At 36.4% G+C, this 69,498-nt stretch overlaps 7 protein-coding genes and 1 long non-coding RNA gene across 11 annotated transcripts in view; 5 read left to right on the top strand and 3 right to left on the bottom strand.

Annotated features, from left to right (window-relative positions):
* Positions 1-5,822: 5,822 nt before the first annotated feature.
* LOC113739711 (serine carboxypeptidase-like 45) lies at positions 5,823-9,250 on the bottom strand. Its single transcript, XM_027267021.2, has 10 exons — positions 8,641-9,250; positions 8,452-8,553; positions 8,227-8,322; positions 7,846-7,938; positions 7,671-7,750; positions 7,100-7,381; positions 6,851-6,975; positions 6,537-6,629; positions 6,285-6,402; positions 5,823-6,180 (listed from the first exon to the last, which is right to left on the bottom strand). The coding sequence occupies exons 1-10, from the start codon at positions 8,894-8,896 to the stop codon at positions 6,031-6,033; spliced, it is 1,395 nt and encodes a 464-aa protein (XP_027122822.1). The 5' UTR covers positions 8,897-9,250; the 3' UTR covers positions 5,823-6,030.
* Positions 9,251-10,317: 1,067 nt separating this feature from the next.
* Positions 10,318-11,296, top strand: LOC113739710 (uncharacterized). Its single transcript, XR_003460301.2, has 3 exons — positions 10,318-10,572; positions 10,721-10,806; positions 11,019-11,296. It is a non-coding gene; the product is annotated as an uncharacterized lncRNA (long non-coding RNA).
* Positions 11,297-12,766: 1,470 nt separating this feature from the next.
* On the bottom strand, positions 12,767-21,847 carry LOC113739709 (coiled-coil domain-containing protein SCD2). Of its 3 annotated transcripts, XM_027267019.2 has the most exons (18): positions 21,323-21,847; positions 20,146-20,321; positions 19,128-19,203; positions 18,922-18,963; positions 18,678-18,740; positions 18,544-18,593; positions 17,820-17,847; positions 17,459-17,533; positions 17,267-17,377; positions 17,072-17,132; positions 16,575-16,688; positions 16,330-16,451; positions 15,555-15,624; positions 14,527-14,568; positions 14,324-14,364; positions 14,088-14,214; positions 13,696-13,844; positions 12,767-12,903 (listed from the first exon to the last, which is right to left on the bottom strand). In XM_027267019.2, exons 1-17 carry the CDS (start codon positions 21,704-21,706, stop codon positions 13,714-13,716), a joined length of 1,713 nt encoding a protein of 570 aa, XP_027122820.1. In that variant the 5' UTR covers positions 21,707-21,847; the 3' UTR covers positions 12,767-12,903; positions 13,696-13,713. The 3 variants fall into 3 exon arrangements, with proteins under 3 accessions (XP_027122820.1, XP_027122819.1, XP_027122821.1); XM_027267018.2 differs by lacking the exon at positions 12,767-12,903 and having other exon boundaries at positions 13,473-13,844; XM_027267020.2 differs by lacking the exon at positions 12,767-12,903 and having other exon boundaries at positions 13,473-13,844; positions 20,146-20,317; positions 21,323-21,461.
* Positions 21,848-28,068: 6,221 nt separating this feature from the next.
* Positions 28,069-31,401, top strand: LOC113739797 (glutamine synthetase nodule isozyme-like). The gene is made up of 12 exons (XM_027267135.2): positions 28,069-28,382; positions 28,728-28,767; positions 28,874-28,977; positions 29,110-29,158; positions 29,261-29,367; positions 29,471-29,558; positions 29,734-29,862; positions 30,017-30,091; positions 30,201-30,254; positions 30,365-30,402; positions 30,548-30,707; positions 31,027-31,401. Exons 1-12 carry the CDS (start codon positions 28,309-28,311, stop codon positions 31,177-31,179), a joined length of 1,071 nt encoding a protein of 356 aa, XP_027122936.1. The 5' UTR covers positions 28,069-28,308; the 3' UTR covers positions 31,180-31,401.
* Positions 31,402-34,701: 3,300 nt separating this feature from the next.
* Positions 34,702-50,067, bottom strand: LOC113739693 (stromal processing peptidase, chloroplastic-like). Its single transcript, XM_027266995.2, has 25 exons — positions 49,589-50,067; positions 49,080-49,262; positions 48,413-48,654; positions 46,918-47,116; positions 45,805-45,852; positions 45,522-45,629; positions 45,238-45,426; positions 44,787-45,086; positions 44,115-44,216; positions 43,467-43,601; positions 42,946-43,170; positions 42,452-42,655; positions 41,982-42,152; positions 41,319-41,468; positions 39,851-39,988; positions 39,243-39,470; positions 38,949-39,101; positions 38,482-38,611; positions 37,600-37,738; positions 37,226-37,346; positions 37,059-37,139; positions 36,359-36,460; positions 36,036-36,186; positions 35,616-35,747; positions 34,702-35,124 (listed from the first exon to the last, which is right to left on the bottom strand). Exons 1-24 carry the CDS (start codon positions 49,817-49,819, stop codon positions 35,656-35,658), a joined length of 3,822 nt encoding a protein of 1,273 aa, XP_027122796.2. The 5' UTR covers positions 49,820-50,067; the 3' UTR covers positions 34,702-35,124; positions 35,616-35,655.
* Positions 50,068-60,177: 10,110 nt separating this feature from the next.
* On the top strand, positions 60,178-62,474 carry LOC113739732 (nudix hydrolase 17, mitochondrial). Its single transcript, XM_027267040.2, has 5 exons — positions 60,178-60,624; positions 60,989-61,109; positions 61,252-61,335; positions 61,442-61,570; positions 61,683-62,474. The coding sequence occupies exons 1-5, from the start codon at positions 60,536-60,538 to the stop codon at positions 62,031-62,033; spliced, it is 774 nt and encodes a 257-aa protein (XP_027122841.1). The 5' UTR covers positions 60,178-60,535; the 3' UTR covers positions 62,034-62,474.
* A 265-nt stretch (positions 62,475-62,739) lies between these two features.
* Positions 62,740-66,365, top strand: LOC113738415 (uncharacterized). Its single transcript, XM_027265605.2, has 8 exons — positions 62,740-64,198; positions 64,293-64,464; positions 64,564-64,759; positions 65,247-65,317; positions 65,408-65,485; positions 65,717-65,804; positions 65,915-65,970; positions 66,081-66,365. Exons 1-8 carry the CDS (start codon positions 64,133-64,135, stop codon positions 66,155-66,157), a joined length of 804 nt encoding a protein of 267 aa, XP_027121406.1. The 5' UTR covers positions 62,740-64,132; the 3' UTR covers positions 66,158-66,365.
* A 140-nt stretch (positions 66,366-66,505) lies between these two features.
* LOC113738414 (uncharacterized) overlaps positions 66,506-69,498 on the top strand; it is a 5,533-nt gene continuing 2,540 nt past the window's right edge. For both annotated transcript variants that reach the window (XR_003460143.2, XM_027265604.2), the window contains exons 1-6: positions 66,506-67,300; positions 67,419-67,487; positions 67,668-67,763; positions 67,880-68,004; positions 68,240-68,435; positions 68,665-68,840. Coding sequence is in view for 1 of the 2 variants with exons in the window: in XM_027265604.2 (XP_027121405.1) it covers positions 67,007-67,300; positions 67,419-67,487; positions 67,668-67,763; positions 67,880-68,004; positions 68,240-68,435; positions 68,665-68,840 (956 nt within the window). In the remaining variant the exon portion in view is untranslated. The remainder of the gene's footprint in view (positions 67,301-67,418; positions 67,488-67,667; positions 67,764-67,879; positions 68,005-68,239; positions 68,436-68,664; positions 68,841-69,498) is intronic.

Raw genomic sequence — 69,498 nt, forward strand, 5'->3', positions numbered from 1 at the left:
TAATTAGCCACCATAGATATATAGTTTTTACGTGGGGCTTTTCATCTGATCATGACTCTGCAGTGTTCCAGTCATGGATAATATTTCAGCAGGTTCTCCATCCTCTTTTGCCTCCATGTCGATTTATAAACTTCTTCACAATGGGGTTGAATCATGCTGGTTAACTGCTGGAAAGGCAGCCCAAGAATACATTATTATCTGTCGTACAACCAACTGTACTTTCTAATGACAAAAGGTTGGCAATTGTCAGCTGTATCTGGAAAAACTAATAAGAGATATTATTATTATTGGAGATGACCTTCATTTTTCTCTGATTTTTTTCCCTCTTCTCTTCTTCCATTCTTTAGGCTTATTGCTGATTTGCTGCTGATATATGATTGAGGTATTTGCTCTAACATTTTTCTTTTCACTATGAGACCAAGCTATCTTTCAACTAAACGTAACTATTATGCCTCTGAAATCTTCTAATAGGTACTCCACAATTCTCCATTTTCTCTTCTTTATTCTAAGTTTAGCAGTCCAAATGGCTTGTACGTGAAAGGATTATATATATGCAATGACTAATATCTCTATTATATACTGCCATTATGTACAATCTATTAGCATTTTGTTTCAAACTTATTTATGCCAGTCAAAAGAAATTTTGCACGACATTGTTGTCTTAACTTGAGTTGTGCTGCTTTATCCGCTTTGAAAGTATTCTACTGAAAGAACTTAGATGTATTTTCCACCGTGCAAGCACCGTGTTGTTCCACTATCTAAAAAAATGTGTTTTGATGGGTGAGGAGGTCATTTACATTGTGCACCTGTTCGCAGGTTATCTTTTGATAACACATCTACCTGATGCAAATATTGATCTGACAGTGCCCCACTTCCCTTCTCAAACAGATGCGGAATATTTGGCTAGCTCCCTGTTTGCAGTGTCCTTGAAGAGCAGATCTGTGATGGGTCTCAAATAATGGACCTTCAATTGGTTAAAGCATAGTAATGTTTCAGTTGTTTCAGCTGTTGCTCAGATTCCTGTACGTGCAACATACATAAGCACACCTATTTCGTCATTTGCACACCTTTTAGAAGCTTCAAGGGTTTGCTTTAGCTCACAGTTCCATATTCAAGAAGAAGAAGAAGGAAAAAAATATTCATGCTGCTATGTGCACTGTCTATTGAACAGGCCTCTAACTTTCTGGGGCCTTTGCGCAGAGCTTGCACTTTATTTAGCTTTGATGAAGTTTGGGGTAAGCATGAGCCAGGGGTCTCACCTCTTTGTGTCATATGGTAATTCATTTCTATTTCAGATTTGAGTTTCCTTGGGCTCAATCAAATCCACCATGGTCAGATTTTCTGTCAATTGTTCTTTTGATTGCTTACCTATTGTGTTTGTGAATTGGTGTTATCTGTTTTGTTTTGCGTTATTTAGTAATTGGCATCAGGACTGCAGAAAAAATTTTGTTAACTAAAGCTGTTACAAGAGGTCAGCTGTCATGATTGGAAGCCAATTGAGAGGATTTTTGTGAAGCCTTGTAGGTCAATGTGGTGACTCTGAGCTTGAAATAGTTGTTATTGCTTCTGAGAAGGAGCTTATGGGTGCAAAATGCTCATACTCAGCAGGTCAAGGATTTTATTCGTATGCAATCATTGTTTAAGTCGATGTAATGACAGGCTAAGAAGGTGAGTACTGGGCGCAACACATCTAAGCGGACATTTCCTTTAATCAAATGGCTGGACTTAATAATAATCTTTTTGGCTCTTGGAGCGTGTTTGACTTTATTATTACTTCCGTCATTTGGCCTAGCCTTGGCAGCACAAAACAGCGGGAAATGGTTTTGTATCAGATCATACAATTGAACGTTTGGATAACAAATTCGTAACGAATCTTCTGTCCTAGTAACGAATCTTCTGTCCTACGCCCTGTGACACTCTCTGTCTCATTTTTTATTATATTGCTATTTCTTCTGTCCCACGTTTTAGTTTTTTTTTGTTTTCTAAAGTTCCAATAACTATTAATTGAGAAATACACAAAATTTATCAAACTCAAAATATCAAAATGCATAAAAATGAGATTTTTTAATGTATTTTCTGTTGTATTTTTTAATTTTCTATTATATATTACTTTTTTGAAACTGTTGTATTTATTTTTTTATTCAATTAATAGTTATTGGATCTTTAGGAAACAAAAAAGAACTAAAACATGATGTTTGTGCAGGAGAAATAGCAATATGATAAAAAATGGGACAGAGAGTGGCGCAGGGTGCGGGACAGAGGATCCGTTGCGAAACAAATTATCTCAAATAATATTTCGCTTGCATCATAAACATATTTTTTAATCCATTTTTTTATATTATTAATCACCTTTTTATTTCAAAATTTTCATCTAGATAATAGCAGCATTAACATATACTAGTTAATTGTTATGATACTAGGAAAGTCCACGTGCAACGCACGTGTAATCTTGAAAAAAAAAAAAAACTTCTCTTTTTAATTATGTACCACTTATTTGGTTATTTTACCTTGCAAATATATATATATATATATATGAAGAATTGTTACATAAAAAAGTTCGTCAATGCATAGAATTATTATTCAAAGACAACCTTAAATGTGATAGAGATAAATAAAAATATATTTTATTTAAACAGACATGACACTTATAAAGACGAAATTCAATGGTTCTTCAATTATGAACTGTCATCTTAATTATAACCTTACAAAACTAAATAGTTCATTCTTAATATCTAATTCTTTTGCAACATTCAGCTTCACATTGATATATAACCCCTTCAGCTCCACATTCCTAAGCATTACGATGTAACCTCAAAAACTGATTTAGTTGTTCATTGTGTTCTATGCGTAAAACCTTAAAAGTTTTAACTAATGAGTTGAGACTTAGCAAACAAAAACAACTTCGATCTCAATTGAAGTAATCAGCACTCAAAAAAAAAAAAAAAAAAAAAAAGTTATCACTCATGCGCCTATAATAGTTATTCTACAGTCCAATCTTAGAAATTTTTAAAGGTATTAAAGCATATAATTTTTTTTTTTTTTGTAAATAAAGCATTTGATGTTTATTTCTTCAATGCTATAAAAGAGACATGAAAATATCAGGAGAAAAATGATCATTTAGTGGAAAGAGTATTTCAAAGTAATAGATTTAAATATGTTAAATATCTAATGTCATGAAATCATTTATTTTCCCCCTGCCATAATTGAGTGGTTAATCATACTTAATTATTACCATAAAAAAACAAATAAAAATGATCCATGGATTAAAATTTTTGTTCAAAGGATTTTCACATATACATTTGAATTAGTGTGTTTCATTCATGCCTGGTGCTACTATATACGACTGTGATACGTACTATGACATCAACGAAGAAACTCTTAATATTTTATGTTCTGCTAAATTCTACTTTTACGCTCAAGAGACATTAACAATACATTAAATCTTATGTTTACCATGCAGTAAATCTTAAGGCACCTTTTAAGTTCAGCCAAGAGTTAAAAAAAAAAAAAAAGGAGAGAGAAATTAAGATTAGTGACAAATTGTTGTCTGATATTTTGTATTTTAATTTTCACATTTTATTGGCTTTCTTTGGTGATTGATTGTAGACTTTTTCCTCTTGTTGAGAGAAACGGAAGTGTTTTCCATACTGGTTTCTGTTAAGAGGAAAACCATCAAAATCTATTATTTCATGATGACAACTTCTTGATTAGTTGCAAAATCACTGAAATGGATCTCAGAAGTTGCAATATAGATAGATAATATATATATATATATTAATATGCAAATTTACTGAAAAAAATCATTTGAAAATCTAGTTTTGAAGTAAAACCCGGGCATGATAATGCAGATGGTTCCTGGCCACATAAAATGATATAGCTCAAATGGTGCTACATTAATCTCCTTGCTTTTCCTCTATGGAAACCCGTTGCAAAACTGGTGTTTCTGTTCATTTGGTCAGATGTTCAAAACTTCTTTGCTAAACACAAATAAGTTCTCCTTGTTTCGCAGACAAATTCTCCCTGCTTCGCGTCACCTGCTGTATATATTGAAAGATTGCAGTAACAACATCTCATTATTCTCCTATTGGGCTTTCTAGCACTTGAAGATGATTTCCTTTGAGAGTTAAAGTTAACACAATAAAGACTCAGAATCGTTAGTTTCTTTTCCTTCTGATCTTCTTGGAGTCTAAGAATGCTAGCTGTGAGGTCTTTTGTCCTTTCTCGCTTCATTACCACATAAGTTCCAAATAAGGGCCAATGCAAGTTCAGGCAGCCTGCTTTGATTATATATAGGAGATGATTATGTCCTCACATAGTATACACTTCCCATATATAGTTTCGGCACCACCATTCCATGCAAATTAAGAAGGAAACGTTTTTGTGGAGCCTTCCTTGACTGGATGGATAGGTTCAAAGAAAATCTTTTTGAGTTTTGGTTTATTACACCTGTGGGAAAAAGAAAAAAATGCAGAGAAAATGATATTGGCAATCGTTTGATGCTGCCATGCCAACACATACGACTATATTCACATTTAATTCTAAACAAGTTTCAATCTGGAATATTCTTCAAATTTGTTCGCCATTCGGTTAGCTTCTGCAACGATTTGTGGGCGACAAAGTTTGCCGCTGAAAGGGCTGTGAACCTTAAGAACCAGCTCACACTTCTCCCATTCCTTCCTGGTAGCAGTATCGAAAGCGAACGACTGAAAATCTGTTGAAACATATAATTTTTTCTCATAAAGCGAAATGAGTGTAGGTCTCCAGGCGACCCAAAATCCATTGCCGATCGGAATCCTGTCTCGCACTTTGTAGGAAGGGAGGGTCGACAAGACGACTCCCAAGTGCCATTACAAGGATCGTAAACCTCAAAGAAGGGCTTGTCGACGGACACAGAAAGGAGTGTATCTTCCGCAAAGATGAACCTCTCACCAAAATTCACATACTTTGCTGCTTTGTTGAAGTACCTAACGGGCTTGAGGCGCAGCAATTCATCGTCATGCTCTGCTTCAGATGAAGTAGCATAAACATTCTTTGGTGGAAAAGTAGTAGATGGCACCAAGCATGCGTAGAGATGCTTCGTCGTGACAAAATCTTCATTACAATTCCCAGTTCATGGATGCATGATTTTCTTGTAACACACCTTTTGATTTATCCTTCTACAGTTGTACACACTATTGATTCATTTGCCTGGGTGGTTAGCCAGAACCAGCAATAGTATACACGTAGTTGCTTATGAATGCCCCCCCGACCAGGGTTTAATGCGCGCTTGGGCTTCAGGGTTTGGCCCTTTTGTTTTTACCCTGTGCCGAGGTTTGAGTCGGTTTTTCGTGAAGATTTCCACGCCACGCTCCCAAGGAAGGAATCCGAATCAGAGCATTTTTGGTGTTAATAGGAAAATTCATTACTACTTCTTATACACTTAAAAAAATCTCGTTTACTCTTTTTTCATAGACCTAATTAGGTCAAAGAGATGTTTTGACATCATTCTTTTTTTTTTTTTTTTTGTTGCAGGTGAGATTTAAACCCCTACTTACAACCTAAATTGACGGCCACTGTATCAAGTTCAGTGGTTAAAAAAAAAAATGGTTTACTCGTTTGGTTAAAATTCATCAAACACTATTATTATTATAACTATCATTGACTAGTTAATAGTTATTAATTTGTTTGTTAAAACTCATAGGCACCCCCCATCTCATTTAAAATGGTTAACTAAAGTTGTTAGTAATAATTCACCAAATCCATTTCCTTTCCAAATTTTGCATATGGAGAGACAGGCAGTGGAGAGGCAGAATTGCCTGCGGAAGAACCAACCAAAACGGTGATGAAGTAAATAATTCCGCCTTTGGAAGGAGGGAGTTGTAAGCCCGAAATTCCTTCCACCGCAACCAACTGCTATATTTCACCTTTCTCTGGTTTCAAACCCACAAACAAAATTTCCTTTTCCTTTTCCTTTTACAGTTGAAGCACATAAAACGTTAATGACAATCCTTTCCACCCTATTTACTTACTAGTGACAAATGCAGCAGCTCTTTAGAACACTTCTGGTAGGGGCCTGCCTTCCAGGAATGACTTGAATAGCACGAGCGATCTCTCTGGCTGAGAGAATGGAGCTTCATGAGAAGCACCCCTAATTGTTGCAAATGAGAGCAAATTTCCATAAACTTGAGTCCATCCACCAACCTGCGCGCAGTAGGAGAAGGCCATGGAACCAAATGTCGATTAGGAATTTGCATGCAGAAACGGTCTGCAATGACCATGATAAAGTTTGTGTTATTCACTTGTACCTGCTGCCCTGCAAACCAAACTCGATAAGGTGTGGTTGCGTTCAATCTTAACTGTTTTGCCAATCCATGGACTAGGCTGCGGCTTCCAGTTAGTGGGATTACAGAGTCCTGATCACCACTGTTTGCAAAATTTCGTTTGAGAATGCTATTATAGGACATTCTGTTCTTAACCAACGGATGACAGAACATAAAACCATGAACTTTATGCAAAACGTTTTTGAGATCATCCGAATAAAGAAGCGGTGCATTTACCTGTACACCAATACTGTAATTCCTTCCTTGATAAGTGATCCTACAATTGAGATTGTAGGTATCTCTATGTCAAGCAGCTGATAATCCAGAATGCTGTGGCAGAAGGAGAAATTTCAATTTGTAGTAAAAGTAAGAATGAGAATCACTATGTTGGTAGGCTGATTTCTTGTTAGGATGATTGCAAGTTGAGATCAATTCTGCGTCTATCATTTTAGTTTTTTCTTTTTTTTCGTTTCTATGGCAACTACTAAAATCTCTTCCCCGTGGTAATGGTACATAATCTTTGAAATGCTATTAAGAAGTGAAGGAATTACTCGCTGCAAACAAGCCATCTCCGCACTCCTACAAGCCTGGCATGAAGCGCCTTCTGCACATCTTGGCGGTTCAAGTAATTGACAGTTTCATCTTCTATACAAACATCTATCCTCTCTGCGTTTTGCTGGTCAATAGTACAAAACCATTGTTAAGACCCGGGAGACATATCTGAGAATCTTAACAATCTGGATAACAGAATAAGGCTGAGATAATAACATCTGATCTGAAGGGCAACAACAAAAACTTACTTGTGGACTAATGATCCTGGACTGGGAGAGCACTGAAGAAATACAGACATCAAGTGTGACATCATATTTGTCCACAAACCTACTGGTTTCTCTACTAACTTGGCTCATGACCTTCGAGCAAATAGGAGAAACAGCATCTCTGTAGTATTCACTCACATATCGAGAATAGTTACAGAAGGAAGTGAATAATTTGTAAGTTGAATCTGATATCAGTCCATGTGACCAGAAGTACTCAGCTCTTGAATTCAAGTCTGTGGCATATTCAAGAACTGGATTGCCTAGCTGCAACAAAAATAAAGAAGAAAAGAAAGAGAATTATCAGTCTTCAGCAAAAGCAGCAAGAGAAAAGGGAATTCTCTTTTGATGTTAACTTCGCTCTCTCACTTTTCAACTTTATGGCTCCTTAACCTGTTAGAAAAAGTGGAATTCTGTTTCTTCTTGGGACCGTGGAAGAAAGATCATGAGTTTCTTCTTGTTATTTTGGCTGATCAATCATTCTGTTATCAATCCAGCATAATTCAGGAGACTTCTATAACTTTTATTTGGCATGACTATATTAATTAACTCTTACAGCAATTCCTTTCAAGTTGAACAGCTTTTCCTTTTTGTTGAATTGAATCATGAGCTCCGCAAGTTGAGGTACATAGTGACCTGGTGGCATCACCCCAAAAAGTTTCAAAAATAAAAGAAATAACCACCTTTAGGCATTCTAAGAAAAAAAGAACATGGCAACTTTAGGAAGATACCTGCATAACTTTCTCCAGTTATAAACAAATTTCTGTCCCTATACTGTGGGAATTGGAGGAACCAACGCTGCAAGAACACAAGATTGTCCCTAGCTGAAGAAAATCATGATAAATCCAACTTTAGAAGTAAGACAAGTATCCAATTTAGCTTCAGAAAGACCGATTTTACAAACGATTGTCTGGACTGCTAATATAATAGCATCGGATGACAAATATTTATAAACTAAAAAGCAAGTCTTTTTCGTAAAAGTTCACAATCTTTCTTAAAAAGAATATTCTACAGCCCCAGAACTTATGTTTCCTGAATCACACGTCCAGTCCAATTTTAGATGATTGATAGATTTATAAGCAGAAAATCATGATTGAGGAGAAGAGACGTACCTGTTATAGCATCACTCACAGCATCGTAAGAGGAGGAATCATCCGCAAAAGAGAACCCCACCCCAACCGGTGTCTCCAAATATAGCACGTTTGCCTCTGCAATATCATGTCCAACCAATTATCATTTCTTTGCTTTTTTTTTTTTCCTATTGAATTACTTGCAAAATTCGAACTTTATCAAAAAAATTAGATGTTTATGATGCATTTCATGGTTGTAATTCTCACCTCTATTCCAGCTATGCTCATTCCTTACCAGACCCTGTCCATTGGGTCTAAAAGGTCCATTTTCAGAAAATGCACCGACGCCAAGAGAAGAGCAACCAGGTCCTACAAGAAAGCAAGCACAATTAAGCAAAATCTGGCCAAGTAATCTTGAGGGCAGTTGAATATGGAGGAAGAAGAACTGCTGCAGACCTCCATTCAACCACAGGACCAGAGGCTTTGAAGCACAATCTATTTCTGCCTCGACAAAGTAGTAAAAGAGAGCTTTTCCTTTCTTGTCATCAACAGTAACATAACCAGAGAACTGTTGGAATCCCACTTGTGGTTGTCCGGGTAGCTGAGTAATCATGTCAGGATGAGGCATTGGAGAAGACTCAACCACTAGAAAACAACATAGAAGAAGCAACAAGATGGCCATTTCCTCGACTGTTGAAGCTTCTGATTTCATGATCTCAAGAATGTAACGATCAACCACACACTAGTCAGCACTTATAGACCCAGTGAAATAGTGGAATGAGTGATAAATAGTAGTATTGCAAGCTAATGGAGAGCATGGAGTCATGGCCTGCTCACGAGGCAGACTAAACAAATAGCATGCCTTTCTCAAAAAAAAAAAAGGAAAAAGAAAAGAAAATAGCATGCCTTGGTGATTTCTAGTTCTTTATCACCATAATCTTTGTTTATGAGCAGGCCTGAACTAACACACTAATGATCAGAAAGTGGTACTAAAAAGAAAGGCACTAAAATGAGTACACGAGAAGTTATTCCATTCAAGTCTCAAGAGTCCGGGCTTGACTTGCTTACATATGGGCTCATTCGTCGGCAAAAAGGACTGGGTGTTTTAAAAAGTGAAAAATGAAGAGTATCCTCAGGTGCTTTCAAAATACAAAATTATTTATTTTCTCACAAACAGCAGATTTATTGCTTAAATTTGTTTGTTTATTTTAGTTTCGCCTTCCCAAAAATCATGAACGCAGAGTGAAAAATAGGTTTTTTTTTACCATGTCATGCTTTTAGGCTCGAGCCTTGACAAGGTAAGGGATGTTCCACAGAAAGTGGCTTTACAGTACTGCTTTCACTACTGTGTCTCAGAAAATGTGGGACACTGACCACCATCATAATGTCTCCTAAGAACATCTGTGTAACTTCATTTTCAATGCACGATATGATAGGTATTGTAAGAATTTCTTTAGTATTTTGTTTGGTTTTGTCGTGCAGAATCATATGATCACTGCCAAGAACATGATGCAGAGTATCTTCGTGGATTTCCTGAATTGCTTGTTTGGTTGGATTCGGTTGATTTACAAGTTCTACAAGAAAATAAAAATTTTTTCTTTTGATTTTCCTGGTTTGCCGGGAGATTAACATTTGCAACGTCTGCAGTTTGAAAGAAAACCACAGCTGAAGCAGTTACTACTGACTCTGGGCTGACTTGAGCTTGTTCTTGAATTTCTTCCAAATCTGCAACTTCATTTCTTTTTGACAAAGTTAAGATGACAGAAAATCATCTTTACATTCTCAAGCCTTCCAAGAGTATCATCTGACTCAACCAAAAACAAACATCTCATACAGCAATTTTCCAACAGTCCCTTGATTTATTTATTATTGTAGTAATATGAATGAGAACGCAAAGCCTAGAGCCTTGAGGGCTGCTTTTGAAGAAAGAAAAAAAAAAAAAAAAAGAGAGAGAGAGAGAGAGCTTGAGAGCTGCTTGTCTCTGACCTCTGTGAATAAAGTGTTGTCTTGTAATGATGAGCTATCCACTAGCATAGCTACATCATAGCTTGCAAAATAGGGGTCCCCCCACCAACCTTCTGAAAAACTACTACCAGTAAGTAGAAGGTGCCCTTTGGCCTTTACAAGAGAGGGGTTGCATATACTCGAAATCTTCTCTGTTTCCCACTACCCTCCTATATAACTGCCAAAGACAGACAGATAGATAATTTGTACCAGCAAAAAAACACGCATATTTCCAATTATTATTGCAGCTAGCCTCCCACTTGACCTGCAACGATCATGCAGGCATTGGCCAATTCTCCTCCTGCGCCTGAAGGAATAAATTATCAGACCTCGAGACTAATTTATGACTGGCCAGCTGCTTTTAACGCCCCTGCAAGGGTCCAGGTAAAATAATATTTGTCTTCTATTGTTTATCTTTACTCATGGGGTGGCTGGCTGGGCTCCGTAACATGCCATGGATTAAGCCTGTCGTCCCAAGTTAGGTGCATAGGGGCGCACAAAAAACACTCAAATCAAGGTAATTTTGTCGCAGAACTGTTCTGCTGATATGGAGGATGGCATCATAAGTGTTGGATTAATGAGCTGTTCAAACTTACGTTGATGCAACTTTAGCCGAAGGTATTAATATTGCTTTGCAGGAGAAACTTGTATTTTACACAAAGGAACCTTGTAATTTTATCTGCCTTTCTATGATAATTTTCATTCTAACAAAAGGGAATAACATGAAAAATTTTACGCACGTCCAAAATTTAGCAAAAGGAATGAAACAAAATATATGCACTTCCAACCTCCAGCACTTAAATGACTCCTGATTTGCTCTTTTTATAAAGTCGAGCTGGGAAACAACAATATACACTGTTTGAAGATTCGTTAGTGAAGATTGTCGCTTGACTGGGCAAATTTGGACATCACTTTCCGGGTCGGTGGAATATGAAGATGCTAGCCAGTATTCGAGTGGAAATCTGGCTCCCCTTCCGCGATGACCACTCAAATGTTCTCCAGCTTCATGTCTTACCTCACCTGGTATTAAAAGAAAGAAGATGGCTTATTTTTTGACAAACTCTAATTTGAACCTTCAAGGAATCCAAACATGTCAACCCAGTCCATCAAAAGTTGATGGTTTCCATTTAGCCCATCAATCAAGCTTTTGCTTTTCCCATGTCAGTTTTTCAGTTCCAATGCAAAAGGGCTAGCAACTAGTAATTTGCAACCTCATTAGACGCATGATTGATGACCATTTTTGGCATTTGCATCAAGATCCTTGAATGAATTTCAATGTGCACTTGAATGGCCGGTAAAATGCGTGCCGCTTTTCTGGCACGCTGCAAAGGTTGGAGCCCTGTGTGTGTGACTTGCTGTATTATGTTTGTGGGACTTGATTGGTTGTCATGGATAAGGTTATCATTTGTCCCATGACATTCTCCGTCCGTCACTCCCACTTTTACTACTGCCACTCCTACTACTTTAGCACTAGCTCAGCCTTTTTTAATCTTCTCCAATTCCCAAAGTAGCTTTTTCCCGAAAAATCATATGTAATTTCACGATAAACAATTGAGATAAATGCTTCAGATTTTTAAATCATTTGCTTTGACTTTCTTTATCCAGTTTTATAATCCTAAGAATTTATAACAATTAATTAATCCCCTTAAAATATATTTCATTTGTCACTTTACCTCATAACTTTTTTCTTATTTCACTTTATCCCCTATTATATAAAATTACCCCTCTATTATTCTAAATTCTTATCTTTTTTCTGGTCCCCTTTTTCTGTCCTTTATTTTCTTTGCCTTTTTCTTCTTTCTTTACTTATTTCTCTTTCCCATAAGAAACTTCATCTCAATGATCGAAGTTAAAAGAAAAAAAAAAAAAAGAAATTGCAAAGATCTATTTTCACATCAAATGGTCATTAAATATTCAAAACCCTTCCCCAAAATAGCATTTTTTACACTTTTCAATTTTTTTGCTTTTTCTCTTCCTATCCCAATTTCTCATTTTATTCTAAAAAAAATCACAAGAAGAATTTGCGACTTGATTAATGATCATTAATTGCCATTTGGTCAAAACATTGAATTAGCTTTTAATGCCTTTCCAAACTTCACCCATAAATCCAATTACAAACTCCAAATAAAGTTTTCTATTGAGATGATGCTTTTTTATTAGGAAGGATGGAAGAGAGAAGAAAAAAGAATGAGAAAAAGAAATAAAGTAGGAAAAATGAAAAGCCAAAATAATGAAAGGTAATTTTGTCCTATAGGAGGGTTATGTGACCAAAATTAAAAGTTAGGCGATAAGGTGAAAAATGGGATGTACCGTAAGAAGATTAATTATAATTAACGCTTTTCCTAATTTGCTGTTGAAATTTTCTTTGGAGTAAATAAAAAGAATGATCAGAGTGCGTGATATGGACAGAAGTTTCGTTTCAGAAATCAAAACCAGACCCTTTGTTCCCCAAAAGTGCCTTTGCAAAAGTGCTGCAAAGCAACATACTAATCACTTCTTCTAAGAGCTCTTATAATAAAAGTGCTTTCTGAAGGGCTGTGCAACCCCATGTGTACCTGATGTAATACGAGTTTTTTCTGAATGATTTAGTAAACCCGCATCTCCTGCGTCATCAATTGCTGGTTTAGCGGTCATCAGCTTAAAGCAGACATTCCCAGCCCAATTCTGAAGTCACATCCGACTTGGTTTCACGGTTAAATAAACCCCGCTTGCCACCTGACCCCACACCAAGAACATTCCAAATTAAATTAAAAGATATTAAAGAAATAGTAGTTTGAGCACTTGTTAAAAAGAGACTCAAGTGTTAATCTTTTTTTTTTTTAAAAAAATTACAATTAATTCAACACGTATCACAATTCAGAGGTGCAACAAATGCTAGCGTGCATATTTATACCATAATTTAGGTGTAATTTTTGTGTTTTAACGGGTGCCCATGAGAAAAATCCTTAAAAGAAAAGAAAGAAAGTCATAATGAGAGGCAACTCCCTGACTATAGCCGGAGGTTCCCACTATATTTTCTCATGTTCTAACGAAGTTTCAAAGACGTCTGAGACAAGGTACATTACTTTGGAGCAATTCAAAACAACTTTACAATTACGATTATCCAATAAATAAGGCAAATATTAGACCCCATTAGCTACAAATATGTCGAAGGAGCACACATGATACAACAAAAGATCTGGTACAACTAGTTTAAGTAAAAAGGTCGTGAATATTTAAGTTTGTACAGATATTCTGTGATGAAGTGCAATTCATACTGTACGAATCCCCAATGTACATATGACTGAAAGATCAATCAAAAAAATGAATATCATTGAACTTGAATACAAGAACAATGCAAAATCTTTATATATTGGTCAATCTATTATACAAATGGCTGCCTTTTCTTCAAAGGCTAAGACTCGCTCCACTTCTCAAATGACAAATCAACAGGGCATATACGAAAGAGCCTCCCAACGAGAAAAATTGTAGCCGAGATTGGTCTAAAAGAAAACTACCACAAATTACCTATGAAGTGCAAGTGGATCATGACGAATTGTCAGATTCGACACCTGGCATCAAAGTCGGAATAGATTGCTGTTCTAATTCCCTGCGAGAGGCTTCCCACAGCTGCTGTTCTATTCCCAATTTCCTCAGCTCTGTTAGGCCTCGTTCAACTGCAATGAAGCAGAAATTGCATGCCATTAGATCTGATAATTCTCAAACAAGCCCACAAGTGAGATAGTCATGATCCTTGTTAGCAGGAAATAATAATGCCTGAGAGTTGTTATCCCATATAAACTGAAATCCGTTACACCAGCAGATGTTCACATGCAACAAGAATTGCAGGGCATTTCCATGCTACTTGGACAGGGGACAAGCAAGAATCTACAATAAGCAAATGAGGAAAAGAAAAGCACCATCAACGGCATCATGTGATGTTGGCGATTGTGCACTACGGCTTATCCAGAACTGAAGTCTCTCGTCAGCTATATCCTCTTCAACACCATGATCTTTGGCTCTTCTCCAAAAGTACGCAAGCCAAGCCTGAAATATTGAAAAGCATGTAAGCAAGCTGGGATGAAATCCCATTACTCCAAAAAAGAAAGCATTATACACTAAAACAGCGGCAAAGAATATTAACAAAAAGATATACCTCCTTGAAGAGAACATCTTGCGACTCTTCTTGACTTAATTCTGCAAATATTGAAGCGAAATTACTGACATGCCTCTTTCTAATGGAAGGATACAAATGAAATGCTTAAACCAAGGAGACACTTCAATTATTTACTTTCGTCATCCTCTAGTCTTATATTGTTTAACAATAACACAATTAGAAGAACTCAACATGTTCCTTACCAAACGGCTCCATATATTTCGTCTCAATAGTTGATTTAGGTTCTGCAATTCAAGGACAAAAAAGTATTAGATGATTCTAATGAAATGTAAAGTCAATTGCTCTATTTTTATGGCAGAGATTTGAGGAAAAATGTTAATGAACAACTTCAAACATGTTCTCCAACAATCTATATATGTCACAAAACCATTACTGAAAAAAAGAGCTACATTAAATATTTTCTGTAAACAACCCAAAAACAGCCATTCACGATTGCAGAACTGCATGATAATTCTATTGAACTAAAACAACAAAAAACATGCCAATTCAGTTGAAAGGAGGAGAAAAGTCTGTAAATAGACAGGAAAAGGTGCCACAAGGTGACAGTGTGTTAAACATTGCATGACTTAGAAATCATCCAAGTTAACCTGGAGGACAAAAACTACCTCCTTGTTGGGTGATAATCTATTCAGTCGTCGAAGCCTATGCCTTTTGCTCTATGCTAATAGCATCTCTGGGTCTAAAGAATATCTCTAGAATCATGAAGGGCACAAACATTAAATTCTTGAGCCTGTTTTAAGGGTTACAAAACTCCAAAGGAACACAACGAGAAATCATATGCATGAAATGAAATGAAGTGGCTTGACTAGTTTGATGAAGTGAAGAAATTAAGATAGTAACAGGAACAGAAACTTTATCGCAGTCAGAATGGACATGCAGATGGGAATTCACGTGGTAGAATTACAGAATTACCCATTCAGATGAAAAACATGCCAACACACTAGGGGTGGAGCTGAGAACTCCCTACAACAAAGAACAAATTTGACGTGCTACACTCTTCAAAAGTAGGAAAATGTTTTTTTGCTAGACAGATTAACAGATTCTCAAAGACATGGCTTGAAAACTTGGTTTGTCAGAAAATGGGAATGCCACAATAATCACCAATCATCCTGCAAATGAGACTAAGCATGCCGTATTAAGATATAAGAGGATGCTTACATATTTATTCAAATTTAATGAAATGATGATAAAGCCAGATGATTGACCATACCCAAGAAAGAATGACGAACCAAACTTGAACGTCGGTGTTGGGCAAGTGCTAAGACAACAGCATCCTCAACCTTGATGGCAGCAGAAATAAGAAAGTAATAATTCATAAGCAATGACTCACCTATAATCAGAAATTAAAGAAGGAACAATTGCCAGAAAATATGTTACACTAGGGGGTCAAATGGGTTACCCAAATTAATTGGGTTTGGATGGAAGTGGGTCCCAGAGTTTTTTAATTGCCTCTCTGCCAACTATCATTACCTGATTACTAGTAGAGAAACAAGAAAATAACCATTCATAAGCAACAACTCACCTGTAATCCACAAGAAAAGAAGGGACATCAACCACAAATTAAACTAGGGGGTCAAATGGTCATCCAAATTAATTGGGTTTGGGTCAAATGCTTCCTCAAGTTTTGGCAGCCGCAATTCACTCCATTTACTGGGTTGGTATGGTCATCAATAACCCACTTATGGAATAATATCAGCTTCAGACAAACAAAAGAACTAATTCCAACATTTATTTTAGGTCACATCTGAAGGCTTAATAACCAAGTTTAGCTCTGAACATTTTGATAAAGAAAACATAATCATTCCAAAATCAGTTGAAACATCAATGCCACAAGAACAGAAAAGGAAAGTGAATAAACAGGTCAACAACGATAGCAAGCAGGACCTAAAACATTTGAACTCCATCCATTTATAAAACATAGTTGAAGTAATCAAGAAACAAAATAACTGGGCAGAAAAACACAGTAGTCTTGAATGAACAACAACCTTCAAGGAAGCTAATTCCCTTAAGCCCATTTCAACTGAAAGCATGCTCTCAATATTTCCTTCCCCTGTTAAGTCACTTAAATTCCGTACATGTTTGTTCCTTCTTTCTGTATCATCTCCACCTGGATAATGTCAGAGATAATAATTGCTTAGTCATACTCACGCCCAGGACTGAAAATCTACTTAGCCATATAACCAAAATCTCCCCAACAAGATAGTAAAAGGCAATGGTAAAGAAGAGATACCATTCCGAGACTCTTCCCTCGCTTTTTGTCCAGCAGAAATGACAACTTCAAATGGAAGAGGTGCCAGAGATGACCAGTGTTCATGTTTCAAAGCTGCTACATCAGTACAAATACCTAGAAGACACAAAAGGTCAAGAACAATAGCTTCAGAAGAACTTTAATTAGAAAATAGCTGGTCATCAAAGCCAACGAAGAAGAGGAAACAAGGAATAAAAGACAGAAAACAACAAACTATCCATTTAAGTGACGTTAGAAAATAACCATGAATTACAGATGCTAAGTAATTCCTAACAAACTAAATTCTTAGCAATAAGGCATATAGCACAAATTACATCAGTATGACACCTACTTTACAAAGACAAAGTTGAAAGAGGAAAAGAGTTTCAGCATAGCTTGATACATCCAATTCCTCAAACAATTCCAAATGCAAAAATATGAATAGCAAGATGCAACCTGAATTGACACTTGGATTGGTATATAATGTCACAAGTGATTACCATAATGTACAGCTAAGCCCCAATAGCGAGCAAGCCAGCACCTCTTCAGAACAACCTCCTCCTAAATTGCCAAATCAACCCCCAAGTTGGAAAGAAAATGAAAGGGAAAAACAAAAAAGGGAAAGATATTCAGGAATCTGGTTAACATTTGTGTTATATAAGCAGGTAATAAAGACATCAGATTTATAACACAACCATTTCTTCATGAGTCAAAATCATTCTTTGGGTCATAACACGTAGAGCTTTTGCTTCAGATTCAGCTTCTCGCAGCTGCTCCATGGTATTCACTGTCTCATCTTTTAAATTCTGAATCAAAACAATAAAAATGATGAGAATGTTGTTTGATATCCTGTCAAAATAGCATTGCACTAAGCAACATTTGCTAACCTCAATCTCAGCACGTAGAGATGAAATTTGTTCATCTCTCCCATCCTTTGTCTGCTGCGCAGCTTTAAGAGCTGCCTGAAGCAGAAAATTTGGAGCAAAAAGACAACAGTCACTACATAATTTTTCTTGAAGATGGCAAAATATTAGGAAAACAAAAAGGAAAGTAGACAAAACTAGCAAAAAGCAAAGCTATAGTAGTGGCCCCCTTTCCTACCCAACCCCCCACGTAGAGAGAGAGAGAGAGATCATAGTGTTAGCATGGCTCTACATAATATCTAGCTTGTTGTCTGCCAGCATTTCAAGTATCAATCAGTAGAAAACTTTTATTGCAAATTCCACCAATCACATAGCTGTTACATACCTCTCTTTGCCGAATTGCTGCTTCCTTCCTGCAGAGAGTCATAGCTAACATTAGGGGTGTGCATCGAAATCGAATTAGGTAATTGGGAACTTTGAATTCGGAATTTTTTTGAAATTTGGACATCAGGAAATTTGATCAATTTCGATTCCGATTTCACACATTCCAATTTCAAATTTGTACCGAATTCAATTCGGAATTCGGTAATAATCAATTTCACCGAACTCAATTTGGAGTTTTGTTTTGTATTTCTATTTTTTTAATTATAATTACATATATGTTTTGCTAAACTAAATGCTAACTTTTGTATAATATATGCTTACAATTATAACATAATATACAACTAAATAAGACTTATTATTGTACTGTTAAATAATATAATTATTAGTTAGATGTATAACTATATAATATAAATTTTATATTACATATATAAAATATATATATATAACGAATTTGATATCGGAAATCAAATTCAAACCGATTTGAATTTCCGATTTGAAAAACACCATTACCGAATTCAATCCAAATTCGTATGTTTCAAATTCGGAAAACCCGATTTCCATCCCGATTTCCGATTTACCGATCTCGAAAATTCTGAATTCAAATTGAATTCGGTCGGTAAATCGGAATTTTTCGATTTTGCACACTCTTAGTTAACATTAAGCCAAGGATGTTAACAATGATGTAGAACTAACAATGATGTAGAACAGGAGAAACAAAGTAGTACCTGCTCAACAGCTTAGCTTCTAGAGATACTCCATCCCCCAGAGCAGCAACCTGTTAACGAAATAAGGAAGTTATCAAAAGAAATCAGGGATAAAAGTCTAAAATGGAAAGCCAGAAACTGAATGTAATGCCTACCTGTTTCTCCAACTCCCTGGCCCTAGCTTCGGCTTCTTCACGTTTTTCTTCTGCATGACGAAGCTGTAGGCAAAATAAGCTACCCAATCAAACTTAATGCACAAATAGCCGTCTTTATTTTTCCCCTCCAGGTACTTAAGTATTTCTTTTAGGCCAGGAAAATTGAACTGTTGGGACTTTGGAGGAAGATCATTTTCCTGGGGTGTTAAAATAGAGAAAATAATAAAGGAATACAGAAAGCCACCTTGTCAAGAATAAGTTCATTTTCCTCTTGTATCATGTCAAGCTGCAGAATAATATTCAACTCATTAAAACATGTTAAGGATCCTGATCATCCCTTAGAAATACAAAATATATAAGATAAACTTAGATGAGATGCAGTTCTAGATCGTCATACACTCTAATCATTTATGCTGATGATTCATGTACGCTAATAATGGAGTGCCTTACTTCATCTTGAAGTGCAGAAGCTTCATGTTCATTTCCAGAAGCTTTCAAGTCAACTAGTCCAACATCTGGTGTGAGCCTGAATCAATAACAACAGTGACACGCTATGACACCTTCTGATAAAACTCATTATTTTCCTTTACAGCTAAAAAGGTAATGACTGGATACATCATCTCCCATGTGATACCAGTAAAATGATACCTTAGATTAAGCAGTTGAACTACTAACATAAATGTGAAATTTTCAGGAGATCATGTATGTTTTATGAAAGGCATGCGAAAGATTCTGCCACATACCAGCAGTCAAGGCAGACCTTAACCACTTACAGAAGTGCTATATACCTAGTAATTAGCATTTGGCTCTATTTAGCTATCAGAAAGTACACTGGTGTCAGACATCAGCGCACAAAAGTTTTCACCAAGGATTTTATATGCCTTTGATCAATTCCTCTTTCAAATTTAATGAAGTTGAGAACGATATATTGCCAACAGATCTTTTGTTTCAATTGGATAATGAATTTAGTAAAAAACAGTGATGACTCATGTATTATGCAACAGCAGGTGGCTTAAAAGTACTAATCTGAAAATAGTTCAGATTATGATTAGCATTAGATTATTATTTTCCAAAAAAGACGGCTGATCACTCATATCAGGTTTCTGGACCTAGCAAACATGTCTTCCATTGCTCATATGTATAAGATTTTCTGGATCTAGCAAACATGTCTCGCATCCTCTAACTCTATTTGGGTTACCTTAACCCAAATGCAGGACAGATGCCTCTCTAGTGCATTCTAAGGAGCATATCCTTCCAAAACTACATTCCCCAGACCTGCACCCCCACCAACTTAACTCTTATACACATACACAAAGAAAACAAAATAATTAAAATTAGGTTAAAGAATGACACATGACAAAGGTTCATAAATGAAAATAAAAAGTCAGCCACACAGCTAAAGAACCATGACTGTAAGAAACACAGAAAGCCACCGAGCTTTAAAGAACAGCTAAACAAAGTACATCACCTCTTTTCTCGTAATCTGCTACTTGGAGGTTCTATTGGCGGGATGGTAACTGGAGTTCTCAGTGTTGTTTTATTCTGGGGCAAAACAGTAGTGGTGGTTGAACGAACAGACATTGAAGGCCTTCCAGCAGAAGTGGAACGTACTGAAGGCGTGTGATCCATAAAGTTCCGACCTAACTAAACATGATTACATCTGGTTAGCCATTAAAATCACATATAATCTTCATGCAGAAAGTTAGCAGTCTCAATTTCCAAAATTTGTATTTTGCACATCATTATTTGGTTTCAGACAGCAAAATAACTAAAACTCCCTAGAATTTCAGACAGCAAATCACCAAATAATCTTATTTGCACAAATTATCTTACAGCTCTCTTTGTTTCACTTCTTTACACCTTCCACAGAATCTTACTAGAAAATGAAAAATCAAATGAATTTCTTCAAAAAAAAATTTCGCATGATTTCAAATCCTATCATTTCATAAAATATTTTAATCACTGTTTCTACAAAAAGATGACATGGTCAGCAAAACATGTACACAGGTAGACTCTAACTGGTCCAAGATCATTGCATGAACAGTAATAACCAATGTGCACCTATACTAATAGCCAAAAAATTGCATGATGATGGGCAAAATTTAGATAATTAGAATATCTTCAGAAAATTATGATATCATTCCAAAAAGTCTCAGAGGACTCAAGACCATATTTTGCAATAAGAAATGCTACCACCTTCTAAGCATTTTGCTCGATAGTATAGCTAGCAATGTTCATAAAATAGTTCCTTCACAAAGCCTTTTTTATCTTTTTGCTTTTAAGTTCTTTACTCTGGCATAATTTTTGGCACTCCAGAGAAATTTCAATTTCAATATATATTCCAAATTCAAACAATCTTATTTTACTTGTTGAATTAATGGCATATAGCACTGACTCCTCCAAAATGCCGAATCAAAGCATGGCTTTTTCCAGCATACCAATTGACTTTTGAGCTCTTCACCTCATATCTTAGAGTCCATTGCTTCCAGTAAATATCTAGTGAGTAAAACTTATTTGAAATTTAACTGCAGAATTATCGACGGACAGTCCAGTTCCTCAGCTCAAAGCACGAGAAGACATAAAGCACCTAAATGACACCCAAAAAGAGAAACAAAAAGTAATTCAGAAAAGTTCAGCCTGATTACCGCAGGTGAAGGAGATCTATTCGGTTTGGCAAGCGAAGCAGCCGGGAATCCACTGTGACTGTTCCTATCAACTCTGCTACTATTCACATTACTAGAAAAACCGCTGGCAGGCGGCGGAGCACCAGCAAACCGAAATCCAAGATCATCATCATCGTCATCGTCATCGGCGGTGACCTGCGAAGCCATGACCTGAGCCAGTCGCTGCGCGGCGGCCTTGGCAGCAACGTTCTGAGTCCTTTTAATAGTAGACATCCCCCCTGTGGCCGGCGGTAGCCTCGATCGTGGATGCGCCGGTGATCCTGCAGGCGACGATGAGCCTGTACTGCTTGATCCCCCACTCCACTGCCGCGCATAGACCAGACTTTCCGTCGTCCTTCGATCCATTTCTCCGACTTCAAAAATATACAGAAATATATATGTGTGTGTGTGTGTGTGTGTACTACTATATGAATATATACGTATAGAGCTGTGTATGTATAGGTTTGGGAGCTAGATTTTTGGGAGGGGAAATTGAGCTAGATTTCCTCTCGGACGAGACTTGGATGGGAATTGGAAAAGCGTTGAATTTGGGAGGTGAAAACGCATGTCCAGGTAGAGAAATTTCTGAAACGCGGAGAAAAAGAAAAAGAATTGTCGTTAAAAGACTTTAAAGTCACTCTTTCTAGCAAGGTAAGCGGTGATGACCAGCATAGATTTGGGATTTGGAGAGGCGACAGGTGAGTAGGCGGGCGGATGCTACGACGTCGTTAGATTGTATTGTAGGGACGAGGATTTAAAATAAAAATGAAGAAAAATTAATATTTACACTCCAGCATTTGTAAATTTAGTTTCTTTCCACGCATTTCCACGGGTCATTTTGCAGTTAATAGTTAGTATAACTAGAAACTACAACACAAATTTTGAAAATCTAAATGTTGATTTGATAGATAAACTACTTTTTCATTTGGCATTCAAAAAGAGTTTGAAAATGAAAAGAATAAACTTTATCTCCACACTGAGCTAATGAAATTGAATAAATGGCATTGAGTGATAGGCTAAAAATAAGGTATTAACTAATGAAAAAAAGAGTCAAACTCCAACGTGTTAAGCAAAAAAATCCTTACTATATAAGATTGAGTTTTGATCAAAAAAATATATTAGATTTCAACCGCATAGGTGGGTCTTTTTGGGAATATGAAATGTTGTGTATTAGTTTAAAAGTTTTAGGTACAAGTTAAGGAAGCATGTATTTAGATATGTTTACTCAAGGACCCCATTTTAATACATTTAAAGTTGTCATTGATGAGCCATATGAGTATTGATGGAATGTGTAATTAGTGTACAACCATTTTTGTATTCCATCCGTCCCACTTTGATAGTTCTATTTTTTTTTTCACACAGTTTAAGAAAAAGTAGTTAACTTTGTTGGAAAAGTAAATTCAGATTGTTATTTTCCTAAAATACCCTCACATTAAATATGGCACAACTTTATGGGAACTTGAATTGATGGTAAAAAAAGAATCAACTCTCATTAAATGGGATAGGTTTATAGTAACAACTACTTACATTGAATAAGGGTATTTTAGGAAAATTAAAATACAACTACATTCTTCAATTGGAAATTGGACTATAATTTGGGACAGATGAAAAAGGAATACAGGACTATCAAAGTGGGACGGAGAGAGTATTATGTAGAACCCATATATGCTTGTGTGTTGGTGTAATTACCGGAATATCTCTTAACTATCAATAATTTCACTTTTCAGCCGCAAATAATCGTTTGAGATATTGCTTTGTCTAAAACATTTGAATAGCAATCGGATTTAGGAAATGAGCAAACGATTTCTCTATCAATAGTAGGAACCCATTTCTCTATCATTTATAATCTGCATTTATGAGTCACAAACGTTAGTCATTTTATCCCCTTTCAGGTTCAGGAGTTAAGTTTTCTCATTTTGTCTTTGTCTACAACGATTTGCCTCTTCCGTCCGAGCTCAACTCTGAAATTACCTATTATTTCGTCATTAATTATACCCAATTCAATTGCCGAACTATTGGTATCTTAATGCTTAAACGGTTGACTATCAGTTTCTTTCTGTTCGCATTCTAGAATTGAGATAATTCTATCTGATTTCATACTAATCAAATCAGAATGCTCTTCAGTCCCTGCTACTCCTGGTGGTTCAACGTGAGATTATATTTCACCGCCCCCCAATTTTTCTGTTCCTCCCTTAATTTTGTCGGTGTGTTTTTAGTACCTACAATTAACGACTCTTATTGCGTTGCCTAATTACAATATAGCATTTTTCGTGTTGCCTAATCTTAATTGGTGTGGATTGGTTATAATCTTATAGGTTTGGAGCAACAATAAGAAAGAGTTCTCGATAGGGATTTTGGAATAAGATTAGTTTTCTGTGTTGCTCTGCCTTTTTGCATTATCAACAACCTTCAATTTGACACGGTTTTATTGTAACGTTGTGTGAATTGATTGATTATATCATTTATCTTTTCATACTCAGTTTTATTCCTTCTCACAATGTACTATTATTTGTTCAATAAAAAATTTCCTTCCCCGCAAGCATCAAATACCCGCGCGATGCGCGGGCACTCCCCCATAGTATGTATATATATGTGTGTGTGTGGCCAAACTCAATAATAAAACCAAGGGAAAAAGAGTGATAGGAGTAACCATATAGAAGAAAAATAGGGAGAGATAAAAAAAAAAACACACACACACGTAAGATAGAGAAATAACACAGAAAATACAACAAATTTCCTAATGGTCTTGCCATCAATAATGGGCACAATAAGATTGAATTAATAATCAGGTCAAATAATAGGAGTATAAAAATAGGAAAAAATGTGACTAGTTTTAGATTTTCCTACCCATAGATAAAAGAAAAGAATATTATGATTAAAAGGAGAATTAAAACCATGAACTGATTGGTTGATTGGCTAATTGATTAAATAAGAGGAAATGTATGAATAGTAGAAAGATATAAAAAAGTAAGGGAGTAATAGATCGATTGGAATTTAGAGAACGTAAAGTTACGTAATGGTATAATTTATGTGTTGTGTATCTAATTATAATATTATATATATTGTTCATGTATATAAGATTAACTCTAGTTTTAAATAAAAAAAAACTGGTAATAACTGATTGGAATGATAGGAAAAACGATAGCTAGTCCAAATTTGGATAATAGTTGTAAATGATCAAGCAAATAATATGAAAAGAGAATTAAAAAGAAAAGCTATGAGTTGACCTGAAAAAAAAATAAAATAGTACTAATAATTAATACAAAATGAAGATAAGGTACGAAATTGATAATTGAGCGAAATTTACTGTAAATAAATAATGAAGTGAAAAGAATTGCAAATTAATTGCGAAAAAAAGAAGAAGAAGAAAGAATGGAATCCGCCAAAAAACATATGAACAAACACGAAAGTTTTGATTGGTACCCAAAATTGTGGAAAAGGAAACAAACTACGGATGTTCAAAGTTTAAAATAAATTCCACAGAGATTGGAGAAAACACGAATCCAATCTTCTGGTTGGTAAGCAACTTCAATCCAACAGTCTCAGGCTGCTGGTCGCCCAATTTAATTTGCCCCTCAGTGCATTGGTGTCAGGCGAGCTGGGGTGGCTGAATGACAAAAGATGCTTTGGATCGAGGTTCACTGTGGTGCTATTATGGTGCTGTTGTAGTTCCTCACCGCGGAGGAGCAACTTCTTCAAGTCACTACAGGTAGAAAGCTATTAGACAGTAGTATTCTTTTTGGGCTCAACCCAACGCAGCAGTATGGGCTAATCTCATGGTGCCACAGCCCTCCCCCAACGAGTCTCCCCTCCAGCCTCAGTAATTTCCTGCCCTGCCAAATGTCAGCCTGGATGTCTGCATCTTGAACTGCCAGTGGCCATCAAATTAATAATCTTTGAATTATTAGAGTCCTTTTATCGATTAAGAGAGAGAGAGAGAGAGAGAGAGGGGAGAATTTAGATCAACTATCAGTTTCAATAAATTACGTTCTAGAGAATGCGTCAATCATATTCAAACCTAACCCTCAATCTTTGGAAGAAAGGGAAAGACTACTAACTAAAGGTGCAGGCTTTGACATGGTTTACACAATTTCTCCAAACAAAAAGAAAAAGCGATCCTCTTAATTCCTACCATTTTGATTGTTATATTAGTTTTTTTTGAAAATTTTACTAACGATCTAATGCATATAACGTAACGATTTATCTATCGCATGTTTGTCACAGGGTCTAGACTTCTGTTTTGTTTGATGACCCAAATGTCCGTTGGAATTTGGACAGTAGCAAATTGACAAAAAGATGCGTAGTTTTCCACCGAGAAGTTTAAGTTCTCTTTCTTGTGAAATCTCTACAACGTTTCCAAGTGATTGCCATCCTCAGGGTCCCCATGCCTAGGCATATAATACTACAAGATTGTGTTGGCTGTCAATAATCTTTTAGAACCACACTGGTATGACTACGGGACGCTTAGGACAGCGACGTTGCCGATGCCTTGGCCCGAAGCTACTCCAAAACAAGTTCTGATCAAAGAAACTATCGATGTCAGAATCAAACAATGACGGCTAATTCTGAACTGCAAATCACATGAGTGCGCTCAAGAGAGAAGATTCATTACAAATTTTTTTTTTTATTTTTATGATATGAGATAAAATAATATTAGTTAAAAATACGCTTTAAATTCTGTAGGCACAGTCATTTGATTTGATGTTTTCGCCAATCATGTTTGGATTGCAACTTTTTTTTTATAAAAAATGCACTATATCAAACAAATTAATATATATGAGATAAAAAAGTAATTGAAAGATGTGTTAACAAAAAATGTAAAAAATTTGTCATGAAAAATAGCTTTCCAAACAAAGTCTTTAAAAAATAGTAAGTTTTTATATACACTGCCAGCATATATATACTATCACCGTTTGATTCATGACGTGTGCAAAAGTTAAATTTTAAATTCAAATTTTGCATAATTGTCATTTATCCAACGCTAAATATTTAAGAAATAACTTTCCAAACAAGGCCTTTAAAGAAAGAGTAGACCTTATATACACTGTCAGTGTATGAAAAAAAATTAATCATTTATAAAAATATGTACGTGGAAAATTTTTTTGTTACAGTATTCTGCATGGACCTAGACGGAACGTTTCCTCTCACAAATGCCAGGAGAATTTCAAGGAATCTCAGCAGTTTTTTATTTTCCTTTTTGATTCGGCATTTCTGAAAAGCATTAAAAGTCCTGCTCATCTCTTCATTACTTTTTCCGGCCACATCTGATTGGGATTGTGGGCCCAATCTGATAGGAGTGAATAGCGGTAAACATCTCTAAAATAAAAATAAAAATAAAAACGCAACGGCTTCAGGCGAAATAATTCAAAGTCTTCTTTTAACAAATTGCTCCAAAAAAAAAAAAAACTTCTTAGCACCATTGACCGCACCTACCCAGCGTGACGGTAAGTCCAAATCTCACCAACCCATGTCGTCTCCAACAAAGTTGCGTTTGGATTGCAAATTTTTAGAGTTTTTGTAGAAAATATACTGTTGTAGCGATTTGAAATATATGAAGTAAAAAAGTGATTGAAAAATGTGTTCATGGAAAACGTACAGATTTTCTTTTCATAGAAAATCTCTTTCCAAACAAGAGCTATCCAAGAGTAGAGTTATAGATCATAATCTATTTAATTATAATAAAAGATTGTTATTTGTTATCAAACAACATATGAAAAAAATAAATACATTTTCAAAAGGATCATAAATGAGTAATTAGGTAAACTTAAACTCACTTATTAAATAGACATGAATGAGTTGATCCTTTTGATCTATTTATTAAAAAAACGAAAATGGATCGAATCACCTATCTTTGATGCATCTATGGAAGAGTATAATTCAGTATTTACAACTTAAACTTCTACCTATGACAATGCTGTAGGTATATTTTTTAACCCTACCCCCTCGAATCGGTGGTTGATTTGTAGTTTTAGATCCTAAACTTTGATCAATGAAAATAATGCGGTAGACATATTTTCGAACTTATTCCATACAATTGGTGGCTAAATTGTTGTTGTCAACATAAAATTGCCCATTGAACATTAATGAGACCATCACTATAATTAATTATCAAGCATTGAAATATTGCTCAAGTATTTTTAACCTTTCTCCAAAAATTAACGCCCTATTCTTCATGTGCGACAAACCCAAAGATACAATTTAGCTACTAAATCTTTCCACATAAAGGCTTATAAAATTAAAATAAAGTGGAAATTAATTGCTTATCATCATAATAACTTTAATATTATTATTGATTGGAATTGAATGAGAATAATGGGAACCGAAATGAAGTGTGAACCATGATGGTTAGTTAATTGAGCCGAGAATGTGGAAAGATGATAACGTGGTTGGAAATTGTTTCATTGGTCAAATCCTGGAGGCTCGACGGTCAACACCTTCCACCTACCTTTGCCAAAAATCCCGTGTTTTTCTAATTGCGTTGTCAGATTCCACTGATCCTAGGAATCAGTCACCAACAACAACCTGGCATTGGAATCTTTATGTGGTAGAAACAATTAATGGGTTTGTTTCTTGAACACTAATCCTGATTTTTCCAATTTTCACCCATAACAAAAAGCGGTACCACTTATAATTTACCTATAATATAATAATACTCCTATTGCTTTTAGGATTGTTCTTTGTTACTGCCTATTAGGGATTGATGTAAATCATTTTCGTTGGGTTCATTCACCTTCGATACATGTACTTGCGACTTGCTATCATCAGCTCAGCTACCCCTAGATCTACTGCTCACCATCTAACAAAGTAGAGAAATACACTCCCACCAGCCAGCAGCCCATTACTTTATAAGTACTTTAGTAGCACGCCCTTTTCTCTTTGTGCAGCCACCCAATCACACCCACCGTCTATTCCCTTCTTCGTACTAGTACTAGTCTGTTGACTTGTGGGAGTATTTGGGTTTTGTGAAGATGTCTCTCCTTTCGGATCTCATTAACTTGGATCTCTCTGAATCCACGCAGAAAATCATTGCTGAATATGTTTGGTAAGCAGCAGCATTTATCTGCATCCTTTTCTTTTCTTTCCGGGATCTTTCCATTTTCCTGCAGCTTTTGATTGCATGGTTGGGCTTTTTTTTCATATTTGGATCAATGGGTTTTTCTGGGATTTATTTGATATTCATGAATCGTGCAAAATATATGATATGATGATGTTATGTACCTTATCAGCTTATCTGCATGCAAGAACACATAAAGCTTGGACTTCTATGGCTTTTTTTCCCGTTATTTTATCGGTTGTTTTTGTCCTCCCCCAACGCCCCCCCCCCCCAAAACACCAAGAGTTTCTCTTTGTTTTGATGTATGTGCGGTGTTCGACTGTTGACCCCCAGGATCGGTGGATCTGGTATGGACATCAGAAGCAAAGGCAGGGTAAGTCCTGTATTGATTAACAATGATTAGTTTAGTCAACCTTTTTTGGGTGTAAGTTTTGATCTTCTTCAGATTTTGTTGTCGATTTATTTATCCTGTGAATCAGACTTTACCTGGACCAGTTAATGATCCTGCTAAGCTTCCCAAGTGGAACTACGATGGTTCAAGCACTGGTCAAGCCCCTGGTGAAGATAGTGAAGTGATCTTATAGTATGTTTCTTTTACTTATGTCGTTTTAATACGTCAGTGCTTTTTTTGTCTCTTTTACTTTCCCTTCTATTCTTTTATTTTAATTTCCAAGAAAGTAATAATTTTTCTCTCTTTTTGGGTGTCAAAATGTAGTCCTCAGGCAATATTCAAGGATCCATTCAGAAGGGGCAATAACATTCTTGTGAGGGCCTTTTTGTCTAGCTCTAGTTGCTCAACTTAAAAACAATCGATCTTATTCTGCTTTAAGTTTCATTGTAATTTTTTTTTATCGTGATGACTGTAGGTTATGTGTGATGCTTACACTCCTGCTGGGGAACCTATTCCAACAAACAAGAGGTACAATGCTGCAAAGATATTTAGCAGCCCTGAAGTAGTTGCAGAGGAACCTTGGTACGTTCTAGTAATTCTTTTTACTTTTACTGATCTAGAAAAGATTTTTTTTTTAATATTGTTTTGTTCAGGCATATAGTGTTAATTCAATGAAATAATGCAGGTATGGAATTGAGCAAGAATACACCTTGCTGCAGAAGGAAGTTAACTGGCCTATTGGATGGCCGGTCGGAGGGTATCCTGGACCACAGGTAGCATCTTTGTCTCGTTTGATGTCCATTAAGTTGTTTGGTTGTTATTCAACATCGGCTTCCTATATCCAATTGTTTCGAGTCATATTTTACCTGTTACTATCTTTCAGCTTCAATTTATGGTATCTTCTGTACAGAGTTATTGATTTGGTAATTTGTGTAATCTAACTCACAGGGACCATACTATTGCGGGGCTGGAGCTGACAAGGCTTTTGGTCGTGACATTGTTAACTCACATTATAAAGCCTGTCTCTATGCCGGCATTAACATAAGTGGCATCAATGGAGAAGTTATGCCAGGCCAGGTATATCTCATGAATTCAGATATATATATATATATATATATATATATAGGTGGGCTAGCTTGTGATGGAATTATCTGCCTCTCGTGATTTGAAACAAGAAAACTTTAATCATGCTTGTGGCTGAAATGTATAAAAACTGTCTTTTTTTGCATAGTGGGAGTTTCAAGTTGGTCCTGCCGTTGGCATCTCTGCGGGCGATGAGGTTTGGATGGCACGCTACATTCTAGAGGTACTTCAGTTACAGTCCATGCTGACTAAACTAGAATCTAAAATTAGATATCCACGTTTAATTTGTTGACGACTAGCTTATGATTTGTACTCTCTTTTCCTGTTGACAGAGGATAACTGAAATTGCTGGAGTGGTCCTCTCTTTTGATCCAAAACCTATTCAGGTTAGAATCGTGAACTCTATAGATCTGCCTGTTTACCAATTTTAGCATCTTGTGAGATTACTGAGATTGTGATGTTATCATAGAGCTGCTAATGTTTTTTTCTTTGGTAGGGTGACTGGAATGGTGCTGGTGCTCACACTAATTACAGGTTTGAAGTCCTTTTTTTTTTGTGAAGAATTACTTCCCTGCAAATTTATTTCAAGTAGACTGTTAAAGTGATACTATGAGTTGCATTTATGCTCTAAGATGCAATACTAACCTGTGGCATAAAACGCCATTGATGTTGCTATCAGTACCAAGTCGATGAGAAGTGATGGAGGATTCAATGTTATAAAGAAGGCTATTGAAAAGCTTAAATTGAGGCACAAGGATCATATTGCTGCTTATGGAGAAGGCAATGAACGCCGTCTTACTGGGAAGCATGAAACCGCAGACATTAACACCTTCTCATGGGTAAAAACTTCTTCACTTCTGATTCCATCACAATATTGATTTGCAGCAGTGACTGGTTGTCGATGAGGAGATAATTACCTGACATGGTCACCTTCTTCCCAATTTATTTTCGGTTGCTTGATTTAGAATTCCAGTGTATACTTGTTAACAACCAGAAACTTTGCTTAGTAAAGTCCTGACATTTCCAAATATTATTTCTGTTTCTGGGGTTAAAGTTAATGAGTCTTGAGCACCTTTTTTCATCTCTACCTTTGTCTTTCTCTCATTAACTGCTCGGTCATGTCATACTGCTGAGACTGTGTATACAATTGACATGCAGGGTGTAGCAAATCGCGGAGCCTCTGTAAGGGTTGGCAGGGACACAGAGAAGGCTGGCAAAGGTTATTTCGAGGACAGGAGGCCTGCTTCAAACATGGATCCTTATGTTGTGACTTCCATGATTGCAGAAACAACCATTGTGTGGAAGCCATGAGGCCTAAACCATTTTCTGCTGCATTATGGATTTATTCACATTCTTGAATGCTGGAGTCATATTTAGATGAAGTGTACTCTCTTATCGTTCTTATATATCAGCTTCATTATCCTTTGTCTGTGTGTGCCAATAATCTGACACAAAGCAGTGGAATTTATTTAGTCCAACGGTCGGTTGGTCCCGGACATATGATTCTTCATAGGATTGTTCTTTCTTTGATAAGATTTGTTTGCCTCTGTCTGTCCATCGTTTGCTATTCAAATCAAGGGCAATCCATTGGTGCCTAGGAAGTAATCATATGCATATGTATTTGTTTCAAGACCTCAGCATGCATAAAGTGCAGATCTTGCCTTAATTCACCCATTGCTAAGCACAACGTGGAGTAGGAATCTGCACTATGATGGAGTATTGCATTGCGTTAGTGATGCCGGCTGTATTGTCCTGCTGAAGGGTAATTGTTCCTGTATCATGTGGTAGCCAAGAACTGAACTGATGATTTTGAAGTAGCTAACAACATCCAGGGAATCATGCTCTCTCTCAACTCTCTAAGACGTTGATGAAGAGATTTCTACTTTGGTAATATGGACTACGACATAGGGTCTCTCGCGTGGTAAACACAAAAATGAGCGCACATCCTAGGGAATTTGCCCATGTTTTTTATCTTTTTTTTTTGGGGTCTCTGACTGCTTAGCCAAAGAGGAACTTATGTTTGAGCTTTGCCAAAAAGAGGATAGGCTCTTGTCAGAACATGGAGAAGAAATAAACCTCAAGAGTCAGCTGGTTGCGGATTGCTAATCAACAAACAAATCAAGCAATCAAGTGGATGGTAAATCACCAAAGATTACACCTAACACTAACACCAAACCACTAACCCCACTCATGACTCAGCCACTCAGGTCAAGTTGAATAATGAGAGGTCGTGCATGCCCCATCCATCATTCAGACTTTGGCACTACGATGTGGGATAATTTCCAACCAATATGGCTTGGCATTGTTTGGTTTTTCCGCAAGCATCAGGACATGCGACTTTCATTCCAATTCCACCGGTCCAACTGCCACTCGCTTCGCTCCCATTCCTCCAATCCCGGGTTTCTCATGTTATAGTTTTGATGATGACAGAGTCACACAAAGCCGATCCTTATCTCTCTCTCAATGATTCCCCAGCCTCGATAACAATTCCATATAATCAAAATTCTAACAACCAATTTCTTTCTTGGACCCATAATTGGTTTTACAAATCTTTCCACAACGGATATTTTCCCCTCTTTTTTTTAATTATTATTTTTTTTTTGGGGGGAAAAGACAGCATGGATGAAACGGAGCAAGTCAACATTGAAGTATTGAAAATCAAATTTGTATACCAAAACTAGAGGATTGACAAATTTTGGTTATTGGGTTAGTGGAAATCAAGAGTATAAAACAGGAAAATAAAGCGCCCATTACGGGTATTATTATTGACAAAGTCCGTGTAAACGTTGGATTCGTCCCGGATGAGAATAAGAAATGAATATGCAGAGAGAGATCTTCCTGGATTTATTGTGATTCCCTTCTTTGTTGCAGGAGTAATAGATTAAAGATTTCAAGTAAAGAATCGTACTTACAAAAAAGAAAAAGATGCTGATCCCTTGTCCATGACTATGTCAAAGCTACTTTATATATATTCTTGGTTGAGTTCCATAATGCGAAGCTGACTGGGAATCTAAACATTACCATGCGCATTAATTTTTACGCTTGGTACGAAATATAAATAATTACAGTAATTTTTTAATTGAAATTTCCTAACGAATACCCAATAAACACTTGTGAATACACTTAACTGTTGGACAAAAATCTAACACCTAAAAAATATATCTGCTTAATGGATATCCGTTGGACTAGGGGTGGCAGTTCCTGACACGACCCGAAAACACGACACGAACCTAACACGAAATTAATGGGTTTGGGTTGAGGTTTCGAGAGTTCGGGTCAGAATCGGGTCGAACCCGATGAACCCGAAAAGAAAACAGGTCAATTTCGGGTCAACCCGTGGTAACCTGATATGATCCGATGTGACCCGTTTACGAATTAAAACTAATTTAATAAACATAAAAATTATTTTATCTAACTTAACTAAATCATTTTTTTTCCAAAGGCATTAATTACTTAATCCTAAATGAATTTATTTAACTTGTGTGAAGTTAAAATTATTATATTTGGACAAATAATATATTATGTTATTTTTTACTTTTATGCTGTTTTAATTTATTTTATATTTGGTTTGGGATAAAACACTTTTATGGTGTTTAATTTATTTTAGATTTGGTTTGAAATTATTTATTTAAATTTTTATTACTTGATGATATAATTAATTTTGTGAAAAATTGATTTTATTAGAAATTACAGTGATAAATTAATAAATTAAAATTAAGTTTCGGGTCATTTCGGGTCGACCCGCCAACCCGAAATTTTCGGATTCGTGTCAGGTACCCTAACCCGTTTCGAGTTGACGGGTCGGGTTCGGGTAAGCAGGTTAGTTGTTATAATTAAGTCTCAACCCGACCCCGACCCGATTGCCACCCCTACGTTGGACAAACCGTTTTTTTATTTATTGACCCTCAAGTTTCACTCTCCTTTCCCCAGGGATATGTAATGTAAGTAACCTTCATCTTAAGAAGACAAATATAGAAATGGATACGCTTTAATTCGTATTTGATGTATTACATAAAACCGAAATCCAGATAACCTATGCATGTTTTATTCTTCACGGTCCGGAAATTTAAAAATCACTTGCAGTGGATACCTTCCACAAGAGCTACGTGGAATTTTATAATTTGCCGTTGTTGATCCGAAGAAGCTGCAAAACCTTTTTTTTTTTATGTACTCATGACTAGCAGACTTCACACAGCCCATGCCCACTTAAAATTTCAAGAGCAATTAAATGGAAACTATTCTTTCGCATAAAATCAGTAGAAGACAAAAGTAGAATATTTGCCCACTCATGTACATTACTAAATACAAGAATAAATCTTAATCCTATAATTAAATACTAATCAGTAATTACTGATTAGCTAAACTAACTATAACATATACTTGTAGATAAAATTTTAATGGAATTTGATACATTGGAGTTTAGCTTAACAATTAAATTTAAAATTCTTATTTACTTCAATATTGTTTAAGAATTAAGATTATGAACCCCTTTTTTTTGCATATCATGTTTGTTTGAGTAAGTCGATCAATTTTGTTAAAAAACATATGAGATATTATTTTGTTATAACAATTTGTTTAGAAAAATTAAAATATTTAGCTTCCATAGCAATAGATAGGAGATTAACAAAAGGCATTACCAACGAATGGGAAAGAATACTCTATAATGCCTACAACTGTAATAAGCATCTACCATCCATCCACCCACCAATTAAGAACAATACATGACCAAGAAAGTTCCTGCAACTCCGGTCTTGAGTCCATAGAATTACCCCTTAGGCAAGCCTTTGATGATAATACTCGGGAAAAGCTTGCATAGGCAAACCTTTGTGATAATACACAAGAACAGCTTTTCCATTCATTACTAAGCCAATGTACATGCATAACTGGCGATACAAAACTGGGCTGTTTAATGGTACTACAACAATTCTGAGGCTTTGGCGGAGAGATTGTCTACAATGTACGTGGTAAAATGTTTACATCAATAAGAATTGCATTATCTATATTACCAAAAAAATGGATGGTGTATATTAATCATAAACCTAATGACATTTGAGTGCTACCATCAAAGAGAGACTCTGGGAGCCCTAAAAGATCTCGTCAGTTAACACGAGCCCAGATTTGGGTACCTGCCAATGTCATGGGTAATAATGCTGCCGCATCAATGTCCACCTCAAAGCGGTGTTCAATCATCCACATTGTAATAATTCGACAAGATCGCACAAATCCTCCAGAGAAGCAGCATGATGCCCGCGAGCTCTGGAATGGGAGGTATATAGGTGTTATGGTTTGAGAATGAAGTTTCCTAATTATTTTGTCCCGCAAGAAGCAATTTTGATCTTATATAACCTAGGATTGAGTATTCCACTAGGATACAGCCATCAAGCAGGCCTAGAACCTCAATAGGAAGGTTACCAGAAAGGACAAAAGCATGAAGAACTAATGAAGGTTGGAAAGCTGGAACCAGTGAATTCATAGCTTAATACATTTGGGAAAACAAAAAAAAAAATCTCCCACATGTTCATCTTCAGATCATACAGGCTGCACAGAGCCTCTACTTTAACAAGGAAACCCCCTTGGAGCCTAAGCAGCAGATGATTGTTAAGGTGAAAATGTTTTCTTAATCCCCTAACTTCAATTGTCCCCTTTCCAACTAGTTTTAGAATTCAAACTAACAATCATTCTCATTTTTCAATCATTAGAAACTCAAGACAAGGGAAATAAGAAAGGAAAAAGTCCAGGAAATATACCTTTGATGCAAAAACTCCAGCACGTTCAGGCTCTTGATTTTTACATTGTCGGCCTGGTCATTGTTGATGAGCCACGTCCCAAAGGAATTACAGTCTGAAGACCCTCAACTGAGTCTTCCTCTTGTAATGGATCTGCAGACAAGAATTCAATAAATGATTTGCCAGGATCAGATTATTCCACTTGCATGTAATAGACGAAAAGCTCTACATGTTATCGTTAAAAAGCAGGTAACGTCAAAAGCATAAACCAAATGCAACATTACGCACTAAACCTTTAAACGACCAAGATTAAACTCAAGAAGAAATATTTGATTGACCTAATCCTTGTGGTCTCAGACTCAAGGCACTTGCCAACTTGACTAATTCCATTTCCTGTAAGATTAGATAAAGCAACATTCATTTCGTAGATATCTATCTTACCCGAAACTCCTTCTCCAGCCTGAGTACCAGCAACTCCAATACAAGAAAACAAGGAATTCTCATCTATCTTCAATTGTTCATATGCCAGGTATATGTCTTCAATGTTGGCAGTTTCATAAAACGATGTGAGATCCTTAATACAAGTGATGTCCTGATCATAGAAAATAAAGTTAAAAGAGTAGCAAGAAACATAACATGTTGAATAACTTGCAATACTTGACATTCATGAACTTTAGCTGATCACAGGGTGATTCACTTGTACACATTTCCCCCTAATGATACCAAGACGAGGTGCAGTTAAAAAAGATCTTCTCTTGTTTTACCTTCCTGGGTACAGAAGTTGCTTGCAAGTGAGCTAACAACCCTAGCCAATAAGCATTTGATTTGATTTCAGCTTCATGTCTCATCAGCAGAGTTCGTTTTGCCTGTGAACATGACAAAGTTATAAAGTAACAGAGACAAAACATATACAAACATGGTTTTAAGAATAGAAATTTCAGGATCATTAGAGCAAAATTGTCCTCTCATTGCACGAATACTGATCAACTCATATATCACATGTGCCTAGTTTTGTTTGAACTTATGACTTAATCTATATCATTTTATTTCAAATGCTTTCTCTCGATAATTTTGACTTCCACAAGCTCATCTGTCTTTTCATGAATCAAAACAATGTTATCTACATAAATTTTGATTGATTTCAGCTAACCAGATCAGAGGCAAGGCAAGAATACAAGGATTGTGATTGCTATCAATGACCGTGGAGCCCACCTAATTCACTCCAGATATTGACACATATTTGGTCTCATTAAGATCATCCTTAAGACATCAATATAATATGTTGTCGGTATTTTGTTCCCTCCTTTAAAAACATCACAAAGCAGCCATAAATGCTACATCATATTCTTTTCCAAGCCAATGGTTTTCCGCTTATCTAATTGATGCTTGGAAACAGTTCATAGTCTAGATTTGTCAATCTATACATAAAGGGGACAAGTGTAAAAGATTGGAAAAGTAACTTACCCTATCCAACTCCCTTGGAGTAATCCTATTAGTATGCAGACCTCTTAGGACATTTTTGCAAGCATCAACAGCTTTATGAACCTGTATATTATTACGGGGAGACGGTCAAATAAACCATGGATAATAAGAGAATGATCTCATTAGCCCCGTTAAAGCCAAAAAGGTACCTTGCCAGGAGTTGATGTTACTGAGATCACATACCAACCAAGATTCAGCCGGTCAAACAGGTTCAATTCAAATGATACATCATATGTCAATCCAAGGGAATCCCTAACAGTTGTAAAAAGCCTACACAGAAACCAAACAACATTTTGTTACACTAACAAAATGATCTTCTATCATGTTCTAGGCAAGAAAAAATAAAATTGAGAACATGGATAAAGTAAAATGTGCAAATGCGATAGATAAGCTAGGGAAGGAAACATTTTCCAAGGGCTCAATAAATAAAAATGATAAACAGAGAGGTCAACAGAAGCCAATCCAATGAAATCAAATGTGCCTAGAAAAATATACTGAACCAAGAGCAATCATTGGGGATTACCTCGAATTTATGACTTCTGCCAATATGCCCATTGTAATGGCAAAAAATAGTGGGTGTCTGCGAAATCCTTGTTGCAATTCCTCTCCACTTCTCTGCGACACCATAAGTTGGTCCTCCAGTTTCAACTGCTCATTCGCACCTGGATTGCATATTCACATTTTTGTTATTTGTACATTCAAAAGAGTAACCACACTTCTAGTTTCATAAGTTCAAAAACCCAAAAAAATCATCCCTTCAGCACCAACTAAACTTCGAACTGCATTACCACGCCGTTGGCAGCGCAATAATTCAATTATAACTCGATGTGGAAGAATAACCCGATTCTACCGATTTAGAAAGGCTTTCTAATGCAGTCAAGACGAAGAGAACAACAGTTGAGTTCAAGTTTCAAACAAGCAGCTCATCACTTGGTTAAACACGTCGATGTAAATGAGGGATGTTTAGAACCCTAGGATTCTATGTGAAGCTTTTCCCATCTTCCCAAATATCTATGGTCAACTAGTACATTGTGAAGTTTTTCAGTGCTTTTCTGCCTAAGGACATTTCTCAATTGATAATGCAGAGTACTGCAATGTCTTCTTAAGCAGGATTCAAACACTTCACTCGAGTTCAACCTCTTCCTTCCACTCTCAAGACTTTCTTCTAGATCTCATTTACTCATTCTACAGGTTCTGCAAGTATTTACATGCATTCATTCTTCAAATTATAGGTATAAAATATGAAGCAACTCAATTTGGGGTAAGACCAGTCAACATCATCTTCCAGGCAGAACTTTCCTACATGGGGTGAACTCCAATGAGATGACAAAATCTATCGTTCTGGCCTCTTTCAGCAAGCAGACAAGATTTTAAGAGAAACTGCCCAGTTTAGTGAAAAAATCACCTTCACGGGTAGGAATCCCATCATCAATAGCTTCAAAAAGGTCTTGCCCCTCAAAAGTAAAACCCCAGCGATTTGGGGCAGGACCCGCAATATAAGCACATGCCCTCTCATCAGTGTCCTTGAGAAATACCTGATAAAGATGAAACAACCACCATGAAATAAAATAGACAGGAGGAAAATTTGGAAGCACAAAGTCAAGCTTCAAAATACAATCAAACTTGTCAAACCATGCACCCACAGAGCACAGATCGTAAAGTGTGTGTGGGAGCAAGCTCTACTATATTTTAACAGAAGTGCAAAATACAATTTTTTAAGTTTTTTTGGCAATTTCATTTCAATAAGGTGAATTAAGTGTTAGAATCTTGGTGTCTAGCCTGCCCAGCCAGAGTCCATCATTGAACTAACAACCAAATTCAGTAGCAAATTTGAAAAAGGCATCAATTTCAAGAAACTGTATTGATTCTCACTTGTTGATGTTGTAAATCAGCAGCTGGGGGTCTGAATGTGATAGGCCTGTAACTCTGTGCTCTCTCTAGACCTTTTGTTGCTTCAACAGTACCCAAGTAATCAAGGATACATGACTCAATTTCATCCTCTGAAAAGTCACCAACGATACTCACCTGATGACAGGAGTTCAAATCATCAAACTTGACAACATGTCTCATCAACAATAAATGATCATTGCCTACTTTATTAACAAATTTTTCACACACATTGAATGAGAAAGAAAAAATAAAATAAAATGAAATAAAATTCTGCACCTCCATGTTATCACAAACAAATTGACTCATCACTGCATCTTGTACACATTCCAATGTTAAGTTTTGCAGGGAATGAGGCGTGGGTTCAACAAAGCGTTCATCTCCATTCAGCATTGCCAACATGAGTTTGTGCGCAGTTGAACGTTCCAAGCTTTTTGGAATAGAGCGATAATATGACAAATACAACTGTCTTGCCCTATCAAACGCATCATCTAGCCAGACACTATGCTGCATATAGGTACATCATTGCAAGAATGAGAATGACTATAATACCATGTAAAAATTAAAAACATCAAGCAAGACTAACTAGCATCGGTTGACACAAACCAACAATAATCCAATAGTAAATAGGGTAGTTACTGACATATTTTTGGAAGACAAATGCTAACAAGATACTATCTAATTTATCTCCCCCATCTTTCTTTGGTTTTTCATAGTTCAGAAAGGATAAGAGAAATAGGGAAGTATCAAATGTAGAAAATAAAACAAATGTGTAACAGAAAGGAATGACAAAATTTCTTGCCGGTTTAATATCAAACTTCGCTCATCACATAGAAAGACGATTTTAATTGTTTCTAATAGACAAGAAATAAGAGGGAAGACATTACCTCAAGTACCATATGAAGTAATTGGAAAGCAGCACGCATCCCATTGTCTCTTAAGGTAAAACGAAATTCCATACAAATGAATTCTTCAGTTGACTCCAGTGAGCAATTTATAAGGTGGTTTACACAGAAAAGTTCCACCTGAAGAAGCATAAAGCATTTTAAAATGAATGATCAATAAAACCTTGTAGAGGATTAGTGGTTACACAGACACAGAAATTCAAACTGCACCACATTTTCTTAGCTATTTGGTACAATTATATCCATGGACTCCCTAAATAAATTAAGCTATAAAAGCCATAACCGTATACATTAATATATCCACAAAATACTGGATATACACAATAGAATCTTCAGTGCCAGAAATTGCTCAGATAAGCAAAGATAGGATATTGAAAAACTGTTTCTGCTCAATTATCAACGAATTAAATGATGAGTAGCACAGGTTTCATTTCAATTCCTTTATTCCAAAACCGGCTGTTCACATATAAAATATGACTTTGTACATCAACTCAAGAGCCAAGCTCTAGCTCCTACATACCTTTAGACAAACATAAACAGAATCATGAGCCTAGTTGATGTAAGACAACCAAAATTTTTTCAGCTTGACTAACTTACAACCATATGAACAACAAGCACAGTCCCACAGCAACAGCATCGAATAGCTTCCAAACATCAGCATAATGTAACCAGCAAATCGTTCAAGACAATCAAACACTACGAATATCCAATATGTTCTAGAAAAAAAGCAGAACTTAACAAATATCCTGAAGCTGGAGAAATACCAAAACCAATTTCTCATGAAAGGATCCATCAACTAGAGTACAGATTATCTGAATGATGCAGAGCAATTTCCATTAGTATAAAAGTCATCAATTAGGTTTACAACTTGCGTTCTAAATGCATTCCTTAAAGTATTGTCTCTCTACTCCTTAAAAGGAGAACCCGCACAAGAAGGGAGTCGAATGACAGTAACCAAAAGCGAAGTGCCTACATCCCAACACAACATCTAGTTTTCCTTATCTCCATAAAAACATTGATCTTGTACAAAACTTTGGCAATGTTGAAGATATGTGATCTAATATTATGCCAGATATGATTATAGTATCATGTAATAATTAGGTACATCCTTAAGTACTTAAATGTGGGAATAGATTTAGATTAGCATGATTTTAGGATCTAAATTAGGTTACGCTTGTGTATATATATCATGTATATTGTGTAGTCATAATAAGATGAAGAAAAGTATTTTCTCTCCATTTTTCTTAGTTTTCAGGCAACAAAACTTTATGCCAAAATTTACAAATAAAGACATCCTTAAGTACTTAATGTGGGAATAGCTTGAAAGAAACAAATATAAAATGCAAATTCATAATAAGGGGTTCAATTGAACCCACTAGTTTTGATGTATTTCTTGCACTAAACATGTAAAAATAAGGTAGACTTAAACCAGAAGGCGTTGCATCTTTACCTGTTCTCGTGAAAAGCTACCAACACGACCACCCTCACTCAGAGTTCGAACCCCCACTATGACAGCTCCCTTCTTCTCCAAATGTTCAGCAGCTCGTCCACCACCAACTATAAGCCTCATGACGCCACACTTTGCTTCACTTTTTGATATCTGTGCAAAATACAATAGAAGTATCAACAAGATGCCAATTTCAAGATCCACAGGCAAAGAAACTGCAAAACTTGAACGCTTTCTAGAAAACATCAAAGCTTCACATTTTCATCAAAATGCAAAAATGACAAACCTAGATGAAAGGAAAAGGAAGGACAAGGGCAAAGCAAGAATCATCACCAGCTGCAATTGACTTCTTAATGCTAGAAGTTCTTGTTATAAAAGGTTAATGAATAACACTCCTCAAGAAGAAGTAAAATGGCTAGTACAAAAACTAACACAAAAAGAGACGCTAAAATCAGAAAAGAAAAAATGAATACCAACAGGTATCCCCAACTTCATTTTGTCAATGAATCAAATGTTATTTGTGACAGAGAAGCAATTTCAAAAACCTTCAAATTCTGCAGCAGGATAAAAACAAGTTAAGATGCATCCATCTTGTTTCAATTCTATGATATGAAAAACATATTAACTCTAACTCTGTGGCATCTTGGCATGAATGTGAAGCTTTACCTTGTAATTCACAGGAATTCCATTGGAAAGTCTCCGCTGCATGATTCCTGTTTCTGCATCATAGACTTTAGTCTGATTTACATCTGGTCCAACAGAAAGAAATGAAGGCCTACGCAGCAACATCAATTCTTGCAGCTGTTTTGTTGTTATTAATTCTTTTGGCACCTCAAGCTGCATGGGTAGACATATCAAATCCAAGTCAAAGGAAAGTAACTTCATGGGGCAGAAATGCCCTATTCTTCTTTAGACTTAGCAGTGCTCATTGGTGAGGTTGCCAGACGCAGAAGTTGTAACCAAAATTTCAGCCAGCAGTCTATACTCGATAATTTGAATAGAAAAATGATCCTTAAGGATGAAGGAGAAAAGTGCTTTTGATCCAGGCCCTTTCCATGTAGTTCTATATTACTCTAAAGACAGAATCTCAAAACCATCGATAAAGGCAAATGAGAAAAGTTGTACAGAAGGGGTACCTCTGGCTCAGCCTCTACGGGTTCCTTTAAACCTGCTTCAATAGCAGCAGTTATCTCTGTTGGGGTTATCTTGAAGTCAGTTTCACCCAGTCCATCCATGTGTACCTTCATTGGAACACAAGCAACAATTGCTGCAGGAAGGGGTGCAGAAGGTTTTCCAAAATCCGATATGAATTCCAACACTTTTGCACCAACAGCATTAACCTGCAAGTAGACTGTCTTAGCAAAATATTCGGTTCTCTATAATGAGCTAACAGGATATACTGGGATCTCAAAGATCCTAATATTTGCAGCATTTTTATGACAAATTTTTGTACTCCAATGAAATCTTATCGATCATAAAAATTTCAAGACAGTAAACCATTCCAAAATAAGCCCCATATAAATTGATTGATAAGAGGATAAATATGAGGTGCATCTATATCCTCCAAATAATAAAATTTAGCAGACAAAATTTGCGCCATCGGGTAAAATCATTCAACTTTGAGATTTACCTCCTCAAGAGTAATGGTTCCAGCAACAGCAACCAAACTCTCATGTCCTTGTCTTTGATCCATCACTCTATGGCCTAGAGCATCACTCTCCATGATGAAATCCAGATTATCCACAGATGAAACGTTGTCAATCATAGCAGCCAACTGCTCACTATCTTTCAGCAGTGCATCCAAATAACGGGCCAATTCACCTTTTGTTACACCAAATTTTTTAAGTCTACGGACCTGAATGATGCACAATGTGATATAACAAATATGAAAAATTCAGAAAGGTAAAACAATATACATCATGAATAAAGGATGTTACTGTTAAAAGTCATGTGTTTCGTTTAAGATGAAAACACATTGAAGACATAAGTTCTGCTCCCCAGATAAACTATGATAATAGTGCTGAACTATAGCACTTAGACCAATGATGTGTGTATGTCCCTAATAAATTCAACAACACCTACTGGAGAGAAAACAGATGAAGAAAATTGTTGTGAATGCTGAAGAAATTTAGGGTGGGAATAGCAAACAACCTCCTGAACAGCAACTTTAATTGCACTCCGCCAGTTTTTAGGTTCAGCAGTCACTGTAAGTGTGGTCACTGTGCAACCTTCCCTTCCAGAATCACTATGATCCAACTCAACCGAAGTAAATGGTGGATTTGAACTCTGAAACGACTCAAAGGTTAGCTAGGAAGAATATTATACAATCAAATAACCGAAGCTGTAAAACATGAACAGAAAAAGGAAAAAGATACAGAAGACACTGAAAATAATTGAAAAGAGATGGATTATGAGAGTCAATCATCATAAAAAAGGTTGTGTTTCATGGAAATTCACATAACACAAACAGAAGGCACTCAAAGAATGCCTGAGCTGGTGATGATCTATTACTACAAACAGTTAATTCGTAACCTAATGAAATACCTATCTTTGCTTACCAAAAAGTCGCTCAATTACATAATACTATAATAGCCTAATTAAGAAGACCTACAAGTCATCTCTTTAGGTTTCTTAGTTTCCCACTGGATGTGAATATTTTGACTTTAAGTTAATATTAAAAAGACAAAAACCAAAGATAAGTGCCTCATAAAACAGATGGAACAACAAATAATGTCCAATAAGTTGCCAGGTGGACTAATTTAATAAATGAGATACAAGAGTTTGGATAAGTCACCACACCTTGTATCTGGTATTAATACGAAAATGCAGAGCAGAGAGAAATATCCTCTTCATCAGCACATTACGCAAATCACCAAAACTCTGAACCTTGTTCACAGGGATCTGCCACAAAATAACATTAGGAGAAAATTGATACAGAAGAAGGATAGCACAAGGTCTCAATAAACAAAAGAATGTGATCAATTCAAGCTAGAAATGCTATCAGTTTAGATGAATGAATACAGCCAGTTAGCCACATAAACCAAAGTATAGGATTCGGACACCAAAAAAAGGCATTCAACTTGCAACAAAGAAGAAAAGCAGTGACCAGTCCATGAGCCGGAAGATACAACTAAACGTAAATGCATTTGAAAACAGTTGAAGAAACTGGTTCTGGAAATGCTAAGCACAATTGAACGGTACTACATTTTAGCTGAGTAAGCCTGGTCATATCAGTAATCCTGAAGAGTAAACCTCAGCAATGGATTCATCTTCAAGACTCCTCAATCAACTTTACCAAGTAATTCACACTTAGACCCAAAACAGACCCCACATTTTCAACTTCTCATTCCTAAGCTATATCAACTGTAACTCTTCACTCAAAGTACTCTTCATATTGGGATCATGAATATTTGGGCAAACAACTTAGTGTAGAAAAAGCGTAAGAAATAACTAATGTGAGCTGCTTTTCACCTTGCAAAACATATTAATTGAGAAATTCTGAAGCAACTCATGCTGAAATATCTGTGGTGGCTTCAAAGCATCATTGCTCCCAGGAAGTGACCAGTTATGCTGGACAGGAGGACGAACTGCATGCCTTTCCCTTCTAAAGATCTTTGATTGCTCCACAGAACCAGATGACTTGTCATGAGCTAGACTACCAGCCAACCCAACAGTTAGCTTAGGCACTAATAAACTAGCCATTGCACCAAAAGTACTTGGTGTAGGAGGAACAACTGTTTCACTTTCCACACCAGTCTGACCAAAAACACTCTGCACAAATTTGCATGAGTTGATGTATCATCAAAATGGCCAAAGGGAAAGCAAGAAGAATGACGTTTGAAGCATACAAGAAACTGCTACCAATATCCCCATGTCAAGACAAAAAGGAAAAGAGTTTCTGTACAACTGAAATGGGACATACTTCGATATGCTGAACTGTCTTTGGAATGTTATCAATATCCCCCACAACGTATAAGGTGGCATTTGCAGGAAAGTACCAACGTTCATGGAACTTCCTAATCTTATCAGCATCCCATTTCTTAATCTGCTCTTCCAATCCAATTGGGAATCTTTTACTTAGCTTGTTCTCAGAGTGCAAATATTGTAACAACTGTGTCAAAAAGAAAAGATGGAAAACCTTACAATAGGCCATTACAGTAGGAAGCAAATGCAATGTGGCATGCCTGTATATAAAATTGCAATTACCTGACAATCAACGCGATATTCTATGGTGTTCATCATTTGTAGTTCTGATAAAATTGCCCGTCTTTCTTTTTCAACTCGAGAAGCCAGAAACTTTGGGTGAAAAGCAATCTACATTGATTAAAAATTTCATTAGATTCAATACTTTCTTAACCACAATCAACTAGAAAAAAGGATATATACATGTAATCATACTTACTACTTTGAAATAAAAAATTGAAGGAAATTTCAGTAAAACATTTGTTTTAAAAATAGGCCTGCAAGAATTAGAATGTGAAATGTGTACCTCATTAAGGGCATCAAGAACAACTGGAAGTAGTTCATCATCAGAATCCTATAAAACATGATCCACTTAATTGTCAAAACATGCAAAACATTTTAGGCATACTACATTTTAGGCATACTCATAGAAAGCAGAGACAGAACATTGAATTTGACATGCTCACATGTGGAATTTAAAAAGCATATAAATGTGCCAGAAAAATCACATTGAAAGTTGGTCCATACTTCTAGTGTAGCTCATTAATACTGGGACACAAACTGACTTCAGTGTCGGATAGACCCTGTTCACAAAATAACTACCATTCGTACCATCATTAACAAAATAAGCTCTCTCATTCCAAGCTTCTTATATTCTATGAGACTTTAATTTTCAGCTCTGTCCATTTTCTCCTCTGAGGGGAGAGAAAGGAACATTGAAAAGATGGAAAACTAGAATTAGCAAACAGTTGTCCAATGAGGTAAGGTGAAAAAGTTGATATCCAGCGCTGTGTATGCAGTGTGTGTGTGTGATTTCCAGCTTAAAAATGAGATAGTTAGGATACCAACAACAAGGGGCTGGCCGCACAATTGCTATTGTTTATGCGTACAGACAGAGATATAGTCAAGGAAATACTAGGATTAATATCAAGATGGCTAAGGAATAATTACCAACACCAGGTTACACAAGCTGCAAATAAAGTTCTATAACTCCATACAAGGTCATTTATATTCAAACAATAATAAAGCACTGTTTTCATTCAAGGAAATTCTTGGAATATCAACACTATTAAGGAACTATTGCCCAACCTTAAGTTAATTAAGCTGTAAATAAAGTTTTATAACACCACACAAGTTCACATAAATTCAAACCAGAGAACAGCACTGTCTTCATTAGAAAATCCAAGTGTACTACTACTACTTCTTGAAGGCATTAAGACTTGTAAAGTTAAGTCCTAAATCTAGAAGGCCAATGAAATTTTCCCCATTCGCCACAGGAAGCCCTTTCCAAGCTCCCACCACTGGAGGTCCAGGGCTAATCAGGCCTCCAGATGTCTGTCCTGCTCCCCCCCCCCCCTCTCTTCCCAAAAAAAGAAAAAATGAAAAGAATCTAATTGTGTTTTATTAGCTTTTTACAAACCTTAGTTCTGGTTGGCGAATGGATATGAAACACAGTGTGATGGAAATCAGTATATGCGTTGGATCTTGCCCCTGTTCCAAGAAGTTTCTCTCTCTTCTTACTTCCAAGGAATGCAACATGTTCAATCATGTGCGCAATACCTTGCTCATCCTCTTCCTCATCAATTGAACCAACATGAACTTCCATGTGTGCCTCAAACCTTAAAGCTCAAGGAGTGTATATCAGTATGACTTACAAAATACATGAAAGAAATAGGGGATAAAGCGACAAGATTTGCTGCTATGAAACTACACTTGTTCTCAAATATATGTGTGTGTGCGTGTAGGGGTGCGTGCGTGCGTGTGTATATGTTGGCTGGAATGGGAATTCTATTTTGATGGGCTTTCCAAAGCCCAGACAAGTTGGACACCATAAAGCATTGCCTTTTTAATTTAACAGCTATTGCTTGTCTACAGTTATAACAGCTCATCCATGAAAACAGATGCTAGTGAAAGGAAATTACATAGTTAATCTACGAAGTCATCCAATGTGTGTGTGTGTGTGTGTGTGTAGGGATTGTAGCTTTCATCACCACCAAATTTGCATGTTTAGGTTGAAATGCAATATCTATGCTGTCAAAGGTACTGTAACTATGCATCTTGACAAGAAAATCATCTGAAACGTTTATCATATTACCTTATTCACTTTTGATAAAATTTTACGTGTATTGGTTTGTCCTATATTATGTCCTACTGCTTGTTTTCCATACATCATCAAACATAAATCGTAAACTGTACACAGATATATAATTTAGAATATACAGACAAGCTAAACAAAACATAACATGCATATCAACATAGATATATGATCAAGCTCATTGAATGTGATGATTAGTTAGCTTTTACATAGAATATATCACATGCAAATAGTACATTCTTGAATCAAAGTAAGATGTTTAACCAAAAAAGTAACGCATTTTCTCTTAGCAAAGACAAAACTTGAGGAACACAAACGTATCCATAGTGCATCATAACAGAAAAATGCACCCCCCCCTCCAGACCCAAAAAGAATTTCAATGGTGAAATTAAAAGAAGAAAAAGAAGAAAGGTAGAACTCTAGAGTTAGGCAGGGCCAACATCTGTTGGATTTCTTTCTCTTATGTCTTGCTAGGCAAGAAAAAGAATGTAGGAATTCCAAGATAATAGGGTGTCGACTGGGAAGTTTTTCAAATAGGTTCTCCCTAGCTTCTGAACACAAACCTTCCAGTGACAATCCTTGCCACACCCCCGTACATAAGGATTTCTACCTAAGGGAAACAACAAGAACCTCACTCTTAGACACTTCACCTTTAGAGAAGATGAGTGAGATTAACCACCAAACTTCTGAAGAGCAATTCTTGTTAATGTGACAATGACGCCACTCTTGTATGACTAAATATACAATCTGCTCTCTTGATAACACTGAATTACTTTTGTGCATCATTAAATTATCATACACCATTCCAGAAAAGAAGTACCTGCTTGGAGGAACCTTGTTTGGTAAAATGAGGTATCGGAGACCATTCCTTAATTGTCCTCTGTGAAGTTTTGGGTGAGATGGTAGTTCTGAGCTCAAAAAACGCTCAAACTCTGATCTTTCAAGTTCAGGATCATATAAATCAAGACCCTGTTTCTCTAGAACACCATCTGGCCACGTTGTGCTTGCAGCATGCGGCTCTTCTGGACCAAGAGTTGCACGTGGAACATTTAGTTGTTTCACCTAAAATTGGACTTTCCAGTGTTAACCATACTACGTTCAAAATCAAAATTTTAATTGCTGCAGTTTATTTATTGTGCATACGAGCTAATAAACCAACAAGATTCCTAACACATGAACAACATTATATGAGAACAAAGCAATTAAATCAAATTGACTGTCGGATACTGGTAACCAAACAAAAGCATACTTCTGTCTGCATCATATAAGCTATGTGGAAACATGACCAACTGTTATCAATCAAGTGTCAACACAAAATTAGGAGTTAGTAAATAATCCTTTCTAATAACACTTAAACGACAAAAAGCACACAGAAAGTATGATTATCATCATTCCATCGCATAAACGATCAAATATCATAAGGGTGACGTGCAATTAAACAGTAAGAAACTGAAAAACGCTGAAAAATGCCGTGAACTAATCCATACCTTGCCTGCAAGGGAATTATCAACGTTCTGCTTCAAGATATGAGATGCAGATTTATCAAAGAACGCTCCAGTTCTGAATCTATGACCACCAACCCTTTTCTGATGTGGATAATGGAAGCAAGAAATACATTTACTCCCATCCAATAAGGTCGTTGGGGAACAAGGAAATCTTTTGAATGCATTCTACCATTCAAAAAAGGGATTTAGCTAACAACTTATTCACTGTTCAGCAAAAAATACAAATCAACTGCAAAGACAATAAAACTTGCACAAGCTAATCATCTCACTGTAGCAAACAAGCAAGAACAACAAGAGAATTAGTTCCCCACCTTGCTTCCACCCTTAAGCTATAATTGCCAGCTATAATTAATCTTTAAAAAAAAACTTTACAGCAATTCTTCCCGCTAAAACCCTTTTCTTTTTCTTTCAGATTACTCAATCAAATTCATAAAAACAGATTAAAATGCAGGAACAATTAAGCGAAAAAGAAGAAAGAAATAATCAAACACCTTGGGGGAGATAAGGTGGGTGCGACTCCAGCGATGTTTATCCGAACGGGAGGTGATGGTGGCCTTCTTCCGGTGAGCCCAATTCTGATTATGAGCTGGGAATAATAAAGAACTTGGAGATGATGCTAATGATGATGAAGGGTTGTGGTCAGTGGTGTTAACTGACTTGATAATTGGGACTGGAGCAAATAATACAGGTTTTGCATTGAATATAGCTGAATTAGTCTGCATAATTACAATTAGTTTTGTTGCTCAAATATTAGGGTTTATGGAAGGGAGACGAAATTGTTGAAGATTGAAGCAGGGAGAAGAAGAAGAAGACGACAGAACAATTGTTTTTGTTTTGTTTTGTTTTCTCCTTTTTCTGGGTTTTGGTTTAATTTAACGGTAATACAAAATATGGGGGAGGGGCAAGTGGTGGCGGTTTAGCCAATTGGCGCAGATTTTTTCTTTTCTGGATATTTCTGCCCTAATATGAAATATCTCAGCATGGTACTTACTACTACTTACTTTTTAGCCAAAAATAAAATAAAGGATAAAAAAGCCAAAAAGGAATTATTCACAATAAAAATTTTCCACTTTCAACCTCATATGTTTTCTGGATTCCCATCTTCTATAGTTAACCTTTATTCAGAATACAATTAACTTGAATTCTTGTCATGCTCTCGAGAGCCAGCTAATTGAACTGAAAAGGAAATTAGACCAATTGATCCAAATAAAAAAGAAAGAAAAAAAAAATTCTTGGGTGCTATTTTTTATTTTCGTGTGCAGTTTACTATTAGAAGTTGAGTGGAATTCCAAGAAGAATTTTGATTAACAAACTGTGGACTTCCAAGAAGATTATTTGAGATAATTTTTTAAAAAATACTGCAATACTTTCTCAATGTGACGTAGCATGTACAATAAAAAAATATATTTACGATAAAAACAAATACAGCAAGTTATTTGCCAAGTTTTTGTGTGTTTCAAGTTTTTTAACAATTTTAACTACAGTAATCTCAAAAAAATTTTCAAAATTTTTAAATTATACATTTCAAAATATCTAAAAATTTATATATTTCAAAAATTTTTTCTACAATAAGTTACAGTAAAATTTTAAACAAATACCCAAAAAACTCACTTGAATTTTTGCAAATAATCTACTACCATCCAAACAAACTTGGGCGCGAGTGTGTGTTTGTTTGTTTTGCAGCTCCCCAGCTTTTGGCCAGAGATGAAGCTGATGCTGCTGGCTGGGACTGGGAGTCCAAGGTCAATGTTTGGTTTGGACCTATTCAAATTCCAAGCAAAGATGTTCCTTTGTGCAAACGAAATTGATTCCAACTCCACAACCAAACTTTCTAGGATTTTTCCCTTTCATAACATATTATATATTGTAAGTGGTTTCAAAGTAAAAAGAATTATTAGGGGATTAATTAGTGGGAGTGAAAACAGGAAGTGCTATACGAGATAAGGCTCTTGATAAAAAGCATATGTAACATCCAAAAAAAGTGCTGAAGTATGTCACTCCATTGTCCAGTTGCTCTCAATTAACATCATCATCGTATACTTGGAAAAAAAAATGAAGAAAACATGATTTATGAGGCATAAAATTCTATGCCAGAATTTATGTCGACTAATTTTCAACCATTAATTCCTGTTGCCATGCTTTGTCAGTAATCTACGATACTTCCAGTCTGTTAAACCAGCACATTAAAACAAACTTGATTTAGAAAAAAAGAAGAAGAAGAAGAATAAACAAAAGCAAGAACTACCAAACAAGATTATCCGAAATTCTGAGTAACTAGTAGTATTTACATAGCTAAAGCACTAGCAAAACCTAGCTAGTAAAACCCTGAACAGAAAACGAATAGTAACTAAAAATCCTATACTGTGCATGACCTGCCTTATTATCCCAGAGGACCAAGACAAGGAGCCTCTGAAACTACCGCCGTCATATGACATATATATATATATATATATATATATATATATATATAGCATGACGACCAGAAAAAAGGAAAAAAAAAAACACCCATGAAATATGAATCCTCAACAGTGATGACTGCTGATGATGGGTTGGCCGAGTCTTGATCTTGAATGTTGTCTAGCGAATATCTTCTGATCACGTACGTTCACGGCATGGCCTCTCATGATCTCGGGCTGCAGCCACTCTAACCCATCCTTCTCTGATTCTTGAATAATCTTCTTCACTTGACTATGAACCACTGGATAACGATGATCATGGTTTTCGTGATTGATAGCAGTATTCCCCTCTTCCCTCTTATTGCTGCTCATGATGATCCTCTCTAAGCAAGGCACTTGAAAAAGAGAAATACAGTTTAGGGGTCCGGGGAAGCCAAGGATTGGGGGCGGTTTGGTTTGTTTATATGAGGAGAGTCGTAGGTGAAGAGGGGAACATGATTCTTATCCCTTTCTTTGGATTGTTTCAGTTTGAGACGACAGGGACGACTTTTGTGGACCTCTTTATATGTAATCAGCCACTTGATGAACTGCGTCACTGAGCAGGTGAAAACTTGTACATGTCACTAAAAAGTGTTTCTTTTTTTTTTTTGGGTATATTTTGGTGTATTATTTCTTTAATTTCTTCCCTTTTTTTACCCATGATTGAAAGGCAACAATAAGGAAAACCTTTTTTTTTTTGGTAAGGCTCTTTTAAAGGTAAATACTAGTTAGTGCAAGATATTGCCTTTTGCTTAACAGAAAGGGATCAGGTGCGGGGTATCAGCTCTTCTGATAGGAAGGAATTATTCCTGAAACCATGATGATGACAGTCACCGGATTCGATTTCTACATAATGTGTGCGTTCTATAGCTATGATTGAACGTATGATGCATAATATTTGGCTACAAGCTTAAGTACCCAATTATATATTCAGTTACGGTCCTTCTATCGGCTCAGTTGAACCCTTTAAAATATATTAGAAAGAATAGGTATAGAATAAATTATTATCGACTGTCGAAAATATATATATATAGACTTGTAATTGTTATTTTAGCTACTACTATTTACTATGGGGGTTAAAACCAATTTTTTTTAAGAAAAGCCTTTCATTTAGATTCTAGAATCAAAAAATGAGCTTTTTTTTTTTTTTAAGTAGTGAAGGGGAATTTAATAAGCGGGAAAGAGGATTAAAAAAAAAAAAAAAAGGAGTTTCCAACACAAATTTCCATCTTAAGTTGGACACGAAACTTCCAATTGTTCATACTTGGCTTCAAAAGGTGTAGTGTGAACTATACAAAAAATCTTCAAAAATTGTTTGATATCTATGGCCTTAATGATAATTGATTTCCTAATAGAATTTTCACAGTTCTTTACCTAATGCTCTTTCCGCGAAGCACTCTGGGAATTTCGCATTCATGTTCATAGTCAAAATAAATCCGAGTAATTTGGGCATCTTCAAGATATTTCTTGGATGCCGTCGCCGCTAAACCGAATTGAAAAGGAGTTATCTTTTGTCAACCAAAGAAAAGTAGGCTTTTCCGTGTGGTCGCAGTTGATTATAATATCTCTTCTTAACCTATTTAGGGCCCGTTTATCTATAAATACTTTTGTTAATAAAATTTGTAGTCAAAGTATTTATCAAATGCTTAATCATATCGTTTGTTTTTCCTATTTGATACTGTGTAATTTTAAATTTCTAAAACATATTTATCTCTTCATTTAGTTTAAAATTTATAACAAAATTGTTAAATTAATTTTGCATTTTTTAAACATAAAAGTTGCTCTAAAAATACCCATTTTAAAATTATGCCAAAAGTGCTTTAACAATTCGTTCCTAAATTTAAAAAATGATGGTCACCAAACATATTATGAGTGCGTATATCCTCCAAAATTACTTTTTTAGCAAAATCACCTTAATGCCAAACAGACCTTAATCTCAAAAAGAATAATTATCATAGGACGGTGAGACCTAGTACGTGTCTGTGTGGAGTGTGAACTCATCGACTATTTTCAAGTCCAAAAAAACAAAAGAAGAAGAACATTTATTCCCCTAAAGAACGGGTAAAAAAATAATAAGTAATACTAGTGGTTTTGACTGTTCTTGACATTTTGACTGTTTAGACCTTTCTCAGTGCCTACCTAAATCATTATTTGAATAGTCAGCTATCCTTCTAGATTTCTTCGGCTGGCCGTTTCATTTTTTCTTTAATTAAAGATTGTGTTTACTGCCTCCTTAATTTCACGGCGAGTAAAATTTTTACTCTCCAAATCTCTAGTTTACCGGCGACTAATATGTTCCATCAATAGTTCAAAATCGAGATCAGTTAACGAGATATCAAGTCAACGGTTAATTTCCTTATATTTCTTCTGTTATGTTATCTAGAAATATTTTCCAAATCTTGTTCCCATTACATTTGTACAATTGTGTTTATTCTCAGTCACGGGGGAGGTAAGCCCATGAAGCACTCCTTAGTTCCTGCGTATCAGTGGGATACAATAAAAATTTCATATTTTTCACCCCTTAATTTGTTATCCCTTCCAAATATAGATCCGATCAGAGCTGCGATAAGTTTACCAAAAAAAAGCATTTTTAAACACTAAGGGTGGTTTAGATAAAACTAAAATCTGAAATCTGAAATTTGATTCCATTAAATTATTGAATTATTAAGTATTAAATCTAGTACATTTGAGTGTATATCACATTCACTGATAAGTAAATAGGTTATCACTTAATTTTGAGAGCAAATTTTGTCTCAAAAATTCACTGTCATCTAATTAATTCAGATGTTCAATTTTGTTATTATTAAACTGTTTGAATATGTTAAGATCTGAATCCATTAAATTTAAGTGCTGAATTGGGCTATTAAACAAGGCCTAAAATACTTCTAGAGTGCTTGATTGTTAATTTTTCATCATTTAAATAACTAATATAAAAGTATTTTTGTTAAAAGCAGTTGTATCAAAAACATTTTTTTTAATACGGTATCGCAGCCCCGAACAATTGCATGTACATGATGCGATAAAAAAAGCCTTCTTAGTGCTTTTCTTTTGTTTGGAAAAAAAAAAAAAAAAAGTGCCTTTCTTTGAACTTACCTTGGTACTCACCAGGCCTTTGACCCCAGTCAACCCAACACCTTGTCAACCGATCGTCAACGCTGGGCTGAAATGATTGGGCTTATATCGATTTATCAATCCCAGAATTTCTCAGATATTGTAAGGTCAGCCAGTGACCTGTCAATCATTTGAGTCTCAGCCATGGGGGTTCAGTTTGTCCACGAAGATGGGTTTACGTGAGCCCATGATTGCGAAGATGACGGGCTAAGTCCCGGTTTCAAACTACAAAGCAAGACAAGATACTAGTTTTCAGGCCCATCAACGACTGTCGGAGTCAACTCAAAGAGTTCACTTTCTATTTCATTTATTATTTTTTTTTGACGAGACAAAAAGCATTTTACATTGTCATTTTTTGTAAATTAATTTTGTATACATTAGCAAACATGAATGCATGCTATATTGCAAAAAAATAAAGTTCGAGTTCAAATTGGGATATGCCTACTAATGTATACATCATCGGTGTGTATAAAATATGCCATTTTTAAAAATTACAGCGATCAATAAAAATTTATTATGATTTTTTTCGACGAGTCCACCTACAAGGATTGTGACTTTAAAAATACGATATAACTATAATGATGAAAACAAACCTAGAATCTTCTCGATATCATATCAGGAGGTCAAGTCATTTCTTAGTTTGTTTCTATTTTTGTCGTTTAAGTAGAATTTTCTTTTTTTGTACTGTACAACCCATACCTAATCGACTACATTATTTACTTTATAAATTTTGATAAGTGAATTTAAAATCTTTAGGCCACTTTATTCATGGAGTGGGGGCAACTGTGCCTTTCGTGCTGAATTGACAAATCAAAACGGGAAAAGTGGTTTCCTCTTCCTCTTTAGAGAAAGATAAAATAAAGGGCAAATTATCTGATTGGCCCTTTAACTCTTTGTCCAGGTAAAATTAAGCCCCTCAACTATTTTTTGATGACTTTAAGCCCTTGAACCTGTAAAAGTGGAAAATCGTGGCCCTTTTACCCAATTTCTCCGGTTTTGCAACCGGAGGACCAATTCACACGCATGCAAGTGTGCTTCTTCAAAGGGCATTTTTGTCCGCCTGTTCTAATGGCGTGCGATGGGGGCGCGCGATGGGTTCAGTCGAGCGAAATGGCGGCGGGCTGCTCGCGCGAAGGGAGAGGGGGCTCGCGACTGTGGCTTTGGGAGTGAGCGGCGGCGGCACAGAGGCTGGGGCGCGGCCGGCTGGGGTTGCTGGTGAGATGGCGGCGCGCGACTGGTCAGCGGCAGAGGAGCAGCAGCAGATGCAGGGGGTTCGTGGGAGCAGCAGATCTGGTGGCGGAAGAGTTTAGCTGGGGCAGAGGTGGCGTCTGGAGTGATGTCGAGCTGGTGGTGGGGAGAGCGAAGCGCGAGATCGATTTGGAGCTGGCGGCGAGCACGGGCGGCGGCACAGAGCAAAACAGAGGCAGCGGGAAGAAGAAAGAAGAAAGAAAAGAAGAAGAAGAAGGAGGAAGGAGTTGTGCCCTTTTTGTTTAGAACAGGCGGACAAAAATGCCCTTTGAAGAAGCACACTTGCATGCGTGTGAATTGGTCCTCCGGTTGCAAAATCGGAGAAATTGGATAAAAGGGCCACGATTTTCCACTTTTACAGGTTCAAGGGTTTAAAGTCATCAAAAAATAGTTGAGGAGCTTAATTTTACCTGGACAAAGAGTTAAAGGGCCAATCAGATAATTTGCCCTAAAATAAATGAAAGCTCCCGCACCCTGGACGATGGCAAGAGAATGAAAGAAAGAACAAGAAAAATCTAGAGATGTGTGGACGTGGACTGATATCCTCCACGAAAGAATATGCTAGCAAGTGATGAAGGGAATAGATACCCCACAAAGACAAAATGAAAAGGAAAAGTCAGAAAACATACAATGCATGATTGGCCATCTATTCCGTGGATGCTGAACAACTTGCTCAGAGGTAGCGGTCCACATTTTAGATCATCATCCTTTCCAACCCTTTATTCTTGTCAGCGTCGGATATGATTCTAGATTCCAGTGGGCAATAATCAATTTTCTCCTGTCATCCTCCAACTTTGCGTACAAATTAGAAATTACTGCCTTACATGATGTCGTTTCAGGTTTCTATATATATATACACACACACATCGATATCCATTCAAGCACGCTTCTTAACCACTAAGCCTCGCTTAGTGACCACCAAGTGGAACTTAAATTCCTTTTTGCATTGCTAGATGAGGGTTTAAATTTTACTTGTAAGGAAAAAAAATTTAAAAGTGATGTCAGAGCACCCTTTTAGTCTAGTAAAATTTGTGTACTTGCTAGTTCTCAATACAAGTCTCTTCAGACTTTTATTCATCTCTAATATAGAATAGAATACTGTTATACAATAGTTATCATCGAAAAAAAAAAAAAAAAAAGAAGCACACTTACTTCTTCTTGTAAGCGTTGCAGCATACAAACTGTGCAACAATCAGAGATGTGCATGAATGTACCTTACTGCGTGTGGAATGTGTGGTTTTTGGACTTTTCTTTGAATGTCGTCGGCACGCAATTATCCAAATCCAAAAGCTGACTGTTTCTTAATTCTTATCTTCCTGTCCTGTGCTGAAATGCATCTCATATCACTTCCAACTATACTAAATTACCTGATGAGTTCGCTTGATTCTTGAAGTTCTCTTGTTAGGAGACAAATACATTCACAGTGTTGAATATAGCGGGACAAACACAAGCAAAATAGCACTTGGGATTCTCGGTGACATGTTTTCTATGCCAACCCAATGCCACCAATAGTGTTGCGCCAAGTGTCTTGTTATTATTTAAACTTGCGTTAAACCAAGCCAAGTTGAATTATTAAAAGTTGAATTATTATTTACACTTTAATTTTTTAATAATTCAACTTGGCTTGGTTTAACGCAAGTTTAAATAATAACATGACATTTGGCGCAACACTATTGGTGGCATTAGATTGGCATAGAAAACATGTCACTGAGGATCCCAAGTGTCAAAATAGTTAGTTAAACTAGTTAGTTTAACACAAGCCAAACTAGTTTAAACTAACTAGCTTTTAAACTAACTAACTAGTTTAGCTCGTGTTAAACTAACTAGTTAAACTAACTATTGTGCTTGTGTCTGTCTCGCTTTATTCAACAGTGTATTGACAACAGAGTCACTAGTTATTATACGGTCAATTGGGCTGAGAAGAATGCATTAATTATCTCATTAGGAAGGGGAATCCATCAAAATTTAAGACACTTAGAATGCGTTTGATAAAACTGAAGTCTGAGAATTGAAATCCGAATCCATTAAGTTATTGAATTGTTAAGTATTAAATCACATTTGAATGCGTATCATATTCAGTAATAAGTGAACAGTTTATCACTTAATTTTAAGAGTAAGTTTTGCCTAGAAAATTCAACGTCACTTAATTAATTCAGATGTTCAATTTTCAGTTATCAAACAACAGTCTGAATATTTTAAGATTTGAATTCCTTAAACTTAAGTGCTAAATTGAATTATCAAACCGCGCTGCTTTAATTAGGCGTTTTGTGTGTACCAAATGCATGGCAAGTGCCCTCACCCATGGCGTTTGCGTTCGAAAGTTACCGCAGTTTGACAATAATAGTTCTAAACTCATTCGAGTGCAGGAAACGATCCAAAGGTGGGTTCATGTTAAAATGAGCCACCCCTCCAATAAAAATCTCTTAAAAGTGTCAATGGTAAATCTGGAAAAGTACGACTGTCATTTTTTTTTTCTTCTATACACATTCTTCGTTATTAATAAGTGATTAATTTGGGAGCTGACCTGGACGAATTTAACTGGAACCCGCTTCTTAGCCACATCCTCCTGTCACCAGAATGATTTAAGCCCAAATTCAACTAATATTCACACGGTGGTGATTGATTGTCAACAAAAGACTATAATACAATATAATATGCTGCCTGCTGCCATCCCTCTCCCCATATACAGTGACGGGTAACCACTACTGATGCAACGCCAGAAACCCGTGTCCCACAACGTCCACTAGAAGGCGACGAATCAAAAGTTGCGTTGCATCAAACCAATTTCTCGGTGAGAGTAATTTACAAGTTTATCCATGAGCAACAAATTTAGCACATTGCTGCTGAACCAGTCTCGAGGTCTAATTAACTCGTGCGAGTTGAAACCGGAAACCGTGTTTAAACCACTGGAAAACCGAGTTGAATTTGGGTCGCCACTGAGTTTGAACTTTGAACCACCAGCCGGAAAATTAAAATTAAAAAAAAAAAAAAAACAGAAACCGAGTGCGTTAGCACAATCATTCCTCGGTCGAGTCAGAGTCCAAGTCACATGTACCCAATTTTTATTTTTTATTTATTTATTAGTGTACTACGCATGCCACACTCACGTATACGTTATGTTCGCCCTTCAATTTATTCCACGCAATATTTAAGTAAAATGACTCATTTTTCATAATCATGTGTTCCCCAATATAATCCACGAAAATGTCATCGACCTCCTACTATATGACTACTATTTTCTGTTTTGTCATCCCTCCTTCCTTTTTTTTTTGTTTACCTAAATAAATGAATTAAGCGCTTTTGAGCTTTTCACAAGTTGGTGCAGTTAAAACTCAAGTTTAAAATTTCACTGAGCAAATTTGAATAGCTAAACAAGTTTGAACTCATGCATATATATATATATATATATATATATATATATATATATATATATATATATGCAAAGTATTATTGAGAAAGTAAGAAAAATATTTACAACACCTAAAGTGCAAGACTCTTGTACATGCGTATATTTGATTCACATACTATAAGTGACATGTTCTTGCCAATTACAGATTGTACAGATCGAGAAAATTCATAGTCCCGTCGTTACATCTTGCATGGTGTTCACTAATGTAATGTATTGTTGCTTAATTTTTAAGAACTTGGCCCTTGTGTTGGAAGTAATTAGGTTTGAATCCCTCCTTCCAAATAAAGTGCTATTGGTAACTATTATAATGCCTAGATATTAGAACGAAGTGAATTTCTTCTCGTCCTAAAATTTTTCTTACTAAAGAGAAAAAGAACACTCGCATGCATAATATTCTCTCTCTCTCTCTTCCTCTTCTTCATTTTTCTTTTATAGTAAATAACTTGCACAATTTGAGACCTCACAAATTAGAAATTTTTGAGTTTAAATCCTCTTTTCTTTTCTATTCATTTCTTAAATCTCATTCCTTCCATACCGAAAGTAATTAGATTTTGTTTTAGATGATGTGCTACTTCATTTGCTTCTATGTAAATTCACTCAAAAAAAATATATATATATATATACACACATATATATATATATATATTGTACAACTAGGGCACCAATTTGATGGCCTAATCGAGCCATCCAAACTTCCTAACTTCGTACGGCATGGTAATATTTTATGGGCTAAAGTCTATGTAAAGATAGATGTCATATGTAAGAATTTTGGATCCACATAAGCGACACGACACGACACGGGACGTCCATAATGGGGCTGTCGAAATCGAAAGCGACGCAACCGCGTCGTACTATAAAATCACCTCACGCCTTCTTCCCAGAAAATACAACTAATCATTGACCATACTTTACATTAGGTGTAATTTTCTTTGCCCCTTTTCTCTATTAAAGGACTGGACAGCCCAACCATTTCTTATCCACAATCTAGTGATCTACCCTTTGCAAGAAATTGCAGCAACATTCACAAATCAAAATTCAAAGCCGGCAATTCAGTTGAGTTTGTTTGCCAGAGAATATTAGTTGTTTTAACGGTTTAACGGAAATTCAGCTCCTAAATATATCAGGTGCCTTGTTTCTTTGTCCCTTTCTTCTTTCGTGGGAAAGTAGGAAGATCCCTTTTCCTTGTAAGTAGTTCCTTGGGAGAAAAAACGAGATTTTTTGAGTATTCAATCATCATGCAAATCAAGAAGTTGGTTTCAATGCCTTCTCGCACTGGAAGAGACCTGCAAAGATATAATTTTGAGGGCTGTCGTCAAGTTGTTGGGTGTGTATTCATCCTTTTCCTTTTCTTTTGGTGTAATTTGAAGCTAAATCTTGCTGGGAAAATGGAAATGAAGAAAATTTTCATGTGGGATTTGAAATTTTGAGTGAAATATTTGTGGGATTTCATTTCTTGGAGTGGTTTATCCAAGGAATTGGGAAAGTTTTGGAATCTTCTTCGAAACCTTTCCCCTTTTTGAATTTTCTACGATCAAGTTGTTTTCAATTTTTTATGGCTGGAGAGGAAATTGATGGGAAAGGGGAGAAGGGAGACCTGATACTGTTTTAGTAATTCTTTTTTTTCAAAGTCTTGATTGTGATGTTTTTGTATTGTTTCTATAATCTTACTTTGATCTGATAACTTGCAGATGCATTCCATATAGATTCAGGAAAACTCACAGGGCTGCCCCTGTTCATGGGAAGTTAAGCAGTGAATTAGAATTCCTATTGATCAGCTCACAGAAGAGTCCAAGAATGATGTTTCCTAAGGTAAATTTTTTTAAGTGATGTGCATATGTGTAGTTCCACATGTTTATTGTTTTTTGGTTGTTGAATATGAGAAATGCAATTATTGAAACTTATGACTATTCGCTAGTTGACATTTTTGTTTTTTATGCTATTGAATTATCAGGGTGGTTGGGAGCTTGATGAAACCATTGAACAGGCTGCTATGCGAGAGACCATGGAAGAAGCTGGGGTACTTGGGCATGTTGAGGTGAGTGTTTGCAAGTATATATCTCTTGAATTGGGATCATGAATATCCGAATATGCATTGATTCATAAGCAAGTCTCTAATTTCTATGCATTACATGTTATTGCAGGATAATTTGGGAGTTTGGACATTCAAGAGCAAGAGCCAAGACGCATCCCACGAAGGTCATATGTTGGCTTTTCGGGTCACAGAGGAATTAGACTGCTGGCCTGAGAAAGATGTTCGTCAACGCATATGGGTAAGTTCAGAGAAGAGTTGTATTTCTATGTTTATTATGATGATTGAATGATAGGGTTGAATTTGGCAGGCTGAATCAGGTTTCTGATCTTGTGATTTATTTTGTGGTACAGCTGTCTGCTAATGAAGCAAGAATACTATGTGCTCATGAGTGGATGAAGGAGGCATTGGATTGCTTTCTTTCCAAACAGGAGAATGCAAGGGAAGAGCGGACTCCTAGTTTATCAGATCTATTGAGAAATGAAGAGCCAAAATTTGGCAGACCAGCTCTGAGTGGACAAAACGAGGACATTAATTGTTCCTTTGGTCAACTTACATTTCTTCAAGGAACGGAAGATGAATGCTGTATACGCATGATCTTTAACCTACCACTGCCACCTTGTTCTACTGAAGAATCAAGAATTGGTAGGATAGCGCAAATTGGAGATGAGGATGTTGATCGTGGCGTTACCTTGTTAGTCTAGTTAAAATCTAGGAGCCTGGATGCCTGATGCCAATTTATTAGGATTGGTTGAGAACTCTAGAATCCAAAATTGGCAGGGTGGCAGAAATTGAAGAATCTGTGTTAGTCAATGGAAACAATTCGGATTCGTGGCCTAAACAACCTCTTTAAGCATATCTCAGCTCCGATCTTTCAGCAGCTCAAGCTCTTTGGGATCAAGGTTAGAGATGACCATTGCCAATGTATGTACTACATGTTAAAAGGCACTAATGCGTACAAAGGCAGTCAAAGGGCACTTGTTCCACTTGTGTAGGACTTCGAAATTCTGAGCAACCACAAAGCTGAGTTGCTTAGAAATATCTAGCTAGTTCATAGAGAAGTAGGAGGAGGAGGAGGAGGATTTAGAGATGTACAAAGGTTCAAATCCATTCTTTTATTCATTCAAATTCATTCATTCTTTTAAGGTTGTCTCCTACGTACTAAGTTTGCTGATTACAATACATCTCTGTAAATCTCTGTACTTGTTATCGGATGTGACTGCAAAGCACACCAAGACTGAATGAGAACTTGATGTGTTTCTTTCATCGGTGGACTACAGATTCAACACCGTGTTAGCAACACCACCTTTAGATACAACCTGGTATTGTAGCTGAAACCTGCAAACAAGAAAAAACATCAACCTTGTCCAATCTGCTTAAATGACTGAGTTGCCATTTCTTAATGGTTAATCAGCTCCACCATCTTCCACTCACCATTTCCTAGTGGAGCTTGTCAAGCTTCTTCTGTTTCCTTTATTGAAGTTGACAAGTTCATATTGCCTTCGCTTCATATATATACTTTCCGAAGTATGTGATGCATACTGAGAGTTCATCATTCAAGACTGGAAGATAAAACCAAAATGCCTTTCCTGAAGTCTATTAGCCCTCGTGATCGTAAGTGATATCATCACGCTTATGTCCTCCTATAAGTGCTAGAAACTAAGCCCAACTCGCATTGAAGGTTTATCAGGAGTTTCTATTTTTTCTTTGATCCTTTTCTATCAATAGTTTTTGGTTTTGTTTTCAGCTTAGACATCTGAATGTAAATAAAGCAAAGATCTTGACTTTGGTCCATGCAATGGAAGGTAGTCAGTCACCTTGTGTCTTATCTCACCAAGTACATGAAATCTCTTGTTTATTTACCAAAATAAATAAACAAAGTCCCTTGTGTGAGTAATATCAATAGTGACTCAGACATTTGCAGGTTACACAAAGCTTGTGTTCCATCCCAGTCTCCATTAATGCCTTTATTTGGTTAGATTAATGCCTTCTATAATCTGCCAATCTTGAAATGCCAAAATCACAATATAGAAACGTAAAAGTTTCCAAAATTATAGTACAGGAACATAAAGTTGTTGCAGATACAAGTTGGCCTCTCAACGTGTGTTTGAATTTGTTGTCAATACAAGGGTTGTGTCGACAAAAATACCCGTAAGTGCTCGCTCCTGAGCAACCTATGATCATGGTTCAAAAGTCTTGGCTGAAAAAGAGATGACTCGGTCGAGTTATTACCGGAACGGACCTCTCCATTTTGATACCAGGACACGATGACTTAGAGATACATGAATCGCCGAGAAATCGGCTGAATCACCGAGAACTCGGTCGAGAAGTTTCCAATAAGGATAGTCTAGGTTGAGTCTACCCGAATCAAATCACAAATTTATATTTTACAGATTTTCTTTTGCTAATTTTTTATTATTTTTATTTAGCATATTTTTGAATATTATTCACAATTTTTAAAATATTAAATGCTTCAAAATTTGCGACTAACTGAGTCCGTGACCAATATGCCGAGATTAATATGAAACGGTTCGGACCGCAACCGTAACCGCGACTTTAAATCATGCCTATGATGGGGGCATGTAAGAATAAACGGCTGTATTCGTCTCAGGGCATGCAAGACCATATGTGGCTCGCTCCCGAGAACACAGTTCAAAATTTTGATATGTGTCACCAACGGCTACCTCCCTACCCCCAAACCAAATTAGCACGCATTTGCCGCTTCTGCCCTTAAACCTTAAAGCCCCCAAATTAAGAAGACACCAGCGTTTCACCATTGAACCTAATCCCCTCCTTCTCAAGGATGGGAAGGCTCCGAGCCAAAACTGATTATGAAAGCCTCAGAAAAGCTCGCATTTTGGAAAACCAGGTTCTTTATTTCTCCATCTTTTTAACCATTTTTCGAGTCGTCAGTTACTGAACTGATTTTAAGTTACTTCATTTCAATTCTTTGGTTTTAAAAGGCTCGGTTAGCTTCTTTGGGAGTTCAAAAAGCTGTATCAGAACTTCGATCCCTTACCTCCTCAGCAAAATCTGGGAAAAGAAAATGGCATAAAGTTGATTATTCCTCCACCCCTTTGCGCCGTTCGAATCGTCTCAAAGGGAAATCATGCATCTCGGAATTATCAGTTAAAGGTTTATATCAAGGAATATTAGGACTGTTTGTTTTGACTCTTGGATAATTGGATTGGATGTGTAATTTTACAATCTCGTGGGTTGGTTTTCAATTTTCAGGGGAAAGTGGGCTTTCCCAGCTTAGTGATGTTGAAGATGATGGTGAGAAGAAGAGGCCTGCAAATGCACCATTAATGAGGGTGAAAAGGGGTGAAATTGGGCGGCTTTCCCCGGATGCTTTGGCGCGGCGTTGCTCGAGTAAAGGGAGGGGAAGTTTGTATGATCCAACTTACGGTATTTGCTGCCATTTCTGCAGGTTAGCTAGTTGGTTCCTTTGTATAAATATTTAGTGTACTACTAAAAAGTGAAGAATATAGAAGGAAAAGAAAGTGCTGATCAAATGAAGATGATGATTGTCTAGATATGCTGTCTTGAACTGATTCAAGTATCTATTAAGTATCTATTCCTCGTATATTTTTGCCACAAACGAGCACCTGAGTGGCATGATCTATGTAGTCTCACATGAACTTAGCAACTATCCGATGAGTTGCCCCGTTTAAGCAGAAGATAGTGAAACTCAGCCCGATACTCCTCTAAGCTTAAGCTCTCTCTCCCTCTCATATTTCTCTCTATAGAGCTATTGGTGCTTTCAGTTGCTAACCTTGGCTAAGAATGTGGATTTATGCTTAATTATTTGGTTCTAAACATTACCACACTTCATTCTGGTTATATTCCAGTATTGGTATTATTTCCATCACATATAGAGCGATAAGCTATTTGCCACTGTCAAATAACAAATGCAGGCAAAAGAAATTGTGTGGTGAAGAAGATTGCAGAAGATGTGGTGATCTAGACATGGACCAGCCATGCATAGGTTAGTTGCTTGATGAAATACTAAGTGTTTTTGTATAATTAAGTTACTTTTGTAAAATTTGCCAAGTGAAAATCATTCATTCTGGTGCAGGGAAGACAGATTGCTCGGTTTGTCACTCGAGCAATGGTGTTCTCTGTCGAGCTTGTCTCAAGGTCAGATATGGTGAAGGTATGCTAATACACAAAGTAGAGCTGGAAATCTCAGCTTTGTAATTTGGAGATAACTAAATTGATTCAGGCTTCTTATGACCACCTTAATTGACACCTTTGACGAAGCATTTGGATGCTGATACATGCATAGTCATAGTTTACTTCTGTATCTTGCGTGGCATTAATCAAATATGACTTGGAGGGTGTTGTATTATTAGAACTGAAGCTCTAGTATCATGGTCTTTGCAAGAAATTGAGGATGTCAGAGCAAATCAAGAGTGGATGTGCCCTCACTGCGTTGAAGAAAAAGGAACTAAACCATATTGGATATGTAACAGGTACAGCAGGAGACTTCTGGCACGTGATTACATTGTATTTGCCATTGCAGCATGTATGTTGCTAAGCCATTGTGGACCTGAAATTCTCCTGATGTGTTCTTATGTTACAGCTCCTTTTGCTTGAAGAAGCGCAACATGGCACCAACTGGGATAGCTATTTTCAAAGGTTTGAACACAAGACTTTATTCTTGATCAGTGCTTTTGGCACCCAAACTTGTTACTGCATATAGTGATGCGGAAGTAATTTTTTGCCTTTTCTGCTGGATTAAAACATAGCAAGGGAGATGGGATATGAATCAGTGGCACATTACTTGATGGACAGACTTCGGAAAGCAGACAAACGAGGTGGATGAGAAGCTTCTCCTAGCCAAGAACTTCTTCTACCAGCCACATGTTGGGATCACTAGAGTTACATGGACAACTAGATCTTGTAAAGCCCTGCGTAAGGGCATGGAATGTAGTCTCTCATTTTGGTTCAGCTAAGTAGTCTTGGTAAATGCTTGACCGCTTGTAAATGAATTATTGTTCTCTTAAAAACTGAACGTGTTGATCCTTTCTGTCCTTGGATTTGCTCTAGCCATGCGTAACTTAAAAGTTTACAATTGCCCACTCCACCAGCTATTGCATGCTGGTCTGCAAAAACCCATGGATCGCTTCTAGAGAAGTAGATTGAGTAAAACGTCTAGGATGGCTACTCTCATCTTTAAGCATCGCACGGTGATCACTGTGTGTTCTGACTCCGAAGGTGGGCTCAGTAGGATCAAGAAAGAAAGCTGACTCCGAAGGTGGGCTCAGCAGGATCAAGAAAGAAAGATCCTATGGAAGGGATTAGAGTTGAATGAAGGTCATACATGCAAATACAGTTTCATTTTCACGATTTAGCTCTGAGGCACGAATTGGGAAGAATGGATCCCAAGAATTGTCTCAATCACATTTAGCTGTTTAAATGGTTGAAAATAATTCTAGGAATGTACTTACACGTAAAATTAGAGTTTTGTGGTCCACTCGCCCGATCTCCTCATTGATTGAGTAGGATGCAACTTCCTAAGAATCACGCCTTCAAGATAATTTTGCTTTGCATAACGCTGTGTAACTTGATATCTCATACTTAGTGTCTATCAAGAACCCTCCTAAAACCCACCTAAAATTTCCCCAAAACTCCAAAACGCAATCCCTCCTCTTCTCTCCCAAAAATCAATGCAATGCAATTGGCAGTAACTCCAAAACCCAATCCAACCAACAACACCTTTTCTAACCCGAGCTTTTATCCAAATTTCACTTCCCCCAAAACCCAATCCCTCAAATTGTCCTCCTCCTCTTCATCATCTAACGTTCCCATTAATCTATTCTACAGCTTCAGTCCCAGACGCCGTCGTTTAAGCCCTGTCATAGCCCGAGCTGCTGCCAAGACTCCCGATTACTACTCGGTTCTCAGCGTCAGTAAAAATGCTTCCTTGCAAGACATCAAAGCTGCCTATCGCAAACTCGCCCGCAAGGTTCAATCTTTTTTGCTTAATCTGTTTCTATTTATTTTTAATTTCTATATTAATAGTAAAAGTTTGCAATTTTAAATTGTTCGATTGTATTGCCTGAATTGTTGATCGGATAAAACAGTATCATCCTGATGTGAATAAAAAGCCAGGTGCTGAAGACAAGTTCAAAGAGATTAGTGCTGCTTATGAGGTGCGTCTGCTTCTGTTTTTGGAATATTCAGTTCAAAAGATTGTAGTGAATTTGCATTGAGGTCCGAGTATTTTGATTTGAACGTTTAACTAGCGCTGAAATGCTTACACCGGATTCTTCCGTTCTGCTGTCCAATTTAAGGGTTCTTTATGGGTGTTAAAATGTAGTTTCTATGTGTAGGTGTTATCAGATGATGAGAAAAGGTCTGCATATGATCGCTTTGGTGAGGCAGGTTTACGTGGAGATTTTGTTGGTTCCACTAGTGGTTCGCAAGGAGTAAGTTCCTGTTTTTATGTTGTTACATTGCTTTAGAACATTTACTTTTCTTGACATTGAAAGTGGGTTGTTTGGTCTTATATGGTTTATTAATAGTTGATTTTTTGGTTTTTTAGGTGGATCCTTTCGAAATCTTTTCTGAATATTTTGGTGAGTCGAGCAGTTTCTTCAGAGGAAGTGGTGAACCAGGGGGTTTCAATTTCAGTTTTAGAAGCAAGAGCCGTCAAGATCTTGACATTAGGTATCTTTCTGCCACTGTAAATTCTCTATGTTTGCTTTTGCCACCAGCCTTTATGATCTAGTTTTGGGGTTTATGGTTCTGATTTAATGTCTATTTCTAACTTATCAAAGCGATGTTGAAGGTAAATACTGTTTGCTGTAGATGATGCTTTCTTGTTCGGCAATGTCTATGTTGATTTAGTCTTTACTTAAAGAAGGAGAACTAAAATGTTGATTGCGTGACTTTTATATTGTAGATACGATCTGTATATGAGTTTTGAGGAATCAATTTTTGGAAGTCAGCGAGAAATCGAAGTACCTTCGTTAGAGACATGCAATGATTGCAGTGGTACAGGTGCAAAAACCAGCAATAGTATAAAAATATGCAATGCATGTGGAGGTAGAGGTGGAGTGGCTAAAACTCAACAAACACCTTTCGGAATAATGTCTCAGGTATTTTGTTCAAGTAATTGTTGTAATTGTGATGTATGCATTAGAGGATAAAAAGTCTTCTCTATCATTATTTCAACTGGTCAGTTTGTTTAGAACGTATCCTTTCAGTCTAATGGTTGTCATACATCTAAACTAAGTTCCAGCTAAGAAACACCATGCTTCTATTTGTAAAATTCCTGTTATCTTCAAGCCGTTTTTGACATGCTGTGGAAATATATGATATCTCTAGGTGTCTACATGTGCAAAATGTGGGGGTGTTGGTAAGATAATCACAGACCATTGTCTAACATGTGGTGGCAATGGTCGGATACAGTCAAAAAGAAGAATTAACATAGTGATTCCACCTGGTATTGATAATGGAGCAACAATGCAAGTTCAAGGAGAGGGAAATATTGACAACAAAAGGTATTTGCTTAAAATTTAGTTATATTTCCTGCTTATAAGATCTTGTAAAAGGTGCAAGCTTTTTTTTTTTTTGGGAATAAAGTTATACAGGATATAATATTGTGGAGCTGTACCTATTGTGGGGAGTTAGGAAATCTGAATTGTGCTTGGCATAGACATTGAGATTTTTTATATCAATGTACAAGCAAGAATTTTCTTCCTTGCTTTGTTTTGTAGATTGATTCAGGTTTTGTAGGAGGCCAGTGGTGATATCTTTTCATTTTTCTCGTTTACCTGAGGAAAATAGGGGATGTTTGAGTTTTTGTGCTGTTTCTGTTTCTAAAAGACTATCTAAAGGACTTTATATCGTTCTCTCTTTATCCAGTTTGGTGTCAGGGAACAGGATGCAAAAAGAATTACACAACTTAACTCCTTAACTAGCCATTATGAATTTCTTCATATAAGGTTTTGACTTTCCCTAGCCATTACGATTTATTTTTTCACCACTGTTCTTTTAAAATTTTAACTTCTTTCTCAGCCGACTCTATTTCCTGCCTGTTTTGTTTTGTGGCACTAGTGAACTTGACATTAGGTTTTGTGTCGGGGAAGGGGATTTAGAGACTCAAAAGAGTTACACTTCTTAGCTCCTCAACTAGCTATTGTGAATTTCTTTGTGTGA

Source organism: Coffea arabica, chromosome 4c (assembly GCF_036785885.1).
Source record: "Coffea arabica cultivar ET-39 chromosome 4c, Coffea Arabica ET-39 HiFi, whole genome shotgun sequence".
Lineage (NCBI taxonomy): Eukaryota > Viridiplantae > Streptophyta > Magnoliopsida > Gentianales > Rubiaceae > Coffea > Coffea arabica.

Bases quoted from the DNA above. Each gene is read 5' to 3' on its own strand.
- LOC113739711 (XM_027267021.2), bottom strand. From the start codon at position 8,896: ATGAAATCAGAAGCTTCAACAGTCGAGGAAATGGCCATCTTGTTGCTT. The intron at 7,751-7,845 runs GTATCTTCCTAA...TGATGCCACCAG, and splicing joins AACTGGAGAAAGTTATGCAG to GTCACTATGTACCTCAACTT. The intron at 7,382-7,670 runs GTAAGAGTTAAT...TTTTTGTTGCAG, and splicing joins TCAACTTGAAAGGAATTGCT to CTAGGCAATCCAGTTCTTGA.
- LOC113739709 (XM_027267019.2), bottom strand. From the start codon at position 21,706: ATGGATCGAAGGACGACGGAAAGTCTGGTCTATGCGCGGCAGTGGAGT. The intron at 17,133-17,266 runs GTTGTGTTATAA...TTGGCAATTTAG, and splicing joins TTTTGACTCATGAAGAAATG to GAGGAGGTTGTTCTGAAGAG. The intron at 15,625-16,329 runs GTTGTTGTTCAT...GCTGCCATCAAG, and splicing joins GGGAATTAGCTTCCTTGAAG to GTTGAGGATGCTGTTGTCTT.
- LOC113739797 (XM_027267135.2), top strand. From the start codon at position 28,309: ATGTCTCTCCTTTCGGATCTCATTAACTTGGATCTCTCTGAATCCACG. The intron at 28,383-28,727 runs GTAAGCAGCAGC...GTTGACCCCCAG, and splicing joins ATCATTGCTGAATATGTTTG to GATCGGTGGATCTGGTATGG. The intron at 29,368-29,470 runs GTACGTTCTAGT...GAAATAATGCAG, and splicing joins GTAGTTGCAGAGGAACCTTG to GTATGGAATTGAGCAAGAAT.
- LOC113739693 (XM_027266995.2), bottom strand. From the start codon at position 49,819: ATGCAGACTAATTCAGCTATATTCAATGCAAAACCTGTATTATTTGCT. The intron at 41,469-41,981 runs GTAAAGCTTCAC...TATTTTGCACAG, and splicing joins GAATTCCTGTGAATTACAAG to ATATCAAAAAGTGAAGCAAA. The intron at 39,471-39,850 runs GTAATGTCTTCC...ACCTATATGCAG, and splicing joins TACTTCATATGGTACTTGAG to CATAGTGTCTGGCTAGATGA.
- LOC113739732 (XM_027267040.2), top strand. From the start codon at position 60,536: ATGCAAATCAAGAAGTTGGTTTCAATGCCTTCTCGCACTGGAAGAGAC. The intron at 61,110-61,251 runs GTAAATTTTTTT...TTGAATTATCAG, and splicing joins CAAGAATGATGTTTCCTAAG to GGTGGTTGGGAGCTTGATGA. The intron at 61,336-61,441 runs GTGAGTGTTTGC...ATGTTATTGCAG, and splicing joins GGGTACTTGGGCATGTTGAG to GATAATTTGGGAGTTTGGAC.
- LOC113738415 (XM_027265605.2), top strand. From the start codon at position 64,133: ATGGGAAGGCTCCGAGCCAAAACTGATTATGAAAGCCTCAGAAAAGCT. The intron at 64,199-64,292 runs GTTCTTTATTTC...TGGTTTTAAAAG, and splicing joins CTCGCATTTTGGAAAACCAG to GCTCGGTTAGCTTCTTTGGG. The intron at 65,486-65,716 runs GTATGCTAATAC...GGTCTTTGCAAG, and splicing joins CAAGGTCAGATATGGTGAAG to AAATTGAGGATGTCAGAGCA.